This window comes from Phalacrocorax aristotelis, chromosome 1 (assembly GCF_949628215.1).
Source record: "Phalacrocorax aristotelis chromosome 1, bGulAri2.1, whole genome shotgun sequence".
In the NCBI taxonomy this organism is placed as follows: Eukaryota; Metazoa; Chordata; class Aves; order Suliformes; family Phalacrocoracidae; genus Phalacrocorax; species Phalacrocorax aristotelis.
Genome location: NC_134276.1, coordinates 62,960,838 through 63,031,732, shown reverse-complemented (window position 1 = coordinate 63,031,732; position 70,895 = coordinate 62,960,838). Strand labels below are relative to the sequence as shown.

At 38.2% G+C, this 70,895-nt stretch overlaps 1 long non-coding RNA gene across 1 annotated transcript; it reads right to left on the bottom strand.

Moving 5' to 3' along the window:
- Positions 1–28,246: 28,246 nt before the first annotated feature.
- LOC142056106 (uncharacterized) lies at positions 28,247–47,059 on the bottom strand. Its single transcript, XR_012660225.1, has 3 exons — positions 46,981–47,059; positions 41,325–41,439; positions 28,247–39,972 (listed from the first exon to the last, which is right to left on the bottom strand). It is a non-coding gene; the product is annotated as an uncharacterized LOC142056106 (long non-coding RNA).
- Between the last annotated feature and the right edge of the window lie 23,836 nt (positions 47,060–70,895).

The following is a 70,895-nucleotide window of genomic DNA, read 5'->3' as shown; positions in this document are numbered from 1 at the left end:
CCAAGGAAGGAGAACAGATGAGGGTCATGTCAGAAAACATTTGTGAATTACTCCAGAGGCACTGGCAAGGAGTTGAAGGGAAGAACACTCACAGAAACATTCGTGAAATTTTAGCTGGGAAGAATTTGCATGTTCTGAGGACCAGGTAGGTGACCCGCTGTATTCCCCACTAGAATGGCTTTGGGTTTCAGATTAATGCAGTTAACCATGTAATACATCTTCTGCCAGAAATGTACATTGCTAATTCTTCTGAGATCTATGATCTTTTGATAGGTGACTCTTCTCATCAAACAACTACAAACAACTTATTTTAAAGTTTCATGTTGGGAGTTTCAAAATACCTTGGCGCGAAGGGGGTGGTGAAGGAGTGTGCGGGGGGGAGATATTTAAGAGGGTTGGGGCACAGGGACTGCTGGAACTCTAATATGATCTCATATGGGGAAAAGAAAATATCAGATGCTGGGAGGGTATAAAAAGCAGCTGGAAGTTCCAAATGTGAAGCCATGTCTGCTTTCTGGAAAGCACATTTCTGCACACACCCAGTAAAGGTCAGGGATACTGTCAGGGAAGATATCAAAGGACATATCTTTTGATATTTTGCTTGGAAGTTATATTATATGCATGTGCCAGAAATCTGGTCCTATCCTCACTAAAAGCAGAGACAGTTGGCTGCAGGAATGCAGCTGAGGGTATCAGTGAAAATACATGAGATGATAGGGAAACACAAGGGGAGGGAAGGTCAACATCCTCTCCCTCCATTACAGACAAAAGTGAAAGCTGTTATCCTCAGGTCACAATCCCAGTGCCTGTAAGCTGACATGACTCAGAGCAAGCAGGACCTCCACCCATTTCCAGAGGGGAAGCATCAGGTACATTGGCTAACTTGGAATAAGTGCTCTGTGACCATGAAAGATAACCTACCGCATATTGTTAGTGAGAAACTAGAGATGAGGGTGTTGTGCAATGTGATGTACCTGAATTTGGGGAAGCAGAGTCAAAAGAAGCAGTTCAGGCACTTTACATCCATCATTCCTTCCTTCCTTCCTTCCTTCCTTCCTTCCTTCCTTCCTTCCTTCCTTCCTTCCGTCCATCCATCTATCCATCCATCCATCCATCCATCCATCCATCCATCCATCCATCCATCCATCCATCCACCCCTGCATTTGGAAGAGTACTGTCAAATACGTGAGCCTTGACAGAAAATCCTTGGGAAAGAATGAAGAAATCAGGAGAGGGCCAACAAATTCTATGGGCTCATTTTACCTAGAGACATCGAGTTACAATTAGATGTGCTTGGAATGAAATACGGGCTTGCTGAAAGGAGCATGTCGGGCAATGAGGTCACAGGATGGAATATGAAACTTTGATCTGGGAAACTGGCATTTTGAAGCTGACGTCTGATATTTTATGAAAACTGCATTATTGATAGGAAGAAACATTTTACTTTTGGATGTAACAAATGTACCTTCCAAAACCGAGTTTGTAACCAAACTTCTGTAGGATAGTTACAAAACACATCTGCTTAGCTATTTCACTAAGGTGCAGGAGATGTGGAAAACAAAGGCTATATCAGTACTTTATTGTATGAATAGAATATGCTTACTAATTTACCCATTTCATATTATTCTGCAAGCAGTACGGAGTTAAACCAAAAGAGACTTCTATAGGGAAAATGAAAGGAAATGAAACAATTGCAAACACCAGGAAAAGAATGACAAGCCATTTTTTCCAAAAAGCATACCAAAAATCCTTCAGAGATTTTTAGATGAACACTTTTGGATAATGCTGTCTGATCTACTGTAATGAAGCTAATGTATTTTCTAGGGCAGTGAGACCAGGGGCAGAATTTACGACTGAAGGTACACAGTTGAAGATTATTTCTGAAGAGAGAAGTGGAAACAAAAAGAAGCTGAGTGAAATAGCATGTCTGTATTTATAGGTAGGGGTGGGGCCTTAGTCCATTCCTGTCCCTGTTTTGGCACTGGTTTCTGTGGTGTGCTCTCCTGGGTTGTCTGGCTTAGTCATAGCACCACAAGCATGCAGCTCCCCAGTCTCAAAGGGAAGGCACTGAGAGTGCAGCAGCACGGTGTGTCTGCTGCTACGCAGATCTGGGTGCAACTGGGCAAAGGGAAGCCAGCATAGGCTTGCAAACAAAGGATAAATTTAGAAAAAAGCACATACAGGCTTGTTATTTAAACCCTGTTCTGTGCATATTGTTTGTGTTTGGTGGAATATAAAAAGCGTTTGTTTTAAAGAACCTCTTTTGGGATTAGTTTTCATTAATGGAGGGCCAGAGAGGAGTTTTCAGCTGAGTCCTCTGTAAGAGCTGGGACTGTCTGATTTGCAGTGATGGGAAAACTGCAATGCAGAAGTCGAGTTTAAGTATGGTCAAACAAAAATTTTCCCTTTTGTAAGAGATAATATAAGCCTTATGACCCAAGGGTGAGGTGCAAGACAAATTACAAAAACACAGCTTGTCCTGTAACAGCAGAAAGAGAAGAGGCACCCCAGGCCCCCAGTGGGAACAACTGAGGTGGAAGTCAGGCGACACATGGCTTCATTGGAAGGAGCCTGGACTGCACTGTGTGTGGCTTGGGCAGGCAATGGCAAGACGCAGGGTTTGGCCAGGGAGTGGGTACATGTTTAAGTGCCAACTAGGTCAGGCACAGGCTTCACTCAGGCTCTAGCAAGCAGGCTAATATCAATTATAACAGCCAAGGGAGGGGAGATATTTCATACCTGTTATCTCCTTGCAGTCATCTTAGATTGCCCGGGTGTGATTCTTAAGGCAAAACTCCCTAAATCCCATGAGGGTCCTGTAATGGAGCAGCATGCTTTAAAAAGCATAGCACAAATCTTATGAACCCCTTAATGGGTCTTGGATCTACCTAAGGTAAAGCTGGCATTGCATTGGATTATTGTCCAGCATTCCTCATCAAAATCACCTCTGCTGGTATTTACAAAGCATGAGCAGGAAGTATAGTATGAATGCTATTTTTCATACTACATATGGTGTTTGCATCTATTGTTCTGATTTTGGGTTATATGCAGTGTATTTTTAAAGATGTTATGTAAGCTAGGAACCTTCACTGAAGTGAACTTCTACTGCAAAAAAGCCCCCAAACCCCTAGCAAGATAAAGCCTTTTAGTATGCCATGGCACTTTAAAAACTGTCACTTTGAACTTTAATGCTAGTATTTCAGGGGAAAGAAAGGTCTAGAAATAACTCAGGGGTAGTAGGTAGCAATGCTTCCCTAAAGGAAGGAATCCTTTTATACTAGGATGGACAGATGGATAGATGGGTAACTGGGTCCAAGGGTGATGTGACAGTATTAATCTTAGAAGTCCCCGCTGATTCAAACTCTCTGACCACAGAGTCCTATATTACTCAGCCAAGATGAACAACCCTGTGGCTATTAACGTGATGTAACCCTATGGAAGTCATGCTTAAACTCTTTGTAATGCTCCATAGTTACCCAAGAGTTACTAGTTGTGCATGTAGCTGTATATGTTGTTCCAAAAGCAAGTAATACTTTAAAAGTAGGTATAAAGGTGGGGTACAAAATGATAATTTAGCATTTACCCTGGTTACTCTGTCTGATTAGATTAAAGACCATCATAAAAATTCTTCTGCAATGATAAAATTCTGCAGATAAGAGGAACCATGTTTTATCACCTGTACACCTACAAAAAAATCCCAAGTCGTGTATTTTATCTCTTCTTCTACATGACACACTTTCCAAAACCACTTGAATACACCCAATGTCAAGTTCAACTTAACTAGACACTTCTGCTCTCAGAAGCAATCTTGTAGAGTAACTTTCTTCCATTCTGACACTGTCTGAGGATTTTAAATCAGTACAAACTGTAAAATGAGGAACCTTAAATGTTATAACTGAAAAAAGCAATTGCCCTACTTCATTAATTCCACCAACAATTCCATGTGTGATTTACACTCATACTCCCACTTTAATGTCCTTTCAGCCCATAAACTGTTTTGAGGTCTAATTTATATTACTTCAGGTATTTCTCTGAATTTGCTGAGGACAGCAAATAAATCTGCCTCTTGTCTTTCTGATTGCTGGCATTCTTTAGCACATAGCAAAGGGTTTTCACACTTTGTGTGTGGTGATTTTGTGTTGTAGAGTACTGCTTTATATTGAAATAACAGTATCAAATTAATTTGATCTAATCCCTGGAGCTGAATTCCAACCACAAGGCCACATAGGGAATATATCTTTTATTTATAATTCATTTACTACTGACAATCATAGTGGCAATTTCATTAAATGAAATATATCCCAAACCCAAAATCCCATTAATATGAACTTATCATTGATCTGACTTTATTAACTTTACTGACTTGTTATATTTCTTTCCAGAGGATTAATAAAAATATATTTCCATTAATATTTTTTAAAATATGTATGTATAGAATTGTTTTAAATAGTTCAGAAATAAATGTTTTGGACAAATAAAAGAACTGTCCTCTCTTCTAATAATAAACTTTTAAACAGGTCACTATTCCTTAAAATATAGAAAAGGTTAGTCATTCTAAAAGTCAAATCTGCCTGGAACTATTTCTCTAAGGGTTAAAAATAAAATAGACTTTTCAAAACTAAAGCAGGCTGAATAACAATCCAATTTTAACCTCACAGTTTCTTTGAATAGTGTAGAGTAGTCCTCCTTTCTTATCAGCTGGGCAGGGATTTCCTGCTACTGAGCACACATTTGTGTCTTAGACAATATAGAGGGTATGAACATTAGCTACTGTATTGCTCTTACAGTGCACCACAAATAAGCAACAGAAAGCTATTTTATCTTTCTCTCAAAAGATATTTTCTGCTGTCTGTATTAATTGGCATTTCAGATCATGTGCTGTCACTTTTACGTTTTGCTAAGGCAAAAGAAAAGGAAAAATATGTATTGCAGCTATTGTTGTTATTAAGATAAAGCCTGAATTTTCTTACAGAGATTGATTTGAAAAGACACTATAGAGCTTGACAGTTCTTGTTGGTTATTTTAATTTAATAGACAATTTTGCATGCTATTGGCATGGGACATGGTCTCAGGCTACAGCTTTGTTCTACTGATTATTATTTGAAATGAAATAAATATTGAAGCAATGGTAAACCTAACTAAAGACTAAATTACTATGCTAGATAAATCTCAGTAAACAATTATTGAAGAGAAATTTGGCAATACACATAATAAATGATTGAATATTCAACTGATAAACACCTTTTCTGCTGGATGAGGGACTAAGGTGCACACAAATTATTGGCCTTATTTGGATATTTTAAGGTGCTCATATACTGGCTTTGGAGGCTGTATTATCCCTTTCTATAATTCAGTCATTTCAGGTCACTTTAATATTACTTCTTCCATTTCTTTATTTTAAGGCAGTTGAAGATGTTTATGAGCAAAGCATGACTGAGCCAGCCTTACAAGTATTAAAATGTGATATGAAATTGAAAATTGAATCTTGTATATCAGAACTTTTTCTCTTCAGCAAAGACCCAGAGAGCGCTACTAAAAAAGCCTGACAATCAACCAGATTTAGTAACCTATCCAAGTCTAGGTAGTTAGAAACACACTGTTCTACTGAATTCTGTGAATTGATGGTTAAGATGTTAAGCTGGGGTATGATTCTAAAAATGACCAGTCTTTCCTCAAAATAAATATAAAAGAATATATCTGCTCTAACCCCGCAAATGGATTTAGCATAGTGAATTTTAGATTAGTGCACTGCAACCTTAGAGATCAGTAGATAATAAAGGAAGTGTGCACATATGTCCTATATGAACATGATTCAGCTGATTTTTAAAACATGGGAAAATCTTTTTGAATCAGGTTTGGCTTAGTCTCTGTAGTATGCATCAGTCTTATTCCAAAGAGTTTTCCTAGGGCTCTGTGTGTTGGTCACAACATTTTCACTGTAATTTTGTGTTCCATCTGCTGAAGCTTTATTGATTTTAGGGACTGCTTCTTTGTGTGTGTGTATCTGTTATGATAGACCTGTAATTATGTGGCCAGTATGAGCCAAATCCCTCCTCTTCCCCCCACTCCCTTCCACAGGTGCACAGACTTGGAGAGTGGAAAAAAAATTACAAAATCATAGAGAGGATGAGTCTGATCTCTTTCCAGCCTATTTTCAGACCATGGTGTTCTCCAGCTTCAAGCACACAAGCACCCCAGTGCTTCCAGAAGCAGGTTTCCAGGCAATGACTGCTGACTCCATGCTGCTTCCATGTCCTTGGTCTTCCTTTCTCCTGGCCTCTGCACTCTTCTGTCTGCCCTCATCTGGCAGGAGATTCTCAAATGCCTTTTTCTGCAGGTCCTAGGATTGCAGCAAAATCTTTTACAATCTCATGATAAGCCAAACACACTAGATTTTTTTTTTTACATGTAGAGACTCTACTCCATGAAGGCATTTCATCAGGATTTGAGAGAAGGGACTTCCATACAGAATGGCCTCCTATGGCTGTTCTGATTCACAATGGGATGCATCAAGCTTTTATAGGTGAAAGGGCACGGTTTTATCCTTTTACCTGGAAGCTCGCTGTTAAGACTACTCCACTTATACAGTTCTCACTTATGTGAAAATCTGCTGTGACTACAAATTGCTCATCCTACTAGTTATCAATGAACTTTAGGTAATCCAGCCCAACAAAATTGCTTATCTTTTATTTTCACAGTTGTAATGGGTCTGGTTGGCCAACACTGGGCACTACAAAGGACTGTGATTTGTTAATCTTGCCAGGCCACCAGATGCCCACCCAGTCGTTCTCTCACACCCCCTCCTCAGCAGACAGAAGAAGAAAATACAATGAATAAGCTCATGGGTTGAAACAAGGACAGGGAGATCACTCACCAGTTACTGTCACGGCAAAACAGGCTTGACTTGGGGAAATTAATTCAATTTATTGCCAGTTAATAACAGATGAGGATGGTTAGAAATAAGAACAAATCTAAAAACTGCTTCCTACAACCCCCTTCTTCTTTCCAGGCTCATCTTCACTCCTAACTCTCCTACCTCCTCCCCTCAGGTGGCAGAGGGTGATGGGGAAGCAGGGTTGTGGTCAGTTCATAATGCTTCATTTCTGATGCTCTTTCCTCCCCCCAGTCTTCCTCTGCTCCAGTGTAGGGTCCCTCCCATGGGATACTTTCCTTCAGGGAGTTCTCCAATGCGGGTCTTCAACATGGGCTGCAGCTCTTCAGGAACTGCCCTGGCACGGGTCCTTTCCAAGGCGTACATTTCTTCAGGAATGGACTGCTGTAGTGTGGGTCCCCCCCAGGGTCACAGGTCCTGCCAGAAAACCTGCTCCTGCATGGGCTTCTCTCCGTGGCTGCAGTTCAGGCCAAGAGCCTGCTCCAGCATGGGCTAGCCATGTGCTGTAGCTTCCCTGAAGGGCACATCCACCTGCTCCAGCGTGGGATCCTCCACAGGCTGCAGGTGGATATCTGCTCCACTGTGGACCCCCGCGGGCTGCAGGGGGATGACTTGCTTCACCATGGTCTTCCCATGGGCTGCAGGGGAATCTCTGCTCCAGTATCTGGAGCACCTCCTCCCCCTCCTTTTTCACTAACCGTGGTGTCTGCAGGGTTGTTTCTTGCACATTTTCCTCACTCCTTTCAGCTTTATCCTTTTTTAAATATGTTATCATGGGCTCAGCTTTAGCCAGTGGTGGGTCCATCTTGGAGCTGACTGAAGCTGTCTCTGTCTGACTGGTGTCTTCTTAAAGAAGCTACCACTCCAGCCCCCACCACCAAAACCTTGCCACCTACACCCAATACAACAGTTTTGTTAAACCCAAATGTAATTATGGCCTGTAGCGAATGCATTTAAACATGCAGGGAGAATAGGAAGCAGGCTGGACATGTGACAGGACCATGGCAAAAGAATGTCAGTGTATGGTAAAGGCATAAAAGCTGGCAATAGAAAGGAAATTTAGCTGCTAAGAAAATTGTTAATAATGAAACTGAGTTGTTACTCTTATATGACTATTTGACTAAGACAGGTTTTCCTTTTTTTTTTGTGGATTAGCACATACTTTATTTTCTGACCATCCTACCATGATGACTGAAGGTCATGATGGTGCATGGTTCATGAACTTCCTTCTTGATTTCAAGGTATAAAGAATGAAATTAATTCCTGTGCAAGTGAACCATCATGGGACAGCTATCATGCTCACTTCTGGAGAGGGGTCAAAGACTCTCTTTAGCATGAAATCAGTATTAAATCCCTGAAGCGTTTAGAATTTCCCTTTTCAGGTCTTTTCTTCCATCCTGTTTGCATTTATATTGGTTTAGTTCAAGAAGTATGCTGAATTCTGGGAAAAAATATATGTATTTCTTCCTTTGCTAAACAAAATGTAAATAAACTTTCTAAGACAACTCCCCTCACAGTATGATTGTAATAAGAAGACATATTGCCCAAGAGTTAATTGTGCTATTTCATATCAAAAATGTTTGTCCCAAAAGATTAATAGATATTTTATTTCTGTACTGTAAAACGTTATTTTCCCTTTGTTTTTCATTTGCTTCTCTATACTATCTTAATGGCTTTACTAACAAAAAGTCTGTTGAGAATTATATAAAATCTCTTTTGTCATGCTCATTAGAACAATTCATTGAATATTAAACATAGTAGATATCTCAGTGTTTTGGTATCTATTTTATGACTGGATCAATCCTAAACCATCCTAAACAAGTCACAGGCCTCAGTTTAGGATGTTTGTTTGTAATAAAAGCTCTCCTGCACCTGGCTTTGTGCTTTGTAGGAAACTGTTTTTCTCCAGGGTACAATTACATCAAGATTTTTTTTTCAGCCAGCAAGAAGAAAGAATAATGGGCAAAACTCAAGTTACACCAAATATTTGGTCTAGAGTTTGGCTTTGTAATCTATTGGATATTAAGCATAAGAGTTTGAAATCCCATGAGAACAATAGGTTACTATTTTGTGGATGTTTTAAAAGGTTCTAATTTAGATTAAACTTCCTTTAATTTTTTAGTTCATATCAGAGCCTTAAGTCAGGAGTGTGAACCATGTTTTAAGTAAATTTTCCCACTCCACCAAGAAGCAAGGTAGTGTTTTCTTTAGTGAAGTTTAATATTACTAATGGGCTTTATTCTGTGGAAGGGATTTAAGAAGCTAATTTGGATTAACTGGGGGTATTATTATTGTTTCTAATTGATTAAAAAGTGTTCTTTTTCTATACCAATGCTCTGTTTTTGTACAATACCTCCAGCTGTATGAGGCAGAGGTGGGGAAAGCATATTCCTGTAAATGGGTGTTCTAGAAATACAGACTTAATGGAATAAAACAGAGTGACTCAGAAACCACTTGCAATTTATAGTTTCAGATTAAACACAATATCAAAATATAACCTATTTTTACCATTGCAGAAAGGTAGCAGTGGTGACACTGAAATAATATATCAGCAACAAACCCTTTTGAGAATGTTGCCCAAAAAATCCATTGTCAATGTAGGGAATTATAGGAAATGAAGTGTGATTTCACTAGCAAGTCCATACAAATAAAACCCTGTATAAAACTGATACTAGAATTAGGGTCTTTCTTTAAGGAAAAGCCGTCATCTAATGCACTGTAAGATTATGCCAATAGCTAGACATCACCTCTTCTCCATATTGTTCATTTACTGCTTCTGTAACTGCCCTGTTTCAAGAATGTGAGAAAGAATGGCTTTGAGTGAGAGATGATATACTTTATTAGATGAGCTGACATAGAGCAGTTCTATATTCTTGTATAAAATTAGACATCTAAAATGTTAATAATTTTATAGAAATGCTGTTTATAATACCATCAGATTGTTTACAAATTGTTCCAATGTTCCAGGAATGATAGACCATGTCTTCTATAATATTAATCAGGAAGGGGGCATGGTTTAAGTCCCTCCCTGTCCCAGCGTATACGTAAAGGTTTGGCTACAAACTGTAAAATTTCATCATGCCAAAAGTGCAAAGCCATGAATTTGAAGGCATAAAGTGCCTGTTTTATTTCACCAGTCTTTGCCAATGGTTCTCTTCACAATTCTCTGACACTGGTCCTTGGCCATTAAAGAGGTTTCATTGACCTCCAGCTCTGCTGAACGTTGCGAACAAACTGTTTTTTTCTACACCTTTCCTTGATGTTCTTCTGTCTTCTATCCTTTGAGTCTGTACTCTTTCCCTTACTTACCATGTCCTAACCTTTCCTTTTCCATGGAACTTCAGACAAGTAAAATTACCCTACAGGAAAGAAAGAAATGGGCAAACAGTTTCTGAAAGGCTTATGACTCTGTTTCAGGTGGGGAGTCATCATGCTTCAGATTTTGAATGCTACATTAAATGTACATCATTACAAAGACTTTACATAGGCAAACTCTGCTGCTATCTGTGCACAACACAGAGAATCTCTGTTTCTATATTTATTTTATAAGTTATTAAAACAAGGTGTTTTTTTTGTTTTTTAAACATTATGTTAATGAAATATTAATGTTTGAATGGACAAATGATTCTCTTTTAACTCTGGATTCCCTTGGTTTTGTGTGTATTTTAAGCTAGGCTCTTGACAACTTTGAAGTCAAATTTCTTTTCATGTAAATGAAATACTTGCAGCTTAAGAATATGATTTAAATCTAAAGTATTAGAAGAGAGGGTTTCCTTTTATACAGTCCCCAGCAGAAGAGTGTTCTACTTTCCATTCAGTAACAGTGCTTGGACTATATCAAATGCAGTTTTTAAAGTGAGGTCATGATGCTATGATTCAAAATTTGTCAGATGTAAAGCCATAAGGGATTTTTAGAAGATGAAAAGACTAGACTTCTGATGTGACCTGATGCAGCTGAGTAACTCCCAAAGTCACAAGTCAGTTTCTGACTATAAAAGAGACATCTGATCAGATTGTCATGCTTTATGTTTAATGGAGTGTTACAAGGACTTTGACACAAACCATTACCCACTATTTACTTATTCAAGGCAGAAACCTACTGGAAAATTGAACGAAATTATCCATACTTTAACAGCTTTGAGCAGATTGCAGTATGATCAAAATTTCTAAAATATGCCCTTTTGAGAACAGTGATATTAAATGATTTTGAATTCTTGTATTGTACTTTAATCATTACGTTTTACCAAATAATTTTTAACATCAGGGTGCTAACTAGAAATGTTGCCAATATTGCAATTTATATCTGCCATACATGGCCATGTAACAGAAAGATCTATTATTGACTAGATTCAAATGGTAATCTGTTGTGAACCTGTTTTTCTTTCACATCTTATGACTCTTGGAACAAAACTATGTTAGTCAATTTTTTTAGTATTTACAGTACATTTGGGAATCGAAGCCATTGTAAAAATTACTAGCAATAACTCCAGTCTGATGTTATTAAGAGTTTGAATTTTTGACTCAGATAAGATGCTCAGAGGAATCTTGATCACATCAAACTGTGCAGAGGAAACCAGCTATAGAATAATTACTTCAAAGCCTATTGGTGGCTACTGAAAAATGAAAAGCTGGTAAAATCTTAATGCTTGTCGAGAGAGGGATGCTATTGTGAAATAACCAATGAAGAGAAGCATGATAGTTTTTTATAAATCCACAGTTATTACACATTGGGGAAAGTGTATGATTAGCATGGACTTGTTCTGAAACTTAGAAAGCTAAATGATTTGAAGGCTTTCTGAGGGTGGTATAAACATGCTCACATAAGGAAGAAGAGTGAAGTAAATATTCCAAGTGTTTTTCCCCTGCAGAAAAAATATAAACCAGGGTTTATATAATTATTCTCATATGTGATTACCAGTTGAGTTCACTATGGACAAATATTTGAGCTAAGTAATCCATCAAGCAGACTATATTTTCATTCAGGACACTAAAGATATAGAAAATAAGAAAAAAAGAATTCTAAACCTCTGACATCTTTTGGAAGTTGTGTAGTTAATAGAAAAGAATCACAAATAACATAGGGACTCTTCATTTTCCACTGACTGATATAGTGGTGTAAACCTCCTTACATGAGTCAAAGTATTCATTTACACAAGGCTAAACTGGACCCAAGTACTGCTTGTCTGAAGAGAAGAAATCCAAGTACTTCAGGATATAATTCAAAACCAAGGAGAGTAAAATGTTAAGTATTACTTAAGAAAGAAGGGTTTTGAACAAATAACTTTGCAGGGTGAATCAATTTACTAATCTGTATCTTTTTAAAGTGCAATCCATTGCTGAATTTTTGTGTGGACTTTACTTCTGATGAATCCTGTAATTGTAGAGATTTTTATCAGATTAAACTTTTCCCTACAAAGCAAAGGATCAAATTATTTTCACCATCTAACTGCATTAAGAGGGCCTGGAGGTCAATCATATCAACAACACATCTATCTATGTCAGAGGCAGAAAGTTGACTAGAAAGTATTTCTGATATCTACAATGGTATTGAACGTAACTGTCAAGAACCAGGTTTAAGTGAGAAGTTTTACATACATTTGAATAGTTTACTATTGAAATGCTCATATGGCTTCCAATATTTTAACCACATGTAAATATTAATGAAAGGATGTGCACAACACCTTGTTTTTTTGAGGTAGAGTGTCACCTTTGTCATCATTTGTGAATTTCAGAAAAATACCTTAAGACCTGATTTTCACATGCATTGTATTTGGACAACATTTTTGAAAGAACTCTGGTCCCTTTAGACAGACTTCTCTGAGAGTTCTACTAAACTGGTGTCCCAAAAAGGAAGTTGCTCATTAGATCATCTAAGCAGAACTAATTGAACATCTCATGGAATTGTAGAATCATTGAATAATTTAGGTAGGAAAAGACCTCTGGAGGTTGAATCCAACTCTCTGCTCAAAGTGGGTCCAATCAGTTCAGATAGCTCAGAGACTGTTCAGTTAATTCCTCAAGGACAGGAATTCCACAACCTCTTTGAGTAACCAGGTCCAGTGTTTGACTGTCTTCATAGTGAAAGCATTTTCTGTGACATCTAACTGGAATTTCCTGTACTTCAGCTTGGGTCTGTTACCTCCCGTCCTTATCTATACTCCTCTGAGTCTGGCTCTGTCTTGTCTATGTTGTCCCATTAGGTAGCTGTAGATAACAATAATGTTCTCTTTAACATTGCCTTCTCCAGGCTGACCAAACCCTGTTCTCTCCGTCTCTCCTTGTCTGCCACGTGCTTCAGCCATCAACCAAATTGTTAGCACACTATCAGTGCCTTCTACTAATGTCTTCTGCTGGGGAGCCTAGAACCAGGCAGAGTACTCCCAGCACTGTTCTCCAGCAGAACTTCCAGGTCCTTCGCTGTAAAGCTGCTCCCCAGCCATTCTGTCCCCAGCCTATGCTGTTGTATCGGTTGCTCAATCCCAGGTGCAGGACTTTGCATTTGCCTTTGTTCAAGTTGGAGGGCAGGGCTGCTATTCCAACTCTCAACTACTCTCCCAGTTTGGTATCATTTGGGAACATGCTGAGTGTGTACTCCATCCCATTGTCCACATTGTTAGCAAAGATATTAGACAGAATTGCCTCTAGTATCTCTCTCTGGAAGATGTCACTAGTAACCTGCTACCTGCTGGACTTATGTCACTGATCACAATCCCTAGAGCCTAGTGGTCCAGTGAATTTTCCACCCACCTTATTTGTCCACTTAATGAGTCCAGATATTACCAATTTGGCCATAGGGATGCTGTGGGACACAGTGTCAAAGGTGTTACTAAATCAAGGCACGCAACATCCACTGTTCTTCCCCCATCCAAAGTGCCAGTCATCTCATTATAGAAGGAAACGAGGTTATTCAGGCATGATTTACTCTTCATAAATTCTGACTCTTCCAAGTCACTTTCTTGTCTTCCACGTGCTTGGAGATGGTTTTCAGGAGTATTTGCTTCGTAACTTTCAGGAACTGCGAGTGAGTTAAGGCTAACCAGTCGTCTGTAGTTCCTGGGTCCTCCTTCTTGCTCTTGTGTTGCTGGGAAATAATATCTTGTTAATGGAGATGTGCTTTTTTACCACCTGAGTGAAAGTGTTGCAAAAGTTAACTTATGAGACAAAGTCCTAATGGATGAAACTATATTACAAAACAGCGTCTTGGATGAAAAAAAAGCTCCACTGTGCCTTACAACAATGTAAATCTAAAGCCTATACACACATAAAAATTATTTGTGGAGTTTAGACTACAAAGACCTGTGAGATTTTGTATTACTGGACCGCCTTAATAATGGTTTAATGAACTACATTCACTTCAATTTGTTATTTTTCTATATATGATTTATTCTTAGTGTGAAACTGAAGTAAGCAAGCAGAGTGAAATGGAAAATAAAGGGATTGAAAGGTCCTCTGGACAAAGGTACCTCAAGCCAAACTTGTAGATGAAACTGTTTACAGTAAAATGTCTGTCTTATCTAGAAATACAGACCATGGAAGCTGTCTCTGAGCTATGTAGAGAAATGCCTCTAAATAAGTAGAGAATTTCTAGGAAGGAAGGCTAAAAAGATGAAGAATAACTCATATTTTTTAGGAAAGAACAACACTTACGGTGACAATTTTTTAACTGTTCATTGCAAGATACTGATAACTAATAACAGCAGGAAAACTTAAAGTTAAAGTGACATCAGTGAAGCTTAATACTAAATTTAGATAAGAGATACAGCTTGCATGCCACAACAGTTTTAATTTTTCCAGTTTTAAGAAATATTGATTGCAGTGCAATTACAGAAGACTGTTTTTAAACAGAAGCTATATTGGTAAGCTGAAAAGCTTGCAAAGAGTGGACAAAACTGGTTGCCCTGCTTCCAGCAATTCGTTTGAAACATGTTCAGTAAATGTATAGCTGTCACTGAATATATCTTGCATTCCGATCAGAACCTGAGGCAGGGAAAATTCCCTCTCATATTAAGGCTTATTGGCATAGCCCATCCTTTCAGTACTTAGGACTGAAATTACTGTCCTAAGAGAAACCACTGAAAAGATAATTGTTTAATAGGCCAGTCAACCTACAATATGTGAGGAATGTACTTTTAAAATTAATTTTACCTTGTCTTATTAAGTAGTTATCCTTTCATGAGAGAGCTGTTTGAATCTCACTTGACTCACTCCTCGTTTATATGATGAACAATAGGAACATTCAGGAATCTGTAAATCTGTTGAAGGGCAAGTGTTACTGCTGTAAAAGTAAAGTTGAAAAACAGAACAGAGACAGCACCCTTCAAATGTAACCCTCTTGGCAATTCAGCCAAATAATAAAACTTTTGTAGACCTCTGAATGACATTATTGATCAATCAGATGCTACTTTTACCTCTTGTGTCCCCATTTGAAATGATTTTGAAAAATGCATAACTTAAGGGAAAAATGCCTGAAAACAGTGGAAAGAATTCGACATATGTAAGTGAATAAAAAGAAGATGAACACTTGACTTGTATCTTGTCTACTGTTATCTTCCCATCAAGAAAAAGCCAGATATTAAAGAGATCTTCAGCTTAACAGATTGAAAAGATAGCAAGAACTTAAGTCTCAAAGATAAAGACTGGCAAATACAAACTAAAGTAACACTCTATTAAGGAAAAGGCAACACAAACTAATAGAGATGAATAAAGATGAAACTAATAAAGAATGACCATTAAGTGAAAGTATGATGGGGAATAATGCACTTTTTTAGTTACTTAGTTAGTTTGTTCAGTTTTCAATTCAACCCTAGGAGAAGTGTGTTTAATTTTGTGTGTTATGGCGTGCAAAGTAGTACAAAACAGAAGAAACAATAACTACAGGTATGCTGTACAACCACATATATACCTGGCTGCACATCAGACTTTCAAGGCAAGACATGAAGGTGAACAAAAATAGAACAAAATAACATATTTTTTTTTTGTAGGAAAACAGGCCATGTGATGTTAACTCAGTGTAATAAATAACTTATTCTTTCTTTTAGAGAGGAGAAATGTAAGGGATCTTGTCAAACTGCAAAGAGCTGTAGAAACATAGAAATTGAGGATGGAAAGGACCTCTGCCACCATCTGGTCCAAACCCAGCTGGTTCAGTTTAGATGGGGCTGCTCAAAGACTTTAGTGAAACATTTAATAAAATCCCACTTACAGGAGAGGGAGAGGAAGAAGTCTGTAAAGTAACTGTAAATATGGATCTTACTATAGATATAGTAACAATAGGTAACGATGAAAAGTGAAATCTAAGACTGGAGGGGCATTCTTTCAGGATTAACCAGAGGACCAGTATTATCAGATATCTTAACCCATGGGACAGTGCTAAGAAATTTGGCCATGACACAAAGTTCATAGGCATCATGAACAACTAAAATAGTGTATGCCCTTGATGAATGGAGTAAGAGAATACATTTTATAGCACAAAAAGTGCATGGCCAGATATCCTGGGACTAATAAAGATATTTTGATGATTAGTTGCAAATTCTTTGAAAATACATAAAGAAATTTCTGTTTGTTTCACTGAACTGTGAGCCACCTATATAATGCAGCTGTGAAAAGTGTTAAAAATGGGAAAAGTTGCAATAAGTTATTTGCTGTAAGTTATAGGTAAGGGCCATTTGGATTTGGTTGAGGAGAAGGAAACTGCACTGGGTAAAATAAAATTCCTGATTGACCATTAAGAGCTGTTAAAAGTGATTCTTGTGACATGCTGTTTAGATATTTCTTACTAACCATGTGCTTATGAAGGGTCTGGAAAACTACTCCCTGCTGGAGTAAGGATTTGAAATAAATCTGATCCATGGCAAACACTCAGTGGTGAAGGGAAGAAAATGTGTACTGCAGGAATTATATTAGTGACCTAGTTATCAGCCTTTGCAGAAAAGATGAAAGCTACAAATTCTCTGCAACTGGGCTGCTTATACATTAAGTGGACATTTGTACAGTGAGAAAAATTTCAATTTTTGTTAGACTTTGAGCAAGTTTCTTTTCGCTTATTTCAAGAATTCCTGAGGTATTAATGGAACATACTTGTTCTTTAATGGTATTTAGATAACCCTCTTAGCAGTTAGTAGAAAGAAACACAAATCCTAAGACAGTGGAGTTTCCTTTTTCATAATCACAATTTGACATCAGAATTGTTTTTCATGATGGCTCAAATAAAGCTATGGTAAAATCATATTAACATGCAATAACATATTCAGGATGAAAACTATGTGTAGCTACAAGCATTTGAGTTGCCATTTCAAAGAATTTCACTTCATACTGGACCATATCAAGAACATAAAATGTCTTGATAGGGCAATTGTTTTGATTGATCAGTAGGTAAAATTAATAAAAAATGAAGTAAATGTCCAATATAGCTGGTGTTTCAAACTACTCGTCAGCACAGAGGTCAACAGCTGTACGGCAGCACAGTGAGTAGAAAATACCCGGGGAAAGGTTTTACAAAAACATCCATAGAAGGCATTAAAACATGATTAGAACAGCTGCTCTATTGGTACGTGAGAGATTTCTTCAAGAGCTTGTGAGATATGATCAAGCTTAATTTGGATTGCACTTAAACCTGTGGGGGTATATCAGATTTCTCTGTATTAAGTAGCAGTGAAAGAAACTGAAATCCTTGCAAGAGAGTGGAATGGCTGTGCAGAGGATTCAAAAGAATTTCCTCACCTTAGACACTGGCAAAAGTAATTATAAAAATATCCCAACAGAAAACAAAGGGTATGCATAGATCACAGGAGCTTTGGATCAGGCATATGGGACTAGTTTTACAGAAGGTAGAAAAGCAGATAAATGGAATAACAAAACCAACTGGGAAAACAGACTGTTTGTATAGCTTCATCTAGGAATGTTTCCACCTTAGATCTTCTGCTTCTGCACTGAGTGGGGCTTAATCGCACAGAAGTATTTGGCCCAGTGTTGTCGACACACGCTGCCTCTGGCAGAAGACTGGCTCCACTCTGAACCAGAGGGAAAGGTGCCTCCTCCATCCCACTCTCTGCTACCTGGGGTTTTCCTTGGACTTCTTTCAGCTAAACACTGGGTAGCTCTGATCCTGCTTAGCTTTTGCGATCTGAGAAGATCACAGCCTGAAGTGGTATGAATAACCTCAGGTCCTAGTGTAAATAGTTGTGTAGCAACCGTGTGAAAGCTGATGGCAAAGATTTCCAGTAGGTTCGTTTGGTGTTCTCATTTACCAATAAAAGCTAAAATATGTATGCACCCCACCCCCACACCCCCACCCCCGAAAATCTCTTTCTCTTTCCCTCCAAAAGACTTCTTGCCTCAAAACACACTCTTTCACAAATATAAAGGGACTGCTACAGGCATTAATACCACCAAAACAAACAAAAAGCCCAAACCAAACACCCACTTAACAAAAAATTCCAACCAAAAAACCAAACTCAAAACAACCTGGAAAATCAGAAATCCTGCTAAATGATGGAAAACTGTCATTACCATGTGAGGAGTGCAAGATGTATAATACACATGAAAGTATTGCACAGTCCTCCAACTTGTAAGAAAGTCTCAGATGGGAATACGTCTTAAAGGGATATACTTGTTGAGGAGAATTCACAGTACTGTCAGGCAATGAATTAAAAGTCCTACTGTAGAATGCAGCTACCCTGCCCTGAGAACCGAAACCAAGTACAGGTGTTGTGACTCATAAATAATTTATTTTTATAGAAAAGTGGATTGGTTTTAGAATTAAATCCACAAAGCTTAAATTCTATTAATGAGTTAAATTGCTATCTTCCTTACAGAAATGATTGGGCATTTTCTGGTGGGACACTTTTTAAGTCAGAAAACTCAGATTCACTGAATCGAAACATGTTGATATCAAGAAAATATTTGTCAAGACTCGGCAGATTTCTGATTGGGGAAGAAATACCCTGGCTTTCTGCCAGCTTGCCTGATTGCCTTCATTGCTGTATGGCTTCATTCCCTGACAGGGAATTTTGGAGCTAGGCTTCTGTAAGTGCCTATTCTCTTGCGTTTAATAGCATCAGGCCCACTTCTGCCAGTTCAGCTTCAAGGCTTGCCATTGAGGAAAGCTGAGTGCTCAGGCAGCAAATAATCCAGAAAAGCAGTCAGCCAAGGAGATTCGCTCTCAGCAACCTGGCAGTCAAGGCACCTGAGTTTTTATTGAATGGGGAGCCAGAGAGCCTTCAGAATTAATAGGGAGTTCAAGAAACCAGAAAACCAGTACAGTCCCAAAGCCATTGCTCTTAATAGATCACTTTGTGTACTGCAGAGGTGGAAAACCTGCAAGTCTAAAAACGTCTTTGCTCTAAAATTTCAGACCCCTTATCTGGCTGTCTGAGATTTTCAGGCAATTTCTAAGCTTCAGAAACTAAGTTTTAAGAAAAAACACCATGTAATATGTGATTCATACTGAAATCACAAGCACTGGCTGTTAAGCAAGTGATACAGGAAAAGGTTGGGTTTTGTTATGGGAATTGCTGTGCTGTCTCAGACCCATGGTTCACTGTGAATGAAAGGCAGTGTCTGAATTAATGGGAATATGAGAAGCTACACTAGACAAATGCATTACAGTCTATTTCCATGAACATATCATTCTAATTTCTAGTAATTTAATATGAGACTAAACTTTGAAATAAAAAGTTTTCATTTACATTAACTATTATATCTTTGGGTGATAGTGGATGCTAATCTTCTCCAGTATAACTGTCTGAAGGCCTCTTCAGTGGTGAAATTTATAGTCCAATATTGGAAACTTTAATTTTATTTTTATTGGCTCTGAATTTTTTTTGTCTTTATTTTATCATTAAAGTAACTAATTAAAAAAAAACCCAACCTGTCTCAGATGACAATTCCACCACTATCATTAACAAGTTCTTGATCAAAATTTGTAGGCTGAATTTGGACAGTAGCATGGAAAAAGTGATTTTTCAAAACCGAAGCATTATTGAACTCCATCCCATCTTTGTTAATCAAAATAACCAATATCTGGATTTACTTTCTGTTTAGCAGAACTAACATATACGTGGTAGTATGTACATAGAATGATTTGTCATACCTGTATCAAGTAGACCCAGAAACCTTGCTGTAGGCACAGGTATGTGCCTTACTAGTGGTTACAGGCTAATAGCCAGTCCTGTACAGCAGAAAGCAAGGGATGCACAACCTTTTCTGTGAACGTGAGGAAAGTCACAATTGCTCAGTCTAGATTAAAATTTTGCTGACGTTTTGGCTGTACTCTCCTAAACTCAGAAGATCTCAGTATTTCATGTGGTTAGCCTCTTTTAAAACCTGCCTGTGTAAAACTATTATCTCCTTTTTAGTGTGGTTACATTATGTGTAGTTATATGTAACTGTCACTTTAGCAGAAAACCAGCCAAGAAGAGTCTAGGAATAGCTTAAGGTAAAATTTTCAAAAGCCTGAATGGAAGACAGTCTTTTGAAAATGCTATTTAGATTTCAATAGAAGAGTGAAGCTAAGAAGTATTTCATATTCATTTTTGTAAGTAAATGTGTCATAGTTTTGTTGTTTTCAGCAGTGAGAACATAAGTATATAATGAGCTAAATATTTTTTTTATACCCTGTCTTTGGAGAAATGTAAAAATTCTACTTGGTGCTTTCTCCTTTAAATTACAAATTTGCTAGCTAATGGGGCACAGAATAGAACATCGCTAATGTTTGGCCAATTTATCTTCAGCATTATATTTCACCAATTTCACCAACCTGATAGGCTGATAGATTAAGTGGTTTAGGGTAAGTCATGGGTACTCTTTTTCATAACAGGCTTTCATCAGAAATAAGGAGGCTTTGTCAGTGAGGCATTTGCCCTCCAATCTGTTAGGATGTGATCCTTATAGCAATATCTCACAGCTATATGCATGGCTTCTCCTTGTTTCACAAGAAATCAAGCAAAGACACAGATTTATTAGCAATTCATTTTGAATAGTAGTCTCTCCTGAAAGTACCACGTAATCTAAAAGTCTCCCTTCTGGAATGCAGTCCTGCCCTGACACAGTCTGGAGGAGTTCTCCTCATGACCCCCAGGCAAACCACACTGGATATTGACTCTGTTCAGCCATCTCCTTTCTAAATCTTCAAAATCATGCCTGCAACCGAATTCCTGTTGTTGCCTGAAAAGTTCTTTCCTCAACGCAAGTTTCTGGTTTGCTGAATTACTTAAAATAGGCTGTGCAGTAGTCTGGACTTTGTATCATCCTTCCCATCACAGGTTTTCAGTACACAAAATGGTTCTTGTGTATCTGTGTGCAAGGAGCTATGTGATAAGCTTCCTTTTTACTATTCAGTAAAATACTTTACTGAAAATTGTGCTTACACTAAAGAAATCAAGCATGAGGTAGAGTTAGATAATATCAACTTTAGTGTACAATGTAATATCAGTGGGACAAGCTGCGAGATAAACTGCAATGGAAAATGAAGGAAGAATGTTGTCCATCAGAGAATGATTTCTGCAAATATATATATTTTGTAGAAGTTTTCTGGAAAATGATCAGTTTTCGTCTACGCTAGCTGAAATACGGTATGAACTCTTTACTCAGAAAAGCCTGGTCATCAAAGGCTGTGATCTGTGTGAGAAATAAGCATGGTCTGGAATGATGTGCAAGCAGAAGCCTACATGCAGTATGTGAAAATTTTGCAACTGTATCACTGAAGATAATGATCTCGTCAGATGTTTGGTGGGATTAGGTTTTGTAAGCACTTATATGGGAATTTTTTTGAGAAACTGAGGTAATAGAAAGTAGAAGCAGTGATGTAGCAGCTGGCACAGATTCATTTAAGCCTGATCTACATGGAAAACTGATTCAGGCTGAGGTAGGATATAAAACAGTGATTGAAAATTAACTGTTTTTGACCTCCTGAGCAGGCTAATCTCACAGAACTTTAGATATTCACACTGAATCACTTATTTAGACTTCCTTTAATAACCAATTTCATTTCTAGTGTATGATTCATTTTATTCTAAAGGTAGAAATCTAAAATAGGGCATACAAATCACATCCTCTGGGCATCTCTATCTTTCTATTTGACTATAAAGATGACTTGTTTGATTATAAACATCTCAGCTGTAGATGTCTGAAGCTAAATGAGATGAATCACATCCTCTGACTCTAAAATTAGGGTCTTTATTCCAAATTACACACTTCAGAATTGAGAATATGGGCATCCACACAGGAAGTCAATCTTAAATTCCAAATTAACCTCCCACATTAAAAGAGGCCTTTTCATTGGGTTCAGATCTTTTCATTGAGTTGATAGCATCCTTCTTATGTTAAGAGGAAAGATGAGACCCTGTGCAGTCATGGTTTCAAGGCTGCATTTAATCCATTACTACAGTTTATGTTGCGTAAAGGCATGAAACACTCTGTTAAAAAAGTAAAACACCCATAATTAATATACTCATATTCAGCTGGCAGTATAGCTAGTCAGGCTGAACAAGATAGTATCTACTCTAATTTGCCACTTCCTAACATTCATAAATTCCTACTGAATTGCCTTACTGTGAAACATTGCTGCTCTTCTTGATTGATGATAGGAGTTCAGAGAAAATGTGATTTACTAAAGTGAAAAAGAAGCTTTCTTTGATGAACTAGATTTCTTCTTGTCTCATTTATTGGCTAGAAATTTTGGTAACAGCTTTTTCTAACAGTTTTTGATAAATGGTGGTTTTGTAATGTAAGATGAGAAACTTCATGTTTGTGCCACAGCGATTGTGCAGTCTTGATGTGGGCAGCTGTGCTGCCATACAAAGGAACCTTTATAGGCTGGAGAAACTGGCTGACAGAAACTTCATGAAGTGGAAGTGCAAAGTCCTGTACCTGGGAAGGAACATGCCCCGGCACCAGTACATGCTGGGGGCTGCCCATCCAGAAATCAGCTTGGCAGAAAAGGCCCTGGGGGTCCAGGTGGACACCAGTTGAACATAAGCCAGCAATATGCCCTTGTGGCAAAGAAGGCCAACACCCTCCTGGGCTGCATTAAGCAGAGCAATGGCACCAGGTCGAAGGAGGTGGTCCTTCCCCTTTATTCAGCACTGGTGAAGACACAAATGGAGTGCAGTGTCCAGTTCTGGGCTCCCCAGTGCAAGAGAGACATGGACATACTGGACAGATTCCAATGAAGAGCCATGAAGATGACCGAGTGACCAGAGCATCTTTCCTCTGTGGGAAGGCTGTGGGACTGTTCAGTGTGGAGAAGTCTCAGGAGGATCTTATCAATGTGTATAAATACCTGAAAGGAGGGTGCAAAGAAAATGGAGCCAAGCTCTTTTGAGTGGTGCCCACTGACAAGACCAGAGGCAATGGGCATAAACTGAAACACAGGAGGTTCCGTCTGAACATCAGGAAACATTTTTTCACTGCTAGGGAGACCAAGCACTGGCACAGGTTGCCCAGGGAGTCTCCATCTATGGAGATATTCAAAAGCCATCTGGACATGATCCTGTTCAGCTGGCTCTGGGTGGTCCTGCTAGAAGTGTGAGTTTGGACCAGAATACCTCCAGAGGTCCCTTCCAATCTCAACTGTTTTGTTATTCTGTAATTTACTTTGAATAAAACAGTTAATATTGTCACTGAGAAGTAATTCTGTTTTTCAAAATCAAAACCTTGACAGTTTTTAAGTAGTTTATATACTTTTTAAAATGTCCAGGTCTTCCATATTTATACTGACCTTTGCCTTCAATAAGACAAGGAGGTGAATTTGAACCATAAATGATCCCTGGAGAATTCTAAAAAAGCAGGGAGCTGCCTGTTCATGCAGACCTGGTGGATGTAGTTGTTCAGGGTGACTGCTTCCTCTTTGACTCTGTACTCAGGGTAAAGTAGAATATAGGTGCTGTGGAGGAGAGATGACAAAGGTAGTGAAAAGCAGAATTTCCTGTGTTGGTCTTCTAACAGAATATGCATCAGGAACAGCTTAGGACGTCCATGCATTGGCCAGAGCTGGCCAAGCCCCGGTATCCACAGCTGTCATGCTGTTTACCCTCTATGCCTGCTCACTAAAGAAAAGTTGGACATAGGAAAAGTGACCTCAAATATTAGATCCTCTAAAAAACCCTATATATATATTTATATAAAAGAATGGACAAAGAAAAGGACCAAGCCTATCCATACACTTGAAATGATTACAGCTAATTTTTTTCTAAATGCCTTTCTAAATCGAGGAAAAAAATCTTCCATTTTAATTTCTTTGATATTTTGGAATTGAAGAATTAAAAACCTATGACAGATCCTCTGCTGGTCCCCACTGTCCTCTCTGCTCATAGTTTGTTTTGACTTTGAAGTCTAGAAAGTTGAGGGTAGAACTCATGTGGTAGCATGAATGTTATCTGTGACTTTTATGGTCTTTACACAGATCCATGGGTGGTAAAAGGCCATTACGATTTACATAGCACTTATCACTGAAATAAGTAAGAGTTTATGAAGTAGATGATAAATGATTTTCCATGCTAAATAAGTAGGACCAAGTGCTTGAAATAGTTTCCTTTCCTGAAATCTAGTTCTTCGGTCTATACTCCACATATAAAAGATGAAGATGAAAATTAGAAGAAAACCCAAAACCCAAAAACTTTAAAACCCATAACCCAAAAGGAGACATTTTACTCCAACTGAGATCACATTTCTTTATCGCTTTTTGGGACAGGAACATGTAGTATATTCTAAGGGTCTAACATTAAAAACTACTACTCTCTTGATTAAACAATTTTAATGCCATCCTGTTATCTGGTCCTTAATCTGTTAAAAACCCATGGAAGAAAATAAAGACTCTAATTGGCTACTTTGATAACTGTTTCAGGAACATGAAAAAACAGTAGCCTTCCTCACCATCCCTCATACATAGTTCTATATTGTTCAGCCTAATCAGTAAACAGGGTTTATGGATTTGTACATTTATGATATGGCCTCTCTTCTGAAGCTGATGAAGTTGTGTTAATAAATGCACTTACATCTTTAAAAAAAATGTTATGTTGATTATATAAATGTGATCTTTGTATATTACAGATTTTTCTGTCAGATTAAAAGGTTAAAAAAAAAACAACAAAATGAGCACTTTAAAGTATAGTATCCTCAGTCTTCTACTTCTCAGTGGAAGGTCATGGGCCATTTTTAATGTTATGCTTAATTCTCATTAATTCAAATGGATTGTGACTAACTGTCTAAGAATCTGACTGCATGTGAACTTGTGAATATTTGTTTTACTAATTCTAGATTCCAGCTCTCATATATGTGAAGGTTGCTAAACTTCTGTTGCATGGGAAACGTGGAGGGAAGAGGAAGATGTTCAGCTGGATGATGAACTATAGGCAAACATGTATGTGGCAATGGAAAAGGCATAGAGACTATGCTTCTCTGAGAACTATAGTGAAAAAAAATGTATTTCCTTTAAAATTCTCCAGAACATCTTCTCAGCTACTGTCAGCCTGTGGGTGACTATCACCATCCATGCCCTCATATATATTCTCCCATATCAGGTGACTACAACTGTCTCCTGGGCACAGCAGCACAGTCCATCTGTGAGGTCTATGCTAATGATTTGGTAAAACACAAACACAATTTTTATAGGAATTTTAATAGGAATTACAAGTTCACATGACTGATCCCTCAGCAGAAGGTCTGAGGGATAAAATTTGTCTTGCTTAACAGCTGAAAGCGCCTAGCATGTTAAAGCATACATAAGGAGTTAAACAGAACTTCAAAGTGTGTATGGAGGAAAACAACCAGTGTAATTGTCCATCTGTTGATAGAAAGACTTGGAAAGTCTTAAACTGCTGACAGGGCAGTTAATGAGTAGTCATCTGGTTATTATTATTTCAGGTCTTTATCTTTTCCTCTTCTGTAGGAAGATGTCATTCATAAGTCTCTCATTTCATTTTTTTTTCTTTTTTTTCTCCTGCTCCCATTAGGTAATTTCTTTTTTGTTATCCCAAACTTCAGTCTATTGACGTCAGAGGATGACTTGTTTCACTGGAAATAAACCCTCACCCTTCAAAACAGAAAGATGTTATAGGGTGTGATACAAGAACAAGGTTAAAGAATATTACAGCAGCATCAAAGGCTAAGATATTTTGGCAAGAGCAGTAACTACCTGTGCTTGCAAAACCAGTGAATTCAATTAATGTGATTCAGCCAAATACCACCACAGAATCACCCAGCTTGCAAAAGTTTATGACATAGACATGGTGAAGCTATTATCACTATTTGTGTACTGTGTATATTGTGGCATTACCCAAAATATTCTAGGCAAGTAGAGAGGTATATTCTGTGCTCGGAGGGTTTTAACTCTGGTGACAGATATGGCACAACAATAGAGAGTTAGAACAACAGGTGGAGGAAAAAGCAGGATGGGAAGAACATAATTGCAAAAGGAAGATCAGGCAATTATATAACTCTCTGTGCAGACAACTTGTTCCCTAGTATATACAGTATTTGCAGGTTTTCTATCAAGGTTGTGAAAAGCTTGGTTTATGATGACCAAAGCTATTTTTCAGATGTGAATCTGAGGGGTTCAGGGTATACTCTCTGCTCAAAACCAGACAATGCAATGGGAAAGGAGATTACAGAGCAGTGAACTAGTGAAGACTCTCAGACCGAGAGGTCCAGCTGCGAGGCTTTGTATCCAGCAAGGCAGAGCACCTACTTTACTTCAGGTCACCAGCACCACAGGTACATGACCTAGCCACTGGCTATGGATCCTTCCAGAGTGGCACTTGTTCTCTCTCTTTCTCTCTCACTTTCTTTTTGTATTTCTGCTGTTCCTGAATTTGACAGCCAGAGCTTTTACATAAATTAAGTTCTTCTTTCTCACGTATTTCTTTCTGCAAAGTTCAAGCATAATGTTCAAGTAGACTTCTCCACAGGTACAGGGAGACTTTGTGTATGCATTTAGGTTACAATATTTTGTTTTCTGCTCTTCCCCAAGAGTTATTTAGGACCCATAGTCTTATTTCTTCCTATGTCACTTAAGCTTCTAAAATATTCAGTGTACCTAGACTCTGGGTCTCTCTGTGGGCTGTATTAGAAGCTGAAAAATATGACACTGGCCTTGGTTCTTGACACTTAATACGTGGGATTTCCTTCTGACAGACATATGAGACAAGCAAGTATTATTGTTACCTTCTCCCAGTGGGAAACTAAAGGCAAGGGTGGTTTCTGGCACACCTGAAACATGTGAGCCTGAACCAGAATTTTGGAATGTCATATTCTAAACTCCTACATAAAAAGAAACCATTTTCATTTGTTCAGTCTTTATTTAAAGCCTGATAAAAAATCAGACTTTATTTGAAGGTCTTTTGTCCTACCTTTCTCCTCAGTTTACCCAGATATCTTCCAAAAGAAAATTCTATGCTGGCATATTTATGAGCAAAGAATACAACAAAGACTTGATGGAATATCTTGGAGGTTAATGGCCATTTGAGAATCCTTTGGCTGGTTGTTATTTCTTAACAAACACCCCACGCTGAGGAAATTTCTATTTTAAAAAGGAAATTTAACTTAAAAAACAACCAATCCAAAATAACATGAATAAGGATTTCTGGTTTTATTAATATGCCTTTAGGTTTTAAAAATAACATTCAAACTTTTGTTTTTCTGTGATGCTTCATTTTGTTAATTCTGCTTGTTCTTGATACTTATCAACAAGAAGTAGTGAGCTATCAAGAACAAGTGTTCATTCCTCTTTGCTGCTAAATAAGTTTGTAAAACCAAGCTCATGGTTAACTTAAGATGATAAGCGATCACACATTTTTCATGTTTAAAAATGAATGCAAAAATAACTGTTTTGCAGGATGAGTGCTAGGAGAGCAAATCTGTCACTTCTGATCCTATGGTTGTCTAAATTATAAATCTTTTTTGTTCCTGGCTGTTTGAAATACTCCCTGAGGAGGCACCATCAGAAGTTTCCTATTTGCTTAGGAATTGATCCAAGTGTAAAAATTTCCACCATGTTAGATGTTGATTTCAATGGAGATTCCTGTACAGCATTTTGCTAGGTATTTGTGCAGAGCAGCAAAGCAACAAAACAAACCAAAATGCTCCAGGAATCATACAATTCAGTAGCTGTTTGTTGTTCCACCTGTAGTATGGAATTGGTACAAATTTTGTTCTTATATTTTGAAATTTGTGAAATTTTGGCAAATTCAATAACCATGGTGGGTTGACCTTGGCTGTCTGCCAGGTGCCCACCAAACTATTCTATCACTCCCCCTTCTCAACAGAGCAGGGGGAGAAAATATGATGAAAAGCTTAGGGGTTGACATAATGATAGGGAGATCACTTACTAATTGCAATCACAGACAAAACAGGCTCGACTTGGGGGAAATAATGTAATTTATTGCCAGATAATTGGCAAGAGTAAGAGAGTAGAATGGTGAGAAATAAGAACAAAAACTAAAAACACCTTCCTCTGTTCCAGCCTGGGGTGTCCCCATGGGATACAGCTCTTCATGAACTACTCCAATGTGAGGCCTTCCCACAGGCATTTCTTCAAAACTTCTCCAGCATGGGTCCTTTCCATGGCATACAGTTCTTCAGGAATGGACTGCTCCAGCATGGATCCCCCACACGGTCACAGGAAAAGTTAAACAGGTGCCAGAAAACCTGCTTCTACGTGGGCTTCTCTCTCCGTGGGGCACAGGTCCTGCCAGGAGCCTGCTCCTGCATGGCTATTCACGGGTTGCAGCTTCTCTGAAGGGCACATCCACCTGCTCCGGTGTGGGGTACTCAGGTGCATATCTGCTCCACCGCTAACTTCCATGGGCTTCAGGGAGACAGCCTGCCTCACCATGGTGTTCACCATGGGCTGCAGGGGAATCTCTGCTCCAGCATCTGGAGCACCCCCTCCCCTTCTTTCTTCACTGACCTTTCTGTCTGCAGGGCTGTTTCTCACATTTTCTCACTCTCTTCCAGCTGCTGTGCACTTTCTTAAATACGTTATTCTAGAGTCACTACCAACGAGTCTGGCTGGCCCAGGTTTGGCCAGCGGCGGTTGTGTCTTGGAGCTGTGTGGCACTGGCTCTGTCCAACATGGGGGCAGCTTCTGGTTTCTTCTCACAGAAGCCACCCCTGCAGCCCCACCACTTCCAAAACCTTGCCACATAAACCCAATACAAGAACATATCTTTACCTGTGTTTTATTAGCTGAAAGGGATGATATAGCTGAAAAGTTGTACTAAAGGAAAGTTCTGCACTAATCAAATATTTAATATTTCTGCCTGTGAATTCTGGCCTGTCTTTAGAACTGACAGTAACACTGACAGTGACAGAGGCAAAAATTATGTTTTCCCAGACACATATTGAAGGGGCTGCTGAAGTGTTTTGAACTCCCTGGCAACTTCAGAACCTTTTAAATATGGACTTGTCTAAGGGAATCTCCGTTTGGTAGAAAGGAGTTTCCCAACTGTAGTACTTAATCCAAGTTTCACTGCAGTCCCAACGACACTCAGGATCCTTGCTTATCTCATTTGACAGCATTTTACAGTAGTGCTTTGTCAGCAAAACGCTATATATTCTCTTTTGCTTAGACTTTAACCTTTCCCTTGACATTGAAAAGGTATAAATTACAGGAATCATATCTTGTTTACTGTTATCTATAGCCTTACAGGAAGGCAAAAGATACAAATTTCAGAAATAGTATCATACTGATCCTAATGTTCTCTATTATACGATTCTATAGATTTGTGCATCTGTATATGTATCCATCCATCCATATATATGTATACACACACCGGCTTATATATACACACATAATAAAACACAATTCCATTTTTTATTGTATTTGAAATATTGCACTAATTATACCTGGATAAAAAGTTTCTGTTTAAAAAAAAAATCTATTCATGTAGCATTTAGTGTTATTCCATACATTCCATTTTGCAAGGTGACTTTGAAGCTTTTTTATTGGACAGAGATTTTACATTTTAAGTGCACATGGCTCACAATCAGGAGATACATTTTACATTTTTATGTGGGCACAGAATCCCTAATGTAACAACTAGTATCATTGGTAAATTATTTCTTTACGCTGTATATGCCAAGCTACAGACATATAAATGCAAAGTGTGTACACATTCTGTTAAAAACATTTTCATTACTGAATGTAAATTGCATTATTTTCACCAATGCTTATTTTTCAGGTTTTGTGCAAAGATCAAGCAAATCCAGTCTCCTTTTCCCACTATGTCTCTTTTAAATTGGTCATATTTTTAAGTGCGGCATTTCATTCTGAAAATTGCTATTCTGGAAGAAATTCTGAAGAAAGCATAAGGCATTATTAGATTTTACTGTTGAAGAGCTGGCAATAAAGGTAAAGAATCTTGCTTTTGTGAGATGCTTCTGGCTTGTGTTTGTTAAGCTTTCCCTAAAAGTATTTAGTTTGCATTAGGTATGACTACCCCTTCTGCATTTCTGCATTCACTTATCCTAGCTTGTTTGTACCATTATTCTTTCTGGTAGTACAGTGCTCCTCAAAGCCATCCTTATGGTAGCTTCCAAGCTATATTGTACAATTCTAAGGGAATCTACGCTGGGTATGAAGTACAGGTTCTGTTATGGGGTTTGTGAATGATAACTCTAGGTTGTTCCTCTCATGATGTTCCAAGTCACAGAGAGTTTTGCGATGGAATGGGACTGACTTACCCAACTTTCTAGGCAGAAGCAGAAGATTTGCACATAGGAGATATGTCAGGCAGGCTCTGTACCACTGTTAGTTATACATCATTTACATTCCCTTCTTTGAATCATCGTGTTAGTTTGTCACAGCTACTGACAGCTGCTATCTGATCAGTCTGCTAGTGCCAGTAGTATCTTGGCAACAGCACAAAAATAGCTTTCCCCCCTTGTGAGTAAGACCAGTCTGCACTGACAAATTAGAAACGTGCTAAAGACAAAATAAACCGATATTTTGGGCCACATTTTCAGCCTTACAACTGTGCTGCAGACAATTATTGTATTGTCCAAAGCAGCTGATGGAGGAATCCTCCAGAAGAGGAGAAAACAGCTTCAAGGTGCCATATTTTGCTCTGTAGCCTTTTTATTAGGTGTGGGTGTAAGGGGAGGCTGTTCTGCTGGGAGACCCACAGCCAGCAGTGTGAGATTTTAGCTGGCTGCTCACAGCCAGCTCCAGATAGGGGAAAGCAGTGTCAGCCAAGCCTTGGACAGCTTGGAAGTTTTTCAAGAAAAAGCTGGGACACCCCCAGCAAAGGCTCTCTGCTCCTTCTCTTGGGAGGTCTTCTAAGCTGAGGGGTTTGTGCTTGTCCCTGCCCATGGGACAGCATCACCCCAGCTGCTCCCCAGCAGGTGGAACTGTCTGTGGTCTCCTCTCTGCCTCTGGATCTTTGCTTTGCAACACGTTAATCTGGGATGGCCATCTGGCAAGTATTCAGGGTGCCCAACCTATCTGAATCTTCTGGAAAGATTCACCCTTCCCCCATGCGCGCTACACAAGCAGGCAGGGCACACAGCCCAGTAAGTCCAGACTCCACGATGGTCTCCTGCCTAGTCCCCTGCCCCTAAGGAGTGAGGGGTGTGGTGTGGGGTGCTTACCTATTAACTTGCCTGTGATTTTCTCACGACGTCATCCCCTCACCCCCTCCAGCTGGGTGAGCGCAATGTCTGCTGTGATCAGGTTATTCCTTTGCCTCCACAAACCCACAGTCACGGCAAGTGGGAGTACCCTGAGGCACAGTCCCTACCCAGGCTGGTGTGAGAGGTGTAGTGGGCACTCAGCTATTGCTGTTTATATCCCTGGGGCCACAAATTTTGGATTTGCTTCTTTGGAAAAAAAGGTGTATTCTCTTGGGGGGACCTGCATAAAACACTGAAAAAGACCTGGGTTTTCATACATTAGGGCAACAACGTATGGCTGAGAGTTAATATGGAAGCTTGAATACTGTACACAATGAATTTATCTTAAAGCTACCAACCAATTAATCTTAATTAGGATTTGATTTCATATAATAGTGATTACATGTTACCTAACCCAAGGGATAGACACACCTTTATTTTTCTAGTGGGGGAAAAAAAGTCTCTAGACTTCTGTAGGAGAGATGAACCACAGTCATACTTCCCTTCTGGGACAAGAGATGTCTAAATATATGAAAATCTTTTCAGAAATTTTACATATAAATCCACTTCTTTTCAAAACCTACACTCCTTGACAAGGCTATTTTTGCTTCAGTCCTAAATCCTCAAGTAGGTCTTGCCAGGCAACCTGCTGAGATCTTGCACGAACATTCACTATGTTTTGTTAACTTGAACCGGATCTGGATAGCAAACTGAATCTATACATAACATTTTATTTAGTTTATTTTTCCTTTGACTCTAATTTTAATTCTAATGCCTGAATAACTTCTGTGTCTGAGACTCACAAGTATATTTATTTGACAGTGGAATAGTCTCCTTAGAGAGATTGTAAAAATGGTATCAGATGATTCATCTAAAACCAGACTGGATCAAACTCTCAGGAGCATACTGTAGGGAACTACTTTGCATTTGGGATGGCTAAGGATGATGTCCAGGTCTTTTGTATATCTGCTTTCTACTATTGTTTCATTTCCCATGTTCACTCTCTCAGTTTGTCAAGCACAGGCAAGCTTTTCTTTAAAAGGTAAAGTAAAACAAAGCATTTCTGCCATATATATTTTTTACTTTTTTTTTCTTTTTTTTCCTTCTTTTTTTTTTCTTCATATATTTTGTTCACTTTAGGAAATGTAATTCCACCCATGTAAAGATCTGTTTATTTGCTTCATATGTGAATTTCTTCAGATCTTGAAAAGGTAGTATCTAAATGTGTGGTTTTTCCTTTTCTCTTGTTTTGCAGATTTATTCCAAAGCATAAACATTACTATGGGTATAAAAATGATTTTGTGCTTTTTCTTAAAAAATAAAAGCCAGGATGCATATAATAACTTTTCACTAATGGATCCAAAGACTGAGGGAAATTGGGTGCCAAGAAAACTTATTTCCTGGTTGAAGTTATTCATTACCAGTACTGTATAGATAAAAAATCACTCTACAAAGAAGAATGATTCTGTTTGATGTATCGGTATTTCTGTTTATACATGTAAGTGTATACATATCAGCGACCCTTCTAAAACTAAGCAGAAAAAAACCATTTCACATGGGAAGCATAATTCATAAACCGGTGACATTGTAAATATGATCGGTTTTAATTTATGTTGATTTTAGTATTATCTGTAATTGCTTCCCCAGAGGGCAAAGTTTATCTCAAATTGAGTTCAAATGTAAAAAATGAGGAAAAAGTCAACAAGGAAACTGTGACCCCAGGCTTTATTTCTATTCTTGTTGAAGTCAGCAAAAAAAGATCAGGACTGGATCTTTGTGTTTCAAGAGCACAAAAACCAGCGCAACTGGTGAGTTGGGCAGACCTATGTGGTTTTAACATTCTTCCCTTTCTCCCAGAGACTGAATTCAGAGTGTAATGAGAGGTTAGCAAATTCCCCCACAAAATGTAAATGTGCAAAGAATATTACCAAACTCTTTCATGTATGTTTTATTCCTAAACCCAACTAGCACTACTATATTTGATGTCCAAAAGAACCAGCCACCTTAAGACATGTAGCTGCTGAACATACTTAGATTAACTTCCCCCCATGTATTGCCAACTGGCACATTCGTAGCAAAAACAGCCCGTCCAATTGGAAACTAGCCTGATGGCAGTGCTACCACAGCATAATACGGTAAGGCTTAGAACTGTGGTCCCAGGACCCAGCCCTCTTAAAATTTATATATATACTAAGGTTTATGGGCTAGTTCCACTGGTGCCATAGGACATATAGCGTCTCTGAAGGGGAAAAGTCTCAGAAGCTTCTGTGCTTTTGGCAAGCTGATGAGACCCCTAATGGGAAATGCTAGGATTTAGGGTTATGCCTTCCATTAGTTTAGACATTCACCACACAGCTGAATCCTTATGTTTATCTTTACCCTTTTTGTTTGAATATCTATTTGGTGGTCAAGAATTCTGTGAAGTATATACACAGATATCATGGCATACAGTGTTACCCTTTTCCCCCTTTCCTCTGCTGATATGTTCCAGGTCTATTTTAAGTCTACAGTAAGCCCAGTGCAACACTACAGAGAACATAAGATCTCTGCATCCACTAAACATCCCTAAGAACAAAGCCCACAGTGGTTACTGAGTTTATATACTTCTAGGACATTGCTTCTAGTCATTGGAATGCAATGTGGGGTACAGATAACTGGGTCTAGTTTCTATCTGCAAAGCACAATTCCTTCCAAAGCTTAGGATATGAATCCTGAGATTCAAACTCTCAGCTTTACTATATCATATAATAATTTCCTGTGGTTATGAATGTAATTGGGGAAATGAAAACAAAGGGAAAAAAGGAAGCATCGTAGCAATTTAGTGTTTAGGTCTTCAGAACATAACTATGGATTTGTTTTCCCCAGGTGTGGAAAAAAGTGACTTCCAGTTGTGAGAAGTGTATTATGGACTGCCAGGTTACTCACAGACTTGATTAATTTAGGATTTCTTACCGCAGGTCTGGCATTTGCCCATTTGGACTGTTGTGCTGGAGGTCTGATATCCCTTTTCTAAAATGTCTAGGCTGTTTTCTTTTAGGATAGCATTAGAATAGTCTGGGGTTTTTTGTTTTTCCCTTGCATTATGCCTTAGATGAAACTGGATTCTTTCCAAAGGAAAAAGTTTGCATTTTTTGATGAATCAATATGTAAACAGGATTTGTTTGCATGCAAGTTCCACACCCAGTAAATTTGGGCCATAAACATATATGTTTGCACCTCTAGATCAGAAGAAACAGTGATTTGATCACCTGAGGCTGTTGAAGAACAGTACAAATGATCTGCTTCAGGGTACATATTCTGGATCTAAACCAAAACTTTCCCAAAGTGCAGGAATATTTTTTTGCCAGATTCATTGTTACCTCTGAATCAAAGAGCTGTTAAGATGAAACAACTGGGAGAAAAGTTCAGGGCATGCCTCCACAGATAGGAAATTTCACTGACACAAATTTGTTGCACACCTGGAGCCCACCCACCACTGCCATGATGCACATGGGTCCTAGTAAGAGCACTAGGGTGGCACTGAGCATGAGCTGATATGGCCTATGAGACTCAAGGTACCTTAAGCACCACACAGAGATACAGATTTACTGGGGAGCCTCTGGGGCCTTTCACATGGCTTTTCTCCCTCCATTACCACAAGCCAGAGCAACGCATTCTCCAGTGCCACATAGTTCTGGGTGTGACTAGCCCTAGGTACAAGTAGAGAAGATGCATTTCTCTGCGTCATTCCATAGACGTTTCCTCAGGACCTTCTTTTGCCAAGGCCTTCCTTGTATGAGCTTACTCCATTTATTAAGTTTGCTCTGCTCTAGAAAGCTGCTATAACTAGTGCACGAGCAAAGTCTTTCATACTACACAGAGTTTCATCTGTGATTTATGGTGAAGGGAGCAGATGCAGTAAGAGGACAGACCCCTTTTTGCAACAGCAGCTGGAGACTAGACTTTATGGTGTTCCTGTGGTGCATTTTAGTGAAAGGGAGGGTGTTTCCTGAAGAGGAACAGGCAGTCAATCTTGAAGCTGGCATGATCCATGAGATAAGAAGCTGTGCAGGAGAGGGAACACAGAATGTTCTTTGCTGATCTGCAGTTTTGTGAACTCTCTGTAATGGATTTAGGTATTGATCTTGGAGTATTTATTCATCTTCAGGTTTTCACTGAGCTGTCAGGTTTCATCTGAATTAACAAGTAAAATTTCTGACTTGTAGTGCTATGATTTTTTAATGTGTAAATATACAATGCTATGATAATACGTCTGTTCAAGTCCTCCTTCGTATCTTGCTTCCTGCCATGTTGAGATGATGATTTTGGGAATTTTTTTACTGCTCTTTTATTTTTTTTTTTCATTTTCATTTTGAAAATATATTCATTCATGCTTAAATCCACAGAAGTAAGAGGTCTCTGAATAAATGCTCCTAAGGATCTTTAAGTGTTCTCCCCCGTGGCTGCCACATTAACACTCAGAGTCCCATGTGACTATACAGGTTACATACTAAAGCAGTGCTTTATATTTGAGGCCAAATTCTGCCTGGTAGTACATACTGGTAAATCCACAGTCAGTAATGTGAGGAAAGGTAGAAATGGGCCACACATATTCTGGGTTTTTGATGTATTACAGAGATGCTGTTTCACAAGATTTTCATGATCACGTGACAAAAGAATATTATACAGTGAGGCCTAGAAGTCAGAAAATAAATCTGCAAAAACGTTTGTTCATATACAGCTCTGGAATGGGCAGTCCTTTTCACAGACCGTTTAGGTGGGGTTGGTTTTGGTTTTTTGGGGTTTTTCTGTTATTTGTTTTTCTTTTTTGGAGGAAAGAAAGATAGGAAGGGGAAGGATCAAGAAGTTTGGACAGGAGAATATGAGGAAAAGAAACTAAATTTTTATTGAACGAAGTGAATTCTGATCCTCTGTTTAGGCAACTAGTTAGCAGTACAGATTAATTCTCTGTTGATGCCTCTGCAGTGAATCCTGTCTCTGTATTTCATGTTGTACTTTAAGGTACAACAAAGCAAGCAACCACTGTCAGATACAACTCTCAAGGTAGAAATAAATGGCCTTTCCTCAGTGACTTAAAAGCCATCAAGATGAGTCTAGAAGATCACTGAGCAAGACCTGGCCTGGCAGTAAGTATAGAAACATTATGATTCCCTAAATATGACCTTCTTCCTTGTACCCAAAGGACATTTTAGGTTAGCATAAATTTGTTAGGTTAGCATAAGTTTTTACATACACATCAGTCTTTCCATTTGTAGTTATATCTTGTGAAAGAGACAGTTTTGGTCTTCGCTTTGTACTAGGATGCCAGCAGTGAGAATTTTGTGATGAATCATTCTTAAAAGCTGAATTTAAGCTATGTATTAATTTAATGTCAGCCACATTTATCTTACATTAATATTTCACCCTCAGAGATCAGTTTTGCTACTTGCAAGAGGAAAAATAAGGCTAATGAGAAGCAATCATCAAATATCTGGCATTTCCTTTTTTCTTTCCATTATCATTAACTAGAATTTATATTATATGTGTGTGGGGTGCAACTTAATTACTTAAATTGTTCAAGATATGTTCCAGCTTTTTGGGAAAGTTATGTAATTGTTGGTTGTGTTCAACCTCATTTCTCTCCCCATTGTGGTTTTTTTACCAGAGTGACCATAAAAGTTCTGAAACTTGTAGAAAATTATCTTTTACATATTTCTGTACTTAGTCTTGAAGCTACTGATTACTGTCAAATAAATAGAACTTCTGTGGTTTCTATAATAGAATTTTTATCTGTGGGTTCAGAAAAGAGCCAGAATATTTGAGGAAAGTGTAGTATGTGTGTTATATGTACCTATCCACAACATTGTTCATAAATGTACACACATATATGCATACTTATATGATCTAGCTCCAGACTTCACAGTTCTACTTTCTTGAACAATGATGAGATTGAAGTTTATAAGATTGCAAACACAGAGGAGATTAATTTTCTATAGGTCTAGAAGATGCCTCAGTGTAATGTTGAACTACAGTTGTAGCCATGTGTAAAGTTCCCTTCCAAAGTCATTATTGGTATTACTGGGCAAAACGTACTGTATGCATAGTAAAATAGTTTTATAAAGAAGAAATGGTAGCTTTCAATCTGAAAGGAAGCCAATATGGTAAAATACTTATAAGGTATGAAAGACAACATTAGTTAGCTATATGTATATACACAAGTATACTATACTAAAGTTGGGGGGGAAAAAGAGTTTAGGCCACGTGTAGGTCTCAAGTAAGTAAAATGCTATCAGATATTAGAGAAAAGATTACTAATTTATTGTAATTAAAATACATCACATCTAACTCATTTCATATGGAACTTTCCTCTACTAGAAAGATCATGTTCTCTGTAAGTATTCTGCTAAAACCGTACATCTTCCCTGCCATAAAGTACCTCATCACAGCATTGCTTCTTATGTATGCTATATAAAGCTGTAAGCAAACACAGATTCCAGAAAAAGATCTTGGCTTTGACATTTGCATAACACAAAAATATACTGCCTTAGCACATTGAGAAGTTAGCAGAAATTGATGAAATTTAGATTCATTTTGCCCACTTTTATAAACAGTAGTTATTTAAATCCTTTAAGATATTCAGCTGGATCTGTCTTTCATGAGTCTGTAGCTCTTAAATATAAGAGTAATCCTTTGGGCTAAAGTCACAAAAGGATTTTGATATTAAAATGACTAATTCTTAGATGTTACAAATCAAACTCCTGAGAACCTGAATCACAAAATCCGTAGTGAAATATGAAGCAGTCGAGGGTAGCTGGTAGGAAATTCAGAAGACTTGGGCTACAGCTGGGTGCAATTTTATATATGCATAGATGTGTCAGTGCATAATCCAGTGTGGCCTTCTTTTATTTGTGGAAGAAAAATGGAAACATTAATGGAATCCCTCTGACTCTGCTAGTCCTTCTGTAATCAAGAGATCCAGGATGAAAGATATTCATGTTGAAATTTCTATTCCTCTGCCTGAATTAGGTTTTCTATCTAAGCATCTCATTTGACAGTTAGATCCTTTAACCCCTTTAAGCTAATGGCTATATAGAGATGTTCTCTTTCACACTCTTCCACTAAAAGCTTATGCTTTGCAGAAAATATATCAAATATTAATTGGAACAATGCCCAGATCCTGTCTGATAAAACCAACTACAAGGATATAAACTCATTCTCTCACATTGCCTCTTCGCACTGCATATTTAAATAACTTACTGAAATAAAACAGCAAGGCACACCAAAAACAACCTGCTTTGTGAAGTGGGATTGCTAGGCTCAAATGCTTATGGTATTTCAGGTGGTAGTGCAAGCTGGGCAAGATCTATTACACTGGAAGCTAAGCTCGCATCATTACTACTATGAATCCATGATAATTATGAATGACAATGTCATAGTACGGGCAAGACTAGCTTTTTATTTCAGTTTCAAGCTTTCCAAATGCTTCATCTGTTCTTGTGTCACTACCCGGTCCAAGCCAGTCAAGTCTAAGCCAAACGCTGCATCTCCAGTCTATTACCTGGACACTCTTTTTTATCTGTAGGTTTCCCTACTTCATATACCCATAAATGTAGTTCTTTCTAAGCAACTAGAGCGTTGAAAGAAGAACTGATTGCCTAGGAAAGTTTCAAAATCATTTAGAGGCACTTTTGATCATGTGTTACTTATCAGACTTTTCTACTGAGCTCTCAAATTCAATAAATAACAAGGAAGCATCAAAGTAAGGAAAGACTCAGGCCTGTCTGAGCAGAAACAACGTTCCCGTTTGCAGGAAGACTGCACTGTGTCCTGGCCCAGGTTTGTGTGTCCCTTTTGTGCTGGACATGGACTTTTGCTCCACCACATAGGTCTAACTGCTCATGCCATTCAGTTTTGTTAATGACAGGCTGACCTAGCATCAGGGGTAATCCCTTGATGGGCTTGGATATGATAATGACAGAGGACTAAACAAGCACCCTAACCTTTGTTTCACTGCAAGGTGCATAGAATCAGAGTCAAGGAGGCCACTGAGGCTCTGGCAACTCAGTTGGCCAGCCAATTCAACAAAAACATGGGTCATTGTTAAAATGTTTGGTGAATAAAGACTTAACTGTGCAGAGATTTTTAAAGCAAAGGTGGTGGGCTCAGGATTTGAATGCAAAAAAAAGTGGAAAATTTTTATAAAAAGTACTTGACTAAACATTTTTCTATCTGATAAGAAATACTTTGAGCACGTCAAAAAAAGACCAAGTGATTTTCTTCTGCAAGTGTCTTCGCTGAGGGTGAGAAATTTCAGATCTTTCAGATCTTTTTCTTCAAAAGGTTTGAAAGGGTCAGTAAATAAAAGCTGAGCTGTAATGAGTCTGTCTTTGCCACGTTAACTGTCAATAGGCCAATACCACGTTAGCTCATCAGGAGATAACTGAGTCTCAGTGTGTCTGCATGGTGGGGGGTAGTTTATCCTTTTGGGGTCATATCTGCACCATGAAAAGAGGAAATTAAATGTAATAGCTAAAATCATCATAATAGAATAAGAGAATTAACAGTGGGACATAAACTAATAATAAGGAAATTCACAGGCTAGCTGCCCTCCAAGACACAATAGGGGCACATTAAGGAAGTGGTTCAGGAGGCACCCTGTTGGGCACAGATATTGGAAGTCAACTTCAATTGCAAATTTCCGTGTTTGTATTAGCTTAAGTTGAAGTAGAACTATTATTTGAAAGTTGTTTTTTTTTCCTCCTTAGTGAATTTCCTTTGTTTTTTATGAAAATTGAAAACAAGATTCTGTTCCCTCCCTCATAAAAAAAAGTAGATTTCATAATCAGTAATTCTACATTTTATTAAACTGTACATTGTGATACTGTAAATATATACTGACTTTAGACCCACTCTGCCTAGATCAATAGAACATATATATTTAACAAGAATTTTAATGTGAATTACTATGTCATCTAGCATATTAGGATTGTTTTACAATACAATGTGCTTCTCTGTCTCCTTCAAAGGCAGAAAAGATAGTATTCCTATTTAAATTTAGGGAAAACCAGGCTACAGAAAGGTTACTTAATTTGTACAGAACTGCATAGAAATTCTGAATAGATCACATCACATTTTCTTTAGGTTCCAGTACTTACATCTTTCCTGGAGAGGTTGCAACTGATTTTATTTTATTTTTTTTTTAAGTCTAGCCTAAACTGTATTTTGCCTATGTGTAAGCTTGACTAAAGAAAAAATGTTACATGCTTTTAGTCTTGCTTATATTGGCCAGTACCAGGAGCAGAGATATAAAAATGTAGAGTTATGATAATGTAACTTTTTTTTTTTTTAACCCTGGACAAGAGCATAAGAATTTAATCCAATCTGTGAAACACAGGCATCAGATTTCACTGACTTGGATTTAGGCCTGTTTCTAAAGTAGCTATTGGAAATCTTGCAAAAGGCCTGTTACTGTAGGCTTACCAGTATAAAAGATCTTTGGCTACATCCTCATCATGTTTGGAAAAGCAACTGAACTATTAGAATCATAATTAAACGCAACTGGCAAACCTTTAGATGTTTAGCTATCTCCCACTATGTTTTGAGATATTTTCTGTGGATCTGAGGGTATTCTGGCTCAGGACGGTGGTGGAAAAGGAAAGAAGATGAAAAACTAGGTCTTAGTAGCTAGCAGAGAAGCTTTAATTCATGTGAATCTTAAAACAAGAGATTTTGTAATAGAATCTGCAGCCTCTAAAAATAATGGAATATTGCTTCATGGTTATATCTCTGTGAAAATGTGAAGAGAGATTAATTAAACTGATAATTATTAGTTTGCATTGGCACTTACCTGCTCCATGAGTTCCAATGCTATTTTGTCAATATAGGATCACAATCCTGGCACACATCTTTTTTCCAGATACAGTTTTGGCAATAATATCAGAAAATTAGACCCAAATTCTCTGCTGTGTTAAAAAAAGAAGTAAAGCAAAATAAAATCATCCAATTGTCACAATCTGTGCACTGGGTTTTAGCCAGAAGAGTAATAGCAAAGACAACATTAAATATGAGTAGTGACAAAATAATCCCATCGTATTCAATTTCTTTTTCAAGTAATGTATTTAAACAACAAATAATTCGGGGTGTAGGGACTTCTGAATATACATGCCCATGTGCGTATACACACTGACACAGAATGTATTTAGAACAGTGTATATGATTTCTGTAATGAGGTATTACACCTTTTATTGTTAAATCCATTGCTAAGTGTATTTTGGTTTCAATTACATGAAAATTATTCTAATTCTCAGAAGGGTCCAACAGTAAACTGCCATTGTACCAACAGTTTTTCAGCTTAGTGCCCTTCATTGGAGTCAGTTATGTGACCATCCATTGTGTTGTCTTCTATGCAGTGCAAGTCATCCTGAGATTAAGGAGGGAAAATCATATAAAGCTGATTGTTCTCTGTCAACATCTAGATTTCATATCCTTTACACAACATGACAAAACCTCAAAGCACACTACAGCTGAAAACACTCAAGTTTGAGAAATTGCCATCTTTTCTTGAACCGCACCTATATTCCATTGTAGACTTTGGGAAGCGTTTTGTTCTTGTGTACCTTTATTAAACATGAACCTTCTTTTTTGTTTTATCTTCCCTAGGTGATATGACATGGTTTGCAGTACTGCCAATTCTGAGAATTTAAATGTCTTTAAACAACCTCAAAATGTAATTCAAATTACTTCAACAGAATCAGTATCGTTTTGTCTTGTTTTTTAAAAAAGGATCTTCCTTTCCTCTTTTTAAGGTTTTAGGATCTACTGGTTCACACTTTTCTGTGTGACAATCTTGGTTAGAAATTTAAAAGCTGAGGAAGGAACAAAAAAAAGAAGAAAGCCAAAATTTTCATAGAAGTATCTGATTCCTGGCTGTAAGGAAAACAAAGAAACAATAAAAATCTGTTTTCTCAGGATTTTCAGTGAAGATTGAACACTAATAAACTTGAGCTTGACTACTGGAAAGATGCATTTTTCTTCCTGATGCACTTGAAGTGCTAAGTAATATTTAGTGAGTTGGGCTTTCTTGACTTTCAGGCTTATTTTAAACCTGATTACAGGCTAGCTAATAGCCTGTGATTAACACAGCTTGTCCTCCTATAAGGCTATAACATTACTCCCAAATGACCGTTTAACAATTACATCGTAATACTGCATCATAGAATATTTCTGATCTCTTTGAAACAGTTTTCAGCTTATTTACAGAACAGGGTGCTCTCAAGCTTTCAGTTTAGCTCCTTCTTCCTTCCTCCCCAACTTCCTTTTACACATACTTCTGACTCTCACAGCCTTGAGCTCCAGCCCCTTCCCTAAGGGTGCCTCTTTTTGATACTACCTGTTTTCCCCAAACTGTTCACTGTGGGTGCTTGTTTGTCTGCTGCGTGTGAAAACAGAGTGATGATTTTGCCTCTGATCTCTTCCAGATGGTAGTTTCCTCGTTCCTCGTTGCTAAGTATTTTTAACATTTGTCAACATTTATTTTCTCTCCCATGGAGGATAGCGCAACCTCACTGAAGAGGAAGCTGGTTTTGGTGTGACTTGCAGAACCCTCTGGGTTAAATTGCCCATGGAGTAGTCTGAGCTTGGTCATGCTTTCACATTGCCTGCATCACCTATTTTAGCATAGCAAAACACATGGCCCAGGGACTTCCTTTGAGCTCCTCCAAAAGCTGAGAGACATTGTTGTGCCATGTGGTCATCAGGGAGGCCTACCTATGTCAGTGTCCTAGGTAGCCCTTACCTGCATAAAGTCCTACACCATTTCCAGGATCCAGTATAAAGATGTAGCCCTGCTGTTAATTTCCATGTTTCATCCATTCCTGAATATCCCTCTATCATGCTGAGGAGGATTTCCCAAACAGGTTTGCCATGCATTTACATATTAAGGGTAAATGCAATGAGCCTGAGGCTTTCAGGAAGCTACTAACTATGCATGTGTTTCTCAGTAATTTTTACATCATATTTACAGTGTACACACAGGCCATCTGCGCAGCACATGCATAGTGGATTGGTTGGCCTCATTGCAAATGCACTGTAAAGTTGATACGTGCATGTGGAGTGGATATGTCCAGATTTTCTCCACTACTGCTCTGATTAGGTTGCCAGACATCCAGAAATCCTGAACAAATGTCAGAAATCTTTGAATTCCCTCTGGATATATGTTCCAGGCATTAAAAAAAGAGATGTGTTCAAGGGAACTGAAGCATATGGTAGTCTATCTGGCACAGACCACACTAAATGACTTAGTCACGTCTTGATGACAGAACACAGGAGGGCTGGGTCCAGATGCACCTTCTGGCTGCATCCCAGTTTCATACTGGGACAAGACTTGGGTTATTACCAGCCCTTTGTGGATTTCATGGTAAGGAAATCTAGATATATGTGTCAGGGGAGGAACTGCCATATCATCCAAATAAGCCCTTGATCTGCACAATAAAGGGAGACGGAATTTGGGGCAAGCTATGGAGGTTCTCAGTGCAGGACTGAAGATAGAGCCTCACTCACATGATGTCCCAGCAAGGAGTTCATTACACTCAGTAATTTATGCTCAGCTTTTCTCACATGTTATGTACATAGTTGTAGAAAGAAAGCTAGTGCCTTCAGTGAATGTGGCTTTGATATTTGGAGGATGTTTCTACTTAAAAAACAAAGGGACAAAGTACTCAGTCGCTATAAGAGATGCCGGACTGTTATTGATTTGGTGAGCACACAGTAAGCAGTTACAAAACAGCACTTTAGTAAAGGAAACCAAAACATATAGAAAACATATAGAGTGAATTCAGACATTTGTTCTTACTACATTTACTGAAGTGCCTGAAATTCCTGCTTTGAAACTAGCAAAATAACAATGAATACTAAGGAAAGAAAAAGGTTATCTTCATTTGTTTCATAAGCTATTTATTTTAAGTAAGTGTGGAGACTGTAAAGTGTATGAAAAACATATGTATATTTCTTTTTAAGATGCATCCATTACTGGGTTGGCAACTTGAAAGTCAGAGAAGAAGCCATAGATTAGCAACATGGAAGTAAAGACTTTTTATTTTAATCTTGATCAAATTAAGGAGAATATAGATGTTATGTATTGTCATGGATTTAGCTGGGATAGAGTTAATTTTCTTCACTGTAGCTGGTGTAGTGCTGTGTTTTGGACTTAGTATGAGAATAATATTGATAACACACTGATGTTTTAGTTGTTGCTAGGTAGTGCTTACACTAGTCAAGGACTTTTCCAGCCTCCCATGCTCTGCCAGGTGCACAAGAAGCCGGGAGGGGAGGGGGGACAACCAAGACAGCTGATCCAAACTGACCAAAGGGATATTCCATATCATGTCACGCCATGCCCAGTATATTAAGTGGGGGGAGGTGAGCTGGCTGGGGAAAGCAGCAATCACAGCTCAGGGACTGGTGGCATTGGTCAGCAGGTGGTGAGTGGTTGCATTGCTTGTTTTGTTTTGTTTTGTTTTTTCTCCTCCTGAGGTTTCACCTCTCTCTCTCTCTCATTTTCCTTTTCATTATATTTTATTACTATTATTGTTTAGTTTTAATTATTAAACTGATCTTATCTCAACCCACAAGTTTTCTTACTTTGGGCTTTCTGATTCTGTCCCCCATCCCACTGGGGTGTGGGGAGTGAGAGAGTGTCTGTGTGGTGCTTAGTTGCTGACTAGGGCTAAACCATGACAGTATGTATACATATTTAATTTGTATTCATATCTTAAAAGGTAATATCATAGAATCATAGAATGCTCTGAGTTGGAAGGGACCCACAAGGATCATCGAGTCCAACTCCTGTCCCTGCACAGGACAGCCCCAAATTCACACCATATCTCTGAGGGCGTTGTCCAAGTGCTTCTTGAACATCGCCAGGCTTGGTGCCGTGATTGCCTCCCTGGGGGACCTGTGGCTTTAGAACCAGTCTTAGGTAGCCAACAGAGATCAAAATTAATACTTTTTAAAGTAATAACAAAGGAAATAAAACAAGGCACAAAACATATTTCAATGTATTTTAAAGTATAATTTTACATTTAAATATATCTTTAAATTTTCCTCAACCTATATATAGCTACATAGCTATGTATTTTCCAGAACTATGTGGGCACTGACCCTGCAAACTGTGTTACACATGCTTAACTTAGCACCTGTGAAGACTCCTACTGAAGTCAAGTGCATGAAGGTAGTCACAGGAGTAACTGTTGGCAAGACTGAAGCCAGATTAATCTAATATATTTCATATTGCTCTGGAAAAATCTCTTTGGATTGTATCCTACAAGTCTTATGTCAGCAAGTCTCCAGTTAATGTTAAATCAGATTCCTACCTGACTGAGAATTTTGAAGAACATTGCTTGCTTTCTTGATAATCCTCCCATGTAAAATATGCAAGCCGTAGCTCTTTGCCATTATTGCTTTTTAATTTCTAGACACAAAATGTATATGACAGTGTGTGTGATTTGGATAAGGAGGAAAAGTTCTACATTTGGCAAGTTTAATTTACTGTTAGGAGAATTATTTCCAATGCACCACTTTTAGAGTGATAAGGGTCATTGTCAAATATCATTATTATTGAATCTTAATTAAGTAATAATGTTATCTGAAAGATTCACAACAAAAATAGCCTGAATCCTGTAAGTTTATTTACCTGGTAACTACAGTCACTAACTAAACATGATTGAGAAACCTGTCGATGTTACTGACATTCTCAAGGTTTCAACATGATTTTGTCCAGTCTCTTCAGGCAATCCTTATCTGAGAAATGAGAGAGTAAAAACTCTTGCTTCCTTGATTCTGTCTTTAATTTTGACCAGAATTTTCACTTAAATCTTCAGCAAAGTTCTTTTGGTCTAACATTTTGCTTGCACTATTTTTCTTGAGAAATTTGTTTCTGCTAAATAAGCTTTTTTCAGTCACAGAAAATATTTTTCAGAACATTTATGTATGATGCTGTGCAATGAATTCTGATTAGTGTTTGATATTACAAAATCTCAGCTCTGTAATTACCTGTATTCTGCAACTATAAAAAGCATACAAAGAAAAAAAGCACAAAGTCCTTTATTTAAGTGTTCCTGATACACATAAATCCCCTCCTTAGTATTTAATTTAGTACTACTTTTAGAACAAAACTTATATTAAAATTATCGATTACTAATTGCTTCCCAGTGCGGATAAATTGCTATTACATCTTAGGAAAAGAAACAAAAATCAGTTATCATTTGAACACCAGTTATTATCTATAAGAGTTACAACATAAACAAAGAAGCTACAGCAAGACTGATAAAATAAAGCTATTATGTACGGTGTAAGAAATCTATTTTTATATAGCGGACCATATATGTTATAAACCTACAAATCCACTTTTATGTGAGGGAGTTTTAGTTTAGCTAGTGTTTGTTTTTGTGGGGGGAGTGGTAAGAACTTGTTAACCAAATTTTCCCCTTTCTGGGTATTCCCCTTACCTACAGAAAAGGTAAAGCAGTGGAACCAGTTGTTGCTGAGATACACCCAACCTGGAGGAGAATGGATGCAGCTTGTTCTATATGTGGGAAAGAGAGTCGGAGGCAATTAGATATGCACTAAACACTCTGCAGGTGGCATGGGAAGTCAAAATGTTTTGTTTTAAAATAAGAAAACGAACAGAATAAAATTCAGGAACACAGCCCAGACAGTAACTTCCTGCACTGGCAAGATGAAAACCTTTAATTGCAGATGTTTTGTTATGAGAACAAATTCAGAAACAAAACTTAAGGCCTGCAATTCTAGACCCAAAAATGAGAGAAAGAAAGCATGTTCGTTTTCATGTCAGAGATGCATGTGTTAGTTCTGATTATAGAAAGGAGGGATCCCTGTTAAGTTTATCTGAATGCTCATTTGCATTTGTATACCAGAGTATTTAATATTTTAAGACATATTTTTGTTACAAAGTGACTTTTTATGGCTTTTTCATTCAGCTGACCTGAACTTCATATTCTCTTTTTTAATATTTAGGGTATTTGTCTAGAATCTTACCAGGTGTGCATATGCAACAAGAGCAGGTGAAACTCCAACAAAAGGCTTTTATTCAGGGAAGCTATTTATTACTAGAGTGCTGACAATATACTGTACTTAGGTTTAAAATGAGGACTGGACAAATAAGTCACAGCAAACAATTTATTCACACACACATTACCATTGTTCCTACTCATGAGTTGTACAGGAACTGCTTGCACAGCTCTCAAATTTAGTGCCTGGAGCTGCAAAAATATTGAGTAAGTCTACTCCAGTGAGTAGCATCACTGATGCATGCAGCAGCACCGTACAAAAACCATACAACAAGAACTTCACATTTTGCTATTAGTAGTACAAATTAACTTAAAATCTGAATACTTGAGGGGAGTATGTCCAAAATATAGTTTTCTTAGACTTAATTTTCCTTTGTCTGTCTGTCAAAGGACTATCCTTGTTCTTGTGAGGGCAGTCTTGAGTTTCATCTTGCCCTTCAGCTGTCTAGTTCAAGGTTATGGTCACACATGCTCATGTAGGTATATTGTGTAGATATATTCATATATCAAGTAGGTATATCACATAATACATATGTTCCCTCTGCTGGATGTAAAGATGATAAAACAGAAGTGAAAGGAGGTCAGAAGTTGAGAAATTCATAAAGGAACTGATTTCACGTTGGCCAGCTATGTCTCAGGACATGATGTGCAACCTGACCTAAGAACTGAGGCACACTTATGATCTGGTTATAGAGACACAATGCCCCAATATAATGTTATTTAATCTTTTCAAAAGTTTTGTGTGGGGAGGAGTCTTGCAGAAGAAAGATCAACAAATTAGAATTATGATTTGTAAGGTGTTTCGGGATTTCCAGGTAAGAAATGATTGTGTTGGACAGTGGAGTGTTTTTTTCCAAGATGAAGCACATTCAAATTTCAGTTACACTTTGCAATTCATTGCTGTATTTGATTTGTCTTCAAAGGTAGACTCCAAGAAGAGTTAAGCCTTCTACACAAAACACTAAATCCCTGTGTTGAGCATATACATCCACTTCCAGGTCATCTTCCACACTTCTGTTCAGTCTGATTGTACAGACTAAAATCCTATCCTGAAGGTAGACATCTGTAAACTTGCTTCAGAAATTGAATGTGCAATGAGTCCCCTTTAAAAGTAAAGACTTATTGCTGATCAAAGCAGTTATATATGAAGTGGGAAGCCCTCCCCTGGGTTTGTAGATTCAAACCAGATTTCCTAACTATCCTTATTCATGAGTGAGCTGTGCTCACTCTTTTGCGGCCCTTCTCAGTAGATCCATGAATCCTGAGTGTGTTACAACACAGTGGTTTAGAGGAACATCTGTGTCCAGAATAGCCTATAACCTAGTAGCTTTTGGAACTAAAGGTTCTTAAATCACAACTTAGTGAGGTATCTGAAAAGTGAACTATCATAGAAAGGGTGCTTTCATGGTGTTCATACAGTGGCAGTTTGCCTTTACGTTTTATGAGAAGCTGGGTCATGTCTGCATAGGCTGTGCTTCAAAAGCACATACAGGTTGTTTAAAGTGAAAACCTATGATTCAAATACTAAAACAATAGTTAAAAAGAGACTTTTCTGTAGTATTACTCACTGGTGGGACATTTTACAACATTTGGTAATTTTCAGACCGTAGAACATACCAGAAATTAGCACAAAAATAGTCAGTGGAATTAAGTTTAGAGTAAGACAAAAGCTTAGTTTTCTCAGGACTGTCATATTTTCATTTTCAGGTATAAACAAAGAAGGCTTTGGGTGTTGTGTAATGGTTTGCAATACGGAGGAGGTTAAAGCAGTTCTCTTAATGGACCCTCTGGCCTTGGGTTTGGTAGCACTTTAATATTTAAATGACACTAAAACTCACAATGGATGAGAACTCTGGTACGAACAATGGAAAATGGTATGTTTGTACCACCAGCCAACTGTCCACTTGTTATTCGAATCACTGCAAAGTGGTACAATGGAAGATTTTATTTCCAAAGAGGAAAGATTGAAGCTTGTTATGCCATGTGCTATATTTTCTTTTTAGGAGTGTGTTAACTTGTCTTATGAAAACAAAACAGTATATTGTACTTCAGGTTGAAAAAACAGAATGCTTGTGTAATGGTTGTCTTGCAAAGCAATCCCTCAGTCCCCAGTGAAATGGTAAATTCTGGAAAGAGGCTACTGATTAGTCATAAATATAAAATATTGTTTTACCCACAGTCATGATGCTCATAAGTATCCAACTTACGTATATTATTCCAAGTTTGCACATTATCAGTAATAAAAAAATAGCTTAAATGCAGCATACAACAAATTGAGAAACATATTTTTGTCTTTCCCTTTAAAAAAGAAATTGGTTTGGCTGATGGATCTAATGTTGCCTATGGGAAAAATATGGATATTACCATATGTTAAGTTTTATTTCTAGACTCGGTTAGAAAAATCCTTTCCCCTTCTTATACAGGGAATTACCCTTTTTAATAGTCAAACTATACATATTCATTTACTTTCATATTAGTTATGAAATATATATAGCTCTGAGCTTACTGGGACTATATGTTTGTCCTAAGCAATTCACAGGCATGTTAAAAAAGAAACACATTAAACAACAGAAGTTAAAGCACTCCCGATTCAGCTTGGCAACATATTCTAAATTCAGTCTTATAATATTTTTTTCTTTAGTAAACATCACAGCTAAAGGACCAGGTGTCAGTTTTAACAAGCAGGCCCCAGTATGTTTATTTGTGTAGAAGAAACATTAAATTATTATTTCTTTCCAGTGTGAAAATTGTTTTATTACTAGTTTTTTCATAATATACCAGAAGACTGTAAAAAATGAATACAAGCTGGATGAAGTTAACTCATACATTTAATTATCCCTTTAAATAAACAATCCACACCCTTACTGAGTTTTACTGAGAATGAGAAGAAAAGTGTTTTTTTTCTGAAGGTTAGCATCAGGTCAGGTCAGTAATGTAAGCTGTTTAGTCATCAACTAGTTTGACCTGATTGGCAAGAATTTTCTTTACTGTGGGAAAGCTTAATCAAAAATCCAGAGGTAAGCAACCAGCATAAAGCCCAGTTATAGTGTAATGGGAAGTGGGCAATTCACTTGAACTCAGGTAAGACAATTAAGGCCGGCTGCTGGGGTTTGGGGCTAGGAAGAGTAGCAAGGGGAAGGAAGTTTTTTGAGAAAAGTGTAAGACTTCCAAGGGATAAATCCTTCATGACTGTGGGAACAGGGGGTAAGTCAGAACCAGGTGAACCTCCAAACAGCTGGAAAAATTTTGCCAGTATTTGGATAAGAAACTTACCAATATGTCCCAAGGTAAGCAGAGAGAAAAAGTCACACCTATTTGTTAGCATAAAGTGGGGATCCCCACTGGGATAATTTCACACCAAAGAAAAGTGACATCTTCAAGAGGACCAATACTATACACAGTGCCTCTCAAATTCAATTGTACTAACATGTTTCAGGTTATATTCCATCTTATTTAGAGCTTCTTAATGCAGCAGGATGATATGATTTGTGTTGTTGCTGCAAATATTTGAAAACTATTTTCTCAACTGCAACATATTTCTGCTTATAGAAGCCACAGTAATGGTTTAAACACTTTTGTTTAAACCAGTGTTCCCTGGGCATCGATGGTCAAGCATGTGCATTGTTAGATTGTTAGAGGGATTCCCAACACAGTTCTGAGCCCTGACAGTGAGCATGCTGCCACACAGTTCCTGCACATTTTTGGAATATCTATAATAAAGGTAAAAAAAAAAAAAAGGATGAAAAGAAAGGAAATTAACAATATAGGCATGGGCCATGCCAGTGGCATCTGTGCCAGAAGAAGGTCCCAAGCATGTTTGGTTAACTGTAATGAAGATGTAGAAAAAGTAGTGTTGAAGGAATAAAATACTGGTCTTCTAAAAGGAAGATCTCAGTGAGAATGTGTATGCTTTAAGCTGAAATGGTGATCCAAAAAACCAATAAATGGGCTGCTGTCAAATAGTGCAGCCATCTGAACTCTAAGCATCCATCATGGTTGCTTGAAAACTTCCCATTTTTCAGGAATTCCAGTCCCTGTTTTGGAGACTTCTTATTTTTAATTTTGTATTTAATTTAGTACTGCTTAATAGAAGACATCTAGACTGGTCTGGGACCCTGACCAAGAGGTCTTTGGTTGTCTTTGGCTCCTTTCAGCTGAATGAGGGAATAACCCTTCTAAAAATCTATTGACCTTCAGATACATGCCTTTTTTGTTGATCCCATGAATTTTTCTCACTTTGGCTTTGCAGTAGTACAGTTTCAGAAGGAACAACAGGGATATTGACATTCTCTGGGGGAATATAACCTGGGGTTAGAGCAGAGAGAGAGATATGCTTGAGTTTGGAACATCTGCAATGGTAAAGAGGAGTGAACCAAGTTCTTCTTTTTTCTGCATGACTACTGCAGCCAGTAAATAATTATATAAAAGTTGCAATGTAGGGAAAAATAAATTATCTCTACTTAGTTGGGAAGCCCCCCCCAAAAAAAAAAAAAAAAAGGCAAAAGACACATTCAGGCTCTGGAACTCTCTGAAGTTTTTTTTCCATTTTTTTCAGAGCTGGAAATTTGGTACTCTGTGTATGTCTTTCACATACATTTGTACTAGTTGCTCTTGCAAAAAGAAAACTTGGTCCTCATAAGGGACTCAGTTCTGGTCAATGCACTCATCAACTCCAGGCAGTAAAGCCACGATGCTGTTGGCCTTCTTGGCCACCTGGGCACACTGCTGGATCATGTTCAGCTGGCTGTAAACCAGCACCACCAGGTCCTTCTCTGCTGGGCAGTTTTCCAGCCACTCTTCCCCAAGCCTGTAGCATTACATGGGGTTCTTGCGATCAAAGTGCAGGACCAGCATTTGGCCTTCTTAAACCTCATACAATTGGCCTCGGCCCATCAACCCAGCCTGTCCAGGTCCCTCTGCAGACTCTTCCTACCCTTGAGCAGATCAACACTCCCTCCCAACTTGGTGTCATCTGCAGACTTTCTGAGGGTGCACTCGATCCCCTCGTCCAGATCATTGATAAAGACGTTAAACAAGACTGGCCCCAACACTGCTCGTGACTGGCCGCCAACTGGATTTAGCTCCGTTCACCACAACTCTCTGAGCTCGGCCATCCAGCCAGTTTCTTACCCAGCAAAGAGTACACCTGTTTAAGCCATGAGTTGCCAGCTTCTGTAGGAGAATGCTGTGGGAGACAGTGTCAAAGGTACATGTCCCTGCCATGCAAATCACCAAAATGCAATTGGTACTTCCTCATGGAACAGGAGAACGTAGTGTGGAGAAAGCCAGCTAAAATCCAGATTCAGTATAGCAAGGTCCCTCATTAAGGCTACTTAGCTTGTGCACATCAAACCAAAGTGGATCCACCATTATTTCACCACTAATTCTGTGTGCTCTAGGATGGTCCTGCTCATACAAGCCTTCACTGTGAGACTGCCTAGCTATCCTGGGTTGCTGCCATTTAAACCCCTTAATTTTTCAGTGTGCCTGATGAAGTCAGGGTGTCAAGTGTTACTGAAATCTTGGCTTACAGGTCCCAGTTTTGAAAAGAGGTGTATCATCGCAAGAACACTAGCACCTACAATTTTGGGTACCAAAATACCTCCCCATATCTGTTAGGCACTCAGGTGTAATTCAGAGTTAAAGCTCCCTACATCCATTAGAGGATCTCAGCAGTCATGGTGGGGTTACATGTGGTTTGAGCCATACCTGGCATTAGCCTAGGGCAAACATGTGTGAAACTTTATGCTCTGTAGGGATCAGGCATTTGAGGAGATACACTCCTTTCTTCCATGGTACACAACTCCAGTCATGCTTTCCAAGGAGTAATTAGGGCTCTCTCTTCTCCTGAAGCATATTTGGTGGTAGTGCTGCCACCAACTGTGTATTTTAGCCAGCGCAGGGCTGACTACTTGGCGCTTTGCAAGCTGCTCAAAAGCAGTCCCATGATGAACCTGGGTGCATCTCCAGTTAACTGATAAAACAGTCACCAGCGGTAACGAGACAAATGCAACACAACTTTTATGACAGCTTTATGACAATCCAAGCCCCACTGGGAGAGCATCAGAATGAGCAGGGTCTGTTGTGTCCCACCTGTGAATTATTCTGTGGGAGAAGTGTGTTGTCTCTTTAGCCTGTATTGTATCATACTACAATGAAGACCAAACAAATCATCCAGCTGACATTATATTCTTCTGCATCTGATGCTGACAAAGGTGAATACGTAGGGGAAAGTGCAAGAATAAATCAAACAGTGATATTTTCTGCCTACTCTGTCCAAACATCCGACCATTTGTGGCTCAGAGACTTACTGATCCAGAAGTGATTCTTATATATTTAGTAACCTTCAATGTCTTGTAGCTGTGAGCTTGGAGGAAATGTCTTATTTAATCCTCACAAAATCAAAGAGGCTGGTCATTACGTATTAATGGTGTGGCCACCCAGAAACCTGTAGCTGTCCTCCCAACCCTAGCTGAGCACCCTCCTCACCAGTGTAGGTTTAAATACTTGTCTGGACATCCAGCATGAAGGGAACACTCTCAACCTTTTTTGTTGAATTTGTTCTGTTCAGGGCCAACAGCATGCTATTGTAATGGAAGAAGTAGAACAAGAAAAATGTAATATCAGTCTGCAGCATAACAGATTCTGGTGACTGCTTTATAAATCGTTTCCCTCTTTCATCCAAAGGCTGCTTGGTGTAAAACAGACATACAATACAGAGTTTTAAAACTTAGTCTTTCTTGGTAGGGTTTTTAAGTACAAGAACCTCCTCAGGCATTGCTTTATAAATAAAATAGCCTGAGAAAGTAGACTCATATTGCGGGGATAGTTCCTATGGGTCTGTGTTGGATTTGGTCTGGGAATTTCTCATTTAGATTGACAGTTTACGGGAAATTTAGGAAGAGGAACACGTACTATCTGGGTCTTAATCAGCCTGTGACAGGAGCTATAGGCAGACTCAAAAGGGTAGAAACAGGACTGGAGATATGTGGGAAACTCTAAAATCAAACAGGGAAGTGCTTTGCAGAGTATCATTAGAGACACCCCAACTCACAAGAGGTAGTGCAGAAAGAAATGAAGGTGGGAAACTAGTAACAGTTTGACAGTGTCTTGCTTATGTACCTGATTCCATCTGTTTTGATAAAGCCTGAGACATCTGGTTAATCAGAACTCAGGGCAAGACACAAAATAAGGTCTGTTAAAGAGAATGGCAGAATAATGCTGAGAGATGCTAAAGTTTTAGATCTCATCAAATACAAGAAATCCTTTCAAAATTTAGCTAATTAAAAAGAAATTTTTCTCTCTTTTTGTGATTTACATTCAGTCCCCAAATATACAATCCTTAACTAATTTTTCTTTGACTTTTAGTAAAATCTTGACTGAGTTTCAAAAAAAGAGCAGGCTCTGGAACACAGTGTGAGCCCCTGGCCCTCTGAACACTGCCTGCAATAGTCCTGGTGCTTTTATCAGGGTCCTGACTTCTGCCTTTGGTATGGGCATGTTTGTATTTGGTGATTCCCCTACTTGTGTTCTTATTTAGTATGGGCTTATTTATTTTCATTTCCATCCCAGCATACTCTGAGTAGCTTTTTGGCTTTCTGTTCAAATGCCAATTTTACATAGATATTTATGTGGAAAAAAACCCATCAATGACATATGGAGAATATTTGGGGTATTGGCACAAGTATGCATCCTCAAAAGGTTTGGTGTGCCCTAGATTATGTTTCAGATATCACACTGTTTTGAGAAAGCCATCTAAACCTCACAGGCAGAATACTTTCAGACTAGAAACACTATAAATTTTAAATGAAATATATTTTTTTCTTTTATTCTCCTAATAAATCCTCCATTTTCAAAAGGTTTTTTTAAAGGATTCTTTGTGTTCAAATCTGACTTTCTCTACATGTCAAATAAATTGGGCACTTTTTTTCTGAAATGCCTGGATTGTGTGTCCTGACATGCTTATAAACTAAATGCAGGAACAGCAGAACCCCACTGCAGAAATAATTACTTCATGCACAACGTCCGCAACTTATTTCCACTGTTTAAACTCAGACACATTGTTCTTATTTCCACTCCTCACAAGGCATTTGTTCTTTTCACTGTTCCTTACTTTTAGTGGATGAGGTTCATCTGGTTTGTTGATGTTATAAAATATGGAATTCTTGTATTAATGGTTATAAAATCATATGGGAATACTTTACACCATGTCTTTGTCATGATGCAGTATTAACTGGTATCATATAGAATGAGTTAACATGATATTAAATTACTCCTTTTTATGTCATTCACATTTTTTCTTTCTAAAGACTTTTTGTATTATGCTATATTTATGAAGTGAGCAAATGTGATACTGAAAAAAATGCTCTTAAAGCAGTTTTGACCTTAATTTAGCAATATTTAAATCAACATATTAAGTCTCAGACTCCTGAAAAGCCACTCCTGTATAACTGATATTTAAAAATGCTATAATATTTTGTTAGTACAAGTGTCTAACCGCAAAACAACCACTAAATCGGTTCATACTGTTAAAGCCTGTTTTTGCAATATTGAAGGCATGCAAGATAGAGGCAGTCATCTTTTCCTTTATGGTAGAAAAGATAGGGGAAGTTTGACCTGGTTCTCAAATCCAGGTCAGAATAGCACTTGAGTTGAAGTCTGGATCCATACCTTAAATGTCTTAAAAGCCTGACTAAATGAGAAAAGGCAAATTTTTTCTGAGCTGTAGCAGCTGCCAAAGAGGTATCAAATACCAGACCAGCAGGACAAAAATCAGATGTTTTGTGTGTTATTCCAACAAGTTAAGACTGGTTATGTACACATTGTAGTGATTGTATATACCAAACTAAAAGTATCAATAAAACTTAGTAGAGTAGATAGGACTTGGGTAGAATACAGGACCATTTCAAAATTCTGGTCTTAATAATCTGTTTTAACTGAAGAGTAATATGTGTAAACAGTCACTTGGAAAAGCTCCAGAAGTCCACATCATTCCTCCCAGGTAACGCCTTGACGCTCCATAGAACTGGGCTCCTTTTCATGCACATTGTGTCTGTATTTTAGGCCTAATAATAGTTAAAAATGCAGCCTGCAGTCACTCTGGAGGAATTAAGGGTGTGTTAGATTTTTGCTACTAACTCTGTAATTGGCATAAATGCACATATACTGTAGTTGCAATAAGTACGTACTAGTGTTAATAACATGTGTGGGAAACCTCACTCAGTGGATTGGTGCCACAGATATTTCTTGTTTTCTTTTTTTTTACCAATTTTCTTATTCTGCTGTAGTCTTCTTCCTTTCAAAAGCTCAGAGACAACAGTGTGTAGATGAAGTGGGTCTTGATGTTATGGTAGGTATGAAATATAGAGCAGAAGGCAACAGGAAAAACCCGTAGCCATTCCTAAATGGCCATGTATCTAATTTGGCATATGCTCAGTGCCTTGATTCAACAGGTTGTGTCTGCTATGTATCTGGAGGTGCCAGTATCATTGGTAATGATCCATTTGTCATGGATTGACTGACCACAGTTATTACCTGGAAGAATCTTATCCAAGGTACTTAGTCTTAGCAAATGTCTATCTGCCAAGGTCACTTTCATCTTCCACCAGCACTAATCATCCATCTGCATAAATCATTGCTGCCATCACAGCCACCATTGTCATTAGCATTGTTGTGGACTGTGCCCATGATCTTTCTTTTTTTATGTTTTCTTTTGAAACAGTTTTTCTAGGACTCAGCTTTTGTCACTGATCCTTCTCTGATGTCAAGAAATCTGATATCAGAAAATCTGAAGTATCATGTGCTGGTATTTCAGTTTCATATATTTACTCAGGAGTAGCCCTGGTCAAGCTATCCTACCAGAACATCAAGAAAGTAGGGAGGGGAGGAGGAAGACGATTGTGGTTTTCTGCTTCATGCTTGTGTTTCTGTAGTGTAAAAAATATATTTGTGATAGAAATGGGAAAAGGATGGGACACAGTTTAATTCTGCCCTGGGTTTGATTTAAATTTTATGCAGTTCTGGCTGCTGTTATAATGCTATAGCTGAACTACAGCTCACTCTCTACTGTTGTACGCATATGTACGCATATGATATCCTATCATGATTGGTATAGCTGATTCTGGCTTTTCTAGAAATCCTCTCTCTGAGGAGAGAGGATTCTCTCTCTGAAGTCAAAGCAGGATTATTTCTGACAGAGGAGGATAAAGCCTAAAGGCTTGCTTCTCTGTCACTAATGAGTTGAGAAAAGTCATTTATCCCATGTTTGTCCCATCCTCCTTATTTGGAGCATTCACATAAAATATTTCTTATCTACTGAGCTCCTTACATGAAAGTAACTTTACAATTAAAGCAAGAAATATTTGAAAAGGGTTGTTGAAATCCACAAGGAAATAGTATCACTTTTCCTTATTGTGCAGGAACTTCCTTCCTTGTAAATAGAAAATATTTCTATGTCGTTGCAAGGCAAATGCTGAGGTCTTTTCTCAGAGGATACAGAGGCTTTACAGAGGAAACTCCCTCTGGCTCCTGTGGCACTTGTAGTTAAAATCTAACCAAGGTACCCAGGAAGTGGTCAAAATAATCAAAGATTACCACATGGAGGTTTTTACTAGGAAGCCAGAGGAATGTAGCTTTAGCATTTCTCAGCATACCCTTGATGTGCTGAGGGAAGACTTTATGCACAGCTTTGCCTTCTCATTGTAGCCGTATCTATTTCTAATAGATACAGTTTTCTTTCCTAAAAGATTTTCTTTTGCTTTACTCCTGCTGTTTATTTTTAAAAAATTCGACTTCTCCCTGCCAGTTCCCACATAAGTTTCTCACTGTGTGCTGCTCCTATTACCACACCCTTTTCTCTGAGGCTCTGGCATATGATGCCAATTTATATGTTAACAGCCCAGACAGCCAGCTGAATGACTGTGGAAAGCAAAGACCAACAGGTCAACCTACAGATCAACCAAATCTTGTAACGTCAGGCATCTGAAATGTTTAGGTGTCAAATCTGAGCTAACTGAAGAGGTACCTTATGCAGTAAATGGGAAGATATAGATCTTTCCAGAGGGTGATTTGTCGTCTTCTACTGAGGAAGCTGAAAAGGCTGTCTCAGATTAAATATAAGATAAACAAGACGAGTAATATCATTCTGTGGCCAATGGTTCCTTCCATCTGTGCAGGAAATTGTTGTCTGCTTTCTCCTCCCCTTTCAGAGATCTGGGCACTTCAATAAACACAGGAGTATAAAGTAACTGCTGTGGGGCTATGCTTGTGTTTTTTAGAAGTACTATAAGGTCAGGACATTTTGAATATTCTCTTTTATTCAACCAAAAAGTAATGCCAGTTTCTTTTTCTTTTTACCTTTTCCTTTTTTTTTTTTTTTTTTTTTAAACAAAAGCTGAAATTTACTGTGTGGTTCTGTTAATTAGAATTATTGGCATATTGCTCCTAACAAACTCCTTCCACCCATTCAGTTCAATTAGGCTGACTGTCGGACTGCACGCAGCTGATGTTTTCAGATGTATTTTTCCCCTTCTGTGGTTCTGGCAGAAATGGCAGGATCATCTGGATGTGCAGGGTGAGATTCTAACCCGTGGAAGTTTCATTCAAGGCTCATTTAGCCCAACTTTAAACCAACTTTATTCAGTATTTAATAAAACTTCGAACAATTTAGGGAGTCAAAAAATGGGCAGGATTAGGGGATTGCTATTAGATAAGATTATGGTGTCTTTTAAGTCAGTCAGAGTTCAATTTAATTTCATTTAACTTCTTCCTAACTTCTACAATAGAGACACAGGCAGTGTGGTAATCCTGTTCAGCTGCTATTTTTTTCTTATTATTTTTAATGAAAGATTGTAATACAATCCTTCAGAATGAGAATATTAATTGCTACTGCACTGGCAGTGTGCTTGCCACCTCACAAAATCAGAAGTATGTAGTGATTTAGTGTCACTCAAGGTATATAAGAGAACAGCCTCTAGCTTCCAAACCAAACCTCTTTCATAAACCAATCACTTTTTTTTCCTCAAGTATTCTTCCTTACTTTGCCTGTACACCAAGTTCTCAAAAGGGGTGAATATGTATTGACTTATGGTATTACGAAATCATTATTCTAATCAGATTTTGTAATTTGAGGGCAGTTGTCCTTCCAACAATGAGAATTCTTACTGTGTCTGCCTTGGGTGTGCAGTAAGAGTATAAAAATTTAAATAATTATTATATATGTTTGAAAATCAGTGCTTGTAAATTTTGCATAAAGTTTTAAAGAGAAGTATACATTTACATATGTTTTGACATATGTTATTACCGAGGACCAAGCTAAAAGGATATTTAAAATCAGAACTATGCTTCTAGGGTTGCTTGATTTAAGAAAAAATAGGAGTCATCCAACTAATTGCTTTATTTAAAGGTGTATTTAGAAGTATATATTCCTCCTTTGTCTTGAAAAATGGTTCCACCAGATATATTTAAGAGATACTCCATTCTGGATTCCTGCTGACTATATTTTTCCTCTACAGTGAGATGGAATAAATAAAGGTTATAATAGGTACTGGCAGATTACATTTACAGTTCTTTATTTAGGAAAAATTCAAAGGGCAGTAAGAAGCTTTGACATACCTTGAAAAGGCATCATGTAAACGGAAAGCTGTTTGAATCTATCCAGCATCAAATGATTCAGATGCTGTTAACAGAATGGAAGCTATTCTTAATCCACGTTCAACCTAACGGTAGCTATTTCAGCAATTTTTTGCTGGTATTTGCACATTCCTGAAGTCTTATCGATCAATCTCTCTTGTTTTAGAAATGTTTCGTAATTATGTAATGTTGCAAATTGTTTGGTGGGTTTTTTTGGGGTAAAACTAGTATATTGTAGCATGACATGACCTCAGACCCTGCTCCCACAGTGCAACCTGTATGGGTTCATGGGGCCATGAATGTACACTCAATCATGGGATTTGATATTAAAGGCTTTTCTTCCATCTGATTTCCTGACTATGACCTACCTCCATTTAAAAGAAAGGTATTTGACATGCCTCCTTATTCTGCAGCTTTACCTGCCATTTTTGGGTAAGTAATTTCCATCCTGTGGTTTTGTTCCCATATGGTGTTATAAAACAATTGTAAGAAAACAGATGTCTGAGATTTCAAACCGTAATTAACTGCCATACTTTACCGACATATTTCTCATTGTGATACTGAGAGGTTATTCTTTTCTTGGCAACTTCAGAATATTGGTACAATGAAAATTGTGAAACATCAATCAGTGAAACGTATGAAAGAAGTGCAAGGAAAAAGAGAATGGAATGAAAATCTGTCAAGAATGAATTTAAGATAAATACATTAATTGACTTAAATGGCAAGAGATTTCATCAATTTTGTTTTAAGTTTATATGCCATCTAAAGAGTTTTGTTTGGACTGATGGTTAAGGTAGTTTTTACATAGCAGCAGGCAAGTGGGTTTCCTGCATGTGACTTACTCACCAGCTATGTGTGCTTATGCAGACCTTATTGGTCTGTGGCCAGGAGGTGTGGCATTACCTTCAAAGCAGCCCCGACAAAAGAGATATTTCTGGCTGCCTCCTGATGATGTTGGCTGCTGTCTGTCACACGAGGTTGCAGAATATTTGTATTCTTCTCATATGGCAAAGCGTAAGACATAGGGTTCAGACCACCGAATTTTAGATGTCAGTAGATGCTTACATCCAAGGCTAACCATCTAGGCTTCCTTTAAGTAAATGCAGAGTAATAAGTCCTCTGGAGCACAAATCATCACCTCATCCTTGCATACATCTCTAAACAAGTCAAATCATCAGTACATTAGACACTTCTGTTTCTCTCCACTGACTATGTGAGGTACCAAGACAATTAGCTTAAATGCGTGAATTTGCACTGTAGATCTGTGCAGCTTGAATGCTCTGAGCCCCGAAGTCTTTTGCATTACAGACATTATATTATTGGCAGGTTCAGTGTCACACATTTACAAACAACTGTGGAGATAGCCAAAATATTTTAGGTGATTTAAATTTTTAAAGAACACAATTCCTGGATGAGGAACATAGCATCTTCATGAACCCATTGTACCACAGATGAATCCAAGGAGAAAGAAGTCTGGAGGGTAAGATGAATATATAACTTACAGTAGTAGTGAGGTGTGATTAACTTGGATTTATGCATTCATTTCAATTGGTTATGGACAGAATTTTTTTACCTGACTTAGCTTCAGTTTAATAGCTATTCCCTTGTGGTAGTCCTTTGTAGTTTTATGTTTGAATGACAGTTTTGAGTTTGAATGAGAAGAGCAAAGAGTGAGAAAAATTGTGTCAGGGCCTGCTTATTCCAGGAAAGCAGCACCAATGTGATGCGTAGTTCTAAGGTAAAAAAATTACTTATCTGATATGGCTGTTGCTGCCTCTGCGGAAGAACATCAGGAATCTCATAGCTTTCAAGTCTTTTAAGTTGTTCTGGCTGCTCCTACTTCTGCCAGACAGAGAAGAGAGGCCAGAGAGAATAAGTTACTTAGCCTTTCAGAAATAGCTGTTGTTAAGTGAGAAAGCAGTTATATCTTTGGGACTTTCTGAAATGTGGTTCCACCAAAAAATGTGGGGTGTATGCTTTTCTGTTACTTTTTTCCACAGTCTGCCTCTGTTTGTTTGTCATGGCATGCTTCTCAGCAGGGATTTTCCACCTTATCTCTTCACTTACATTTTTGTTTTCTTTCTCTCCACCTTCATTCCCACACACACAGTAGTATCTCTGTTGTATCTTGATGTAAGCACAAGAAAAAGATACAGCTTTCCTCCCAGCATCTCAACAGAGCTGTCAATGTCTTCCAGAATATAGCCACTGCTTTTCAAGAAGTTGTTTTTTGGAGAGGCAGAATATGTTCAGTATGACAGCTATCAGGACTGCCTTTTAGTTCTGGAACAAAACTACTACAGATTTTTTAACATCTATAACTGAAGAAAAAGATAATGGTTTTATATCTCAGCAATGTATCTTTCTCCCAGATGGGTCACATCCCTCCCTTGATATTATGGTACTGTGAGAGTAACCAGCGTGAGGTAAATTCTTTTTCTGAAATCAGCATATTATGGACAGTCATAAAAAGAGAAGGTTTCAGAAGGAAGATAATATCTTTTAATAGATCAACTGTTAATGTTAGAAAACACGGAAAAACTTCATCAGTAAGACCCCCCTGCTGCCTTAACGTTGTTACCACACAGCCATACTCCTCCAAAAATAAGGATTTAAATTCCTAAAATTAATAAATCTGTTGAATTATTTGTAACAGTGTGCATAACATTAGCTAGATGTTCAGCAGTAATCATGTAACTGGACAGATTGCATGTTCCAGTTAATTGCAATTGTTTTTTGAGCATGCATATTTCAAAAAGCAAACATTACTTGTACGTTTCAAGATTTTTCTGCTAATGAAGCAATAACATTTTAGCAAGAATGGATAATGAGTTTCTAGAACAGAAATACACAGCAGCATCATTTGAACTGCAGAATCACTTTCTCTGTTCTACTTGAACCATTGCTTCATTTGCTCCACTAGAAAGAAATATTACAATTACCTACTAATTATGTTAATGTTATAGGATGGAAAGTGTCGTTTCAGCCCACCTAGAGAATTACCTGTCTTATTCTACATACTTCTACTACCTACTTAAAGGATTCTGAACTCTCAAAGGCCAAAACCACTCTGCTGGTAGTATAGTATGCAAAAAAAGTAAAACGTAATTTCAGTATAATTCTTTGGAAACTCCTTAATATTTCCCTGTGTGCTGCCTGGGAAATAAATAACTTTGAGAATTCCAGTGGTAAATAATTAGTGATTAGAGAGCAAAGAGAAAAATGGTCACTGGAAAAAAAAGCAGATTTTACTTTTGTGATAAATACTTGTGATAATCTCTGTGCAAGTTCTCTACTTCTCTACTTCATCAACTGGAAAACCTCAGAACTTTTTTTGTTGCTTCTGTTGTTTCTGATAACAATAACTACCAAGGCAATCATGCAAGAAGGTGCAAATCTTTTGTCATAGGCTGGACCTTTGGTGTAGCATATGTGCAGAGTTGACAAGCAAGGAGACACAAACACTGAACCACAAGTTATTTTCCACATGCAGAAATCTACCAGAGCAAGGTAAGAAAAAGTTGTAATTTTGCCTGTTGAAATACCTGCAAACTTTGCTGATGTGATAGAGAAACTTGGGAAAATTAGGGTATCCTTCCTTTTACATGCTGTAGGGTAGATCTTACAGAGAATGATCTATATGACAGAAGTTTAAGTAGACCAGATGTTTAAGTAGACCATCCCTGTTTTCTTTCCAGTGATTATTAACAACACATCCAGATAAGTACTTCAGTGTAGTAGATGTCTGCATAGATGTCCAATGTCTGATGAAATTAATCCCACCTATGCCTTCACTCTCACAACACTCTCTTCAAGTTTATGGCAGGGAGGAGAAGTACCAGCTGCCACAGCTCCTACAGCTCCAATCAAAAAGTTTCTGAGTTTCACAGAGTTTGCCATTTCCTATCCCTCCTTCCCTGGACAGTGGAGAAATGCTAGAAGCAGCAGGTAGGAAGAAATGTACTGGCAGCTTGTAGGAGTGAGAGATGAGTATGTGATGAAGGGGTGTGCCAGCAGTGTAATGGGAGAAAATCTGAAAAGTGGGAGTCCTTGTGAAAAGAAAGAGGTGAACAAAAACTAGAGCAAGAAAATGTATGCTTAATTTAGAATGGTAGCTGAAAAGATATGGGGTGAAAGTGGAATAAGAGGCATTATAAAGACATGAGTTATTGTAGGAAGACAGGAGTTGAACAGGAAGACTTTAAAAAAAGAGTTGGAGGGAAATTTTAAAAGAGAAGGAGAAGTTATCTAGCATATGGACTAGCTTTCATATGAGAAATGAGAGAATAAGCTAGTAGCTATCAATTCCAGAAAAGAAGGGACTTAGGGAAAATATGAAAGAAGCTACAAAATCATGAATGTTCAGGAGAAGGTAGATTAATTTAGTTCTTTCCCTCTTCCTCAAAAGAAGAATCAAGTTTTGATGAAGTCAGTAGTGGACTCAAAATGAAGAAAAAATAAGACCCTTGTGAAATTTGTTGTCAGATGCTGTCCTTGAAAGTAAAAGCTTATACAGACTTGAGATGAAAAAAGTCTGTGGAAGATAATGCCATTTAAAGTTACTAATTATATAGAAACTAGAATCAATTCAGCCAAGGCACTGAACTGAAAAATTCCGGAGGCTGAGTGAATTCTGGAAGTATTGTGAACGCGTAATTTGTTCATATTTCTCCTTAGGTATTCACTTATGGACATTGCTAGAGGAAGCATACTGGGTTAGATGATCCTTGGCCTGGCACAGCGTGGCTGCATTTATTTTCTAAGTAACAGAGAGAAAGAGAAAAAAAACAGCGTGCTACTACGATTCAGGAAGTATTATGGAAGTAATATGTAGGAAATAACTTTTTTAGGAACATATGTTTAAGAAATATGTGCTTAGGAATTGTTATTTTAAAGCAAACCTTGCTAAGTACATCTGTCTATAGAAAGAATTTCCAAATCTATTTCTAGTCAGTCTCTAACTAATGGTACAATCTGTCTGAGATGGCTTGTTTTGATGACTATATAAAAAACAAAAAAATATCCTTAAACCCTCTTCTTAATAATATTGTATTTCGTTTAACCTAACTGGAAGAGATTTTTCTGAAGCCTATATTGATGTCAGGGAAACTAGGCTTGTGCTAGTTAACTCAAGAGATTGTTGTACAATGGCTTATCTCGGACAAAGCCTTCCAAAACTGCCACGTCATAAAAAGGCCAAAGGGCATGCCACTTTTTTGAATGGCCTTCCATCAAACCATGTTTATGGACACCCAAAAGCTGGGGTCCTGGAGAAAGCAGTAGGGGTCTTAGCACTCTGTGTCGTGCCTGTCAATGCAATGAGAGACACATCAAACATCTGCTTCTTTTCATTTACTGATACTGATAGGTGCATTTTAAATGAATTTGTACTAAGGAAAAGTGATGAATAGCTTAAGAAGTGTGATATGCACACAATAGAAGTACCGTGGTCAGGTACCCATGAAAACAGTTGTACAGGAAGCAGCTTAATCTTCCTTACTAATGCCTGAAAGGATGGTGACATCCATCAAATAAGGTATAGTTGTCTTTCTCTAATATAAGTGACTATTACAATTATCTTAATATAATGGATACAGAAATATCTTAAATCTGCCAGATTAATAAACAAACAAGCTCAGCATAGTGGCCAGCCAAGAGGTCAGATCAGGTTGCCCTGAGGTTAATTGGAGTTTTTCTACTGAATTACATTAGATAAGTGTTCAGCAGAAAATGCTTGATCTTTCCTGAATGGCTTCCTTTCAGTGAAGGGAAGGAGAACATAAGCAAGTGTTGGTTTTATATTATGTCCAAGGCACAATTTTTTCTTGTGGCTTTAATCCATAAATCAAACCTCACTGTTTTGCTTTTCTTATCTATGTAACTATTCTTATCTGCCATCTATCACTGTCATGGTTTCAGCCGGGATAGAGTTAATATACTTTAAACTCCTAGTACTGAAAAGAAACTAGGCTTTCAAACTGGTTTTTATTCTACGGTGTTGCTAATCATTGTGCAGACAGCAGGCATAAAATGGCAGGACACATGCTCTGTCTTGCAAACTGCAGTAGAAAGACTGCATTATTTTATCAAGAAATTGTCTCTTGCTGATTATCTGTGACTTCCTCCACCTCGTTCGGAGAGTGAGAAGGCTGGCATTGTTAAAAACTTCATCGTTCATTAGGTAGGGTAGATAGATATGAAAAGAGCTGGAGTGTTAGAAATCAATATCAATGTTAATTAAACTTTATTCTTTTGTCCATCTAGTGTAATATTTATTCTATCTTTTGCCAATATGAATCTCATTCTAGCGATGCCTAGGTCTATCTATCCTAGTGGTAATTCACAGTATTGGACAAAGTGCTGGGTCGTACTGGAACTGTTACTTAGCTTTCAAAACCTTGTATGTATATATGAATTTATGTGTGTGTGTGTGTGCACGAATGTGCAGGAAAAGAAGGAATGGAGAAAGGGAGGAAAGGAAGAAGTCAGGAAAGAGAGCAAACCAGTGGTACTTCCTTTAAAATCTTGCTCCTAAACCCATATTTACCCATGTCAATAAAAGTGATGCAAACTCTAAAAATGAGGCCAGTGTGGAATTGCAGGTGCTTAACACTTCATGCAACTCTTGAATTTAGGAGCCTAACTTCTAGCAATCAAACCTGAAAGTTTTTGTAAGCTCTGCTCATGCCAACAGCAGCTGTTTTTTCATCATGTTAGCCTTCATTCTATTCATATATATTTATGTATAACAAAGAAGGGGAGGTTAAAAGCCTAAACAAGAAAAGGCAGTGTAGTTATAAATTGAAATACAAAATGTCTGTGTTAGCATGAGTTTTATTTTTGGTACTGATTATATCAAACTCTGCCTTAAATGTAAATCTTTGGGGGATTTTTTACGATGTTGCTGGTTTTAATTTACATTTTCTGGAAAGTGTTCTCATTTGCTATCAAAATTAATGCAAGGCACAGATAAAAGGACTATTAGTTTGGGGAAAAAATACCCTCTGAGAAACCAAAAAAGAATCCAGTTGTGTTTTCCTTAATAATTTATTGATTTCTTTTCCTTTTAACTAGTGACAGTCTTTTACTTGCTGATAAATATGTCTCAAAAGGCTTAAAGGTTCAGTTAAACACCCCAAAATTCAGATGCTCATTCAAATTTTATTTGATTTGTTTTCATCTAGACCCGAGCCAATGGGAAGTTTCCTTTTTTTTTCCTTTCCTTTAAGAAATGACAATTTATTAAAAACATAATCTTTCATGGGAACATAGCAGCTTTTTAAAAAACAAACACACAAACAAAAGAAAAAATTGTTAAGAAATCTTTCAGCAAGATGGTAGCATACTCTGTCAAGTTACATTTTGGAAGTGACACCCTTTTCCCCTTTTAATAGAGCAGAATTTAAGACTTTTCCTTTTTTTTTTTTTTTCTTTAAATAGATGGTCCAGGTTTATTCTCTTTTCTAATTCACGGAGTTAAGATTTGACCCTAAGGAACACAAACGCTGGGGTCTTTGGGGATTAGAATGTTTTCTCTTAATTATTCTCATAATAATAAATAACCTAAAAAAAATTCAAATTGGTAGGGCTTGAGTTCATCAAAACATTGAACAGAAAACAAACAAACATACTTCTACCCCTGCCAAGCTTTGAATTTTTCTGGGAAAGGAAATCCTTTTCCTTGCCATCCCAAATCTAGACTTTTCATTTATTAATCTGCTCCAAACTGAATAAAAACTTCTACCTGCCTTTGTTTATATGTTTTCAGTAACTTGTAAACTCCTGGAAGATTTGGAATAACTCATCATAATAGGTATAAAAGAGCATAAAGTACTGCTTTATTTATTTATTTTAAAGAATTGTCTTCCCTAGTTCTTCTGCCTCCACCTCTGCTGAGGGAAAATCAAAAGGGGAAAAAAGAATACTGTCAAGAATAATTCAAGGGAACAAGTATCTATAGTTATCATAGTTCTATAACTGCATACATGTATATATATTTCATACATATGTATTTAAATATTTCATAATAATATGTGTACACTTCACTCATTAAAGGCCTGGGAAACAGCAGTTGAAACAAAACGGAAAGCTTGAATCCATGCCCAGAACTGTAGTGAGACATTTTGGGCACTTTGGTAGCTTGTTTTTTCTCTTTTCCCCTTCTCTTCCGTCCACTCTCCTCCCTCCCCCCACATCCACTGGTACATTACACTTACTGCTGAAACAGTGTACAACCTCTCATTGGCTGACAGGAGCCAGAGGGCTTGAGTACTTGTACAGTTATCTGTCAGTGTTTTACCTTACACCTACTGTGGCCCTGTACAGGACTGTTCCACTGAAGAATTCATGAAGAAGATCAATGGAGCCCTTGGTTTGGGCAGTTCTAGGTGGAAAGGGAGAAAGGAGAGAAGAAGAAGTGATTATTAACTCCCTGGGAATTCAGAGAAAGGAAATCTGATGTTTCTCATACTGTGAGAAATTCTTTATTTTTCAGTCAGGAATTGTGCCACTGGCAAAATAATTAAAGAGAGGATCTCCCTTACGATCATGACTTTTGTTCCTTATCTAAGCAGTGCCAGGAGTACCACACATCCAACCCAAGATGTGACTTAGAGAGTGGAGAGAAAGGAAGGAAAGTTTCCCTGGTTACAAATATACTTGCAGTGCCCTGTTCACAGCATGAAAAGGAGGGCTGGGAAGATAACAAAGTCTGTGATTAAGTGCAGTAAGCTTGAACTGCTATACACAGCATGTGAGTAGAGACAGCCATTAATAACTCTTTCAGACTCTTAAGAGCTGCAGCCCAAACATTATTAATACACCTCTCCTAATAGCCACTAAGGTCGGTGGCACAGCATCTTCAGAGGAGACCAGCTTTTTCTCGGTAATCCTAAGGAGCCAGATGTTCATGAGGGGGTATTTAGGCAGGAGGAGAGCAAGACGTCTTGTGTTCCAGCTGGAAGTAGTGGGGTCCAGCACATATTTTATTACAGTACTGGCTGAGGAGATACTTTATTTCAAGTTGTACGGGAACTATATCAGATGAGTGTTATTAGGTTTAGCAGTATTCATTAGATGGCCATTAGATTGCACATCTCTATTTAGAGTGCTGAAATTAGAAAAAATCTTCTTCCTAGTCCCCATGCCTCTGATACAGTATAAATAGCTGTTATTTCCTATTTGATATTTCTTCACTCTCCTGTGTTTCCTGAACCCCTCTAGTTATGCTATATATGCCAGCAAGTCAATGAGTCACTTATTTACCTGAGTGCTGTGTTTCTACTTGCCCTGTCCACTTCTCACACAGCTATTACTGTCTTCAGACCACCCAGACTCCTCCACAGCTGACACACCTGCACCCTTCACTTGAAAGAACTGGGAATCATTGCTTAATTGGTTGATCAGCTGATAGACAGCTCAGCTCAGCAAATAATTTCCAAGTACTTATCCAATACAAAAGGGGAGCTCACCTTTCTGCTCCAAAGACATCAACTGTTGCCCTTCCCGGGCTGACTGACAGGTGTTAGTGTTAATCTAAATCTTCTGTCTAATTAAAGTTTTGTATAGTCAGAGGCAGGATGGGAGAACCAGGCATCACGAAATGGATAGAGTGTGTAGAGCTGTCTCCGAAAAATAGCCATGAGCAGGTTGGAAGCTTGTGGGTAAGAATTGGAGACAGAACCAACAAAGGGAACTTTGTGGATGGTGTCTACTACAGGCTGCCCAATCAAGAGGAGACTACTGATGAAGCCTTCTTACTTCAGCTACAGGAGGCATCGTGCTCGCAGGCACTTGTCCTACTGGGGGACTTCAGCTATCCTGACATCTGCTGGAAAAGTAGCATGAGCTGAGATGATCCAGGAGACTGTTCAATGGATGAAGAATTGGTTGGATGGTCACATCCAGAGGGTAGTGGTCAGTGGCTCAATGTCCAGACAGAGATCAGTGACAAGTGGTGTCCCTCAGGGCTCCGTACGGGGACCAGTACAGTTTAATATCTTAATCAATTACACAGTGGGATCGAGTGCACCCTCTGCAAGTTTGCAGATGACACCAAGCTGAGAGGTGCAGTTGACATGACTGAGGGACAGGACGCTGTCCAGAGGGACCTGGACAAGCTGGAGAGGTGGGCCTGTGAAAACCTCATGAGGTTCAACAAGGCCAAGTGCAAGCTCCTGCACCTCTGTCAGGGCAACCCCCAGTAACAATACAGGCTTGGGAATGAATGGATTGAGAGCAGCCCTGTGGAGAATGATTTGGGGGTACTGGCGGATGAAAAGCTAGACATGAGCCAACAATGTGCGCTCGCAGCCCAACAGACCAACTGTATCCTGGGCTTCATCAAAAGAAGTGTGTCCAGAAGGTTGAGGCAGATGATTCTGACCCTCTACTCTGCTCTGGTGTGACCCCACCTGGAGTGCTCCGTCCAGCTCTGGAGCCCTCAGCAGAGGGAAGACATGGACCTGTTGGAGCGGGTCCAGAAGAGGTCACAAAAATGATCCGAGGCCTGGAGCACCTCTCCTATGAGGACAGGCTGAGACAGTTGAGGTTGTTCATCCTGGAGGAAAGAAGGCTGTGGGGAGACCTTATTGCGGCCTTCCAGTACTTAAAGGGGGACTATAGGAAAGATGGGAACAAACTTTTAATAGGGTCTGTAGTGGTAGGACAAGGGGTAATGGTTTTATAAACTAAATGAGGGTAGA